This window comes from Leiobunum rupestre, chromosome 3 (genome assembly GCF_980474605.1).
Source record: "Leiobunum rupestre chromosome 3, qqLeiRupe1.1.hap1, whole genome shotgun sequence".
NCBI lineage: Eukaryota > Metazoa > Arthropoda > Arachnida > Opiliones > Sclerosomatidae > Leiobunum > Leiobunum rupestre.
In genome coordinates, this window is record NC_143386.1 from 34164425 (window position 1) to 34236513 (window position 72089).

Genomic DNA, 72089 nt, shown 5'->3' on the forward strand with positions numbered 1-72089 from the left:
CGTTAATGGCTAACGTGTTTCAGTTCATTATAATTCTGTGTATCTCTTCATTACTCGAAGAACCAAAGGTGCTGATCCCCATGCATGTGACTTTTTGCCCTTTTCACGTGGAAACACTAATTTATTTCCCAAACTGTGAACGTCAATTAGCAACTACAGTTTTTTTATAATAACTCTAATAACGATTTTAGTCATTTCAATCGCAATTTAATTATTCCAATAACGATTTTAATCATTCCAATCGCAATTTAATCATTCCAATCGCAAATTTAATCATTCCAATCGCAATTTAATCATTCCAATCGCAATTTAATCATTCCAATCGCAGTTTAATCATTCCAATCGCAATTTAATCATTCCAATCGCAATTTAATTATCGAATCGCAATTTAATTATTTCTATCGCGATGTAATCATTTATTCATTATTAAATCAGATTTAAACATTCTAATCATGATTAATTCATAAATAAATCGGATTTAAACATTCTAATCATGATTAATTCATAAATAAATCGGATTTAAACATTCTAATCATGATTAATTCATAATTAAATCAAATTTAAACATTCTAATTATGAGTAATTCATAATTTAATCAAATTTAAAAATTATAATCATGATTAATTCATAATTAAATCCAATTTAAACATTATAATCATGATTAAATCAAATTTAAACATTCTATTCAAGATAAAATCAGATTTAAACATTCTATTCAAGATAAAATCAGATTTAAACATTATAATCATGATTAAATATGAATAAATCAATATAATCGTGATTTAATATGAATAAATCAATATAATCATGATTAAATATTAATAAATCAATATAATCGTGATTAAATATGAATAAATACAATCGTGATTATATATGAATAAATATAATGGTGATTAAATATGAATAAATATAATGGTGATTAAATATGAATAAAAGTAATCGTGATTAAATATGAATAAATCAATATAATCGTGATTAAATATGAATAAATCAAATTATCATGATTATATATGAAAAAACTAATAATCATTATTAAATATGAATAAATCTATTAATCTTGATTAAATATGAACAAATCAATATATCCATGATTAAATATGAATAAATCTATTAATCTTGATTAAATATGAAAAAATCAATATAATCATGATTAAATATGAACAAATCAATATAATCATGATTGAATATGAAAAAAACAATATAATCATTATTAAATCGAATTTAATCAAAATAATAATGATTAAATTGAATTTACTCAAAATTATCATGATTAAATCAAATTTAATCAAAATAATCATGATTAAATCAAATTTAATCAAAATAATCATGATTAAATCAAATTTAATCAAAATAATCATGATTAAATCAAATTTAATCAAAATAATCATGATTAAATCAAATTTAATCAAAATAATTATGATTAAATCAAATTTAATCAAAATTATCATGATTAAATCGAATTTACTCAAAATAATCATGATTAAATCGAATTTACTCAAAATAATCATGATTAAATCGAATTTACTCAAAATAATCATGATTAAATCGAATTTAATCAAAATAATCATGATTAAACCGAATTTAATCAAAATAATAATGATTAAATCCAATTAAATCAAAATAATAATGATTAAATCAAATTAAATCAAAATAATAATGATTAAATTAAATTTAATTAAAATAATCAGGATTAAATAGTATTTAATCATTTTAGGGGTTGACTAAATATGCGATAATGGACGCTTCAATAAAAGATACTCGGTTGTTACTCCCCTCTCCAAATTCATCTGGGAAGGAACTATTTCCGGTCGGTCGGTTAAACGGTTAGAATGGCTAGCCAAAAGTCATATTTAAGCCAATTGGAGACGCGTTTTTGCCCTCATAGTAATGTTAATTTTCGATAGTATATTTTAAGGTAAAATATATAATGTTACTAAAACTAAGTATAAGAAGATAATATTATTATTATCATCCTCTTATGGTATAAATAATTAAAATTATACGGAATATTTTTATATTATCGGGCAATTTTAGTTTATTCATTTCGTATCAAATTATCTTTCGGAAAAAGATGAAAACAAATTCCTTTAGAACTAAACGTATTACCTTTGCAGTACGGTTAACCAGGTAACTTTTTTGGCATGTTAAGGATTAGCAAAAAACCGATGTTATGTTCGAGAAAAGTTTCCAGCTTTCTAATATTTCAACAAGCACTATATAAATAGTAACATATGAGTTCTGGCTGTCAGAAATATTACTTCTTGGCAATTTCTGGGAAGATGTTTTATTTAAGCGCCTATTATGCAACATTGCGATTTAAGGCAGCGTCCGTAAACTGCCAGGCAGAAATTTTTGTAATTTTAAAACAAAATCTTCTACCTAGGAATTTCTCCAATATAAATTACGAAATATTATAGGTTTATGCCTTCAAACACAGTAATTACAGTCACTGGAGGGCCTCTTCCAAGGATGGAGCAAGGTTGGCCTAGACGGAAATACGGCACTGCGCCCTGCCGCGGGCGTAGCGTAGGACAGACGAAAGTCTCCCAAGCAGTGGCGCCGATCGCTTTTTTCCCAATGGGGGCCGAAGCTCACTAATAAACTTGGAATGAGGCTGCTGGCAACACTTTCTTGCTTAAAAGTAAATGGCCTTTAACATCGGCGGTTTTACCAATGGGGGCTTCGGCCCCGCCGCCCCCATGGGATCGGCGCCACTGCTCCCAAGTAATTTCCCGTTCTATTGTCATGAATTGTCAAATTATTTTGGTGGGACTAAATATTTAACTTTCTTAAATCAATAAACTTGAGTAACGAAATTTTTTTTATTAAAGTATCAATGATAGACTTTACAAACCTATTTTACCACACGAAGCGAGGTAAGCTTCCAACGAAAAATGGCACAGTTCGGAGAAGAATGTGATAACGGAAGTCCCGAAAATAAATGTCCCAAGCATCCGTGACTCGTTCAGAAATAGCATTTGCGGAAAACCACGATTCTGTACAAAGTTCCCCTTTTACCGCGTAGCTATAAAATATTTAATTTCACTAAACGACGTCTTTTAACGAACGTAAACGTATTCAACTGGCGCCCTAGGGGATGAAATGACCCTGTAACCGCTGGTAGCAGGTGGAACAGACACAACACGGTATCCTCCTCCTACGGGAGACAATGGGATGGACTGGGGCCCGCTGACAATGACTCGTCGTGGAGCGGCTGGACGTACAATCACCGGGCGGGGTGGTGCTGCGACGACAATTGGTTGTGGTGCTGGAGCTGATGGAGCTCCTCCGGGAGTCCTGACATCAACATCAGCTGGGCTGCCCAGACTGCCGTCAACGCCTGGTTCGTTGGAGGTGACTGTGGCGCGGAATCCGGCTTCGTCAGCTACGTAGTCCACCCTTCGTTCTCTTCCGTCTACGTCGGTGAGACCGTAACTTCCGGTCACTCTTCCGGATCCATCTCCAGACGAAGAGTGGAAGCTTTCTCCGCCATCATCTCCGACATTCCTGTACTCAAACGCGTACGGCGTTGGTGGTTCCTATATGGACATAGAAGTATGTTATAATGTATTCGATACAATTTCACGCTCATAGTGTCCAAGGCTCGATTAAAAATTTTACGAAGTTGCACCAAGGAATAAAGTACTAGAGTTCACCTTAAGTTAAAAGAGCCAATCAAATAACTTCTACATTTATCCGCGTTGCCCTTTTTAAGAGTGCCTTTGTTTAACTTTGAATCAATTAATTTATATAAATTTTAGTATTCTAAAGAGTAATTCTTAACTTCGGGAACAATTTAAAACTACTAGTATATCACAAAATAGTGAGGGAAAAAGTGATTTCATTTATAATGAGCTCTTCCAAGAAGTTAATTCTTTTACAACCAAAATCTTTTACTCACATTTTGGCCATGGATCGCCACAACCAACATGGCAGTCAAAGCCAAATAGAACTGAAAAAAGTACATTTTAATTTGACTTGGTATAATAACACGCTATGTTATAAGCTTTTATAAGATTGAAAGCGGTTATAGCAGCAGAAATTAGAGCTATCTAAGAGATTTATGAAGAGATATAATTAATAAACTTAATGGTCAAAGCTTTAGCGTCGCTGGTAGGGCAATGGTATTTCTCTTGGATTTTTAGCTAGAGATATCCCCATATTTACTTTAGCTATAAAACATACCGTAAAGGCTTGAATGGATATTTAGATGGTTAATGTAGCTTAAGATTTGGAAAACTTACTTGAATCGCCATTGCTACAGGACACTTTAGTTCTCGTCTGAATTCAGTGAAAGTGAAGATGAGAATGGTAATCCTCGTTTGGGTGAGTGGCTCTTTTATAGTGAGTGCCCGTGTCAACCAACTTTCCGGTAACAGTGACAAATCTCGAACCCTGCGAGCGATTCAACCAATAAAAAACTAGTTCTTCGCGTAGTGTGTCAGAAGAAGATACGTTTTTTCTACGATTGAATGGGTCGTCGCTGATAATATCTACATAAAACCTACTTATACCGCTTCCGACAAAGTTTCAGATATCATCGTGTGATTTATGGAAGCGGTTACCAAAAACAAATTCGATTTTCTAAAATTTTCTAAACCTCAAAATTTTGAACCATATTTTAACATCAGCGATTTAGTAATTTATTGTTAATTATAAATAGAAAATTTTTGCGGTTATTTTATTTCCATATTGAATGTTGAATTAGAGCATGTGTTGCTATTTGATTTTACCGAAATACAGCGTTTATTAAAAGGCTATCGAAAACATACTCCCTAGTTACAATACTTAAAGAATGTAGAAGGAAAATATAAAAAACAATTATTTTTTATTAGGTATTAAGAATTATAAAGCATCAAGAGTTAATCATTTTATTAACTAGTATTTAGTTAATTGGCCCCAGTGAGTATCGAATAGACTGATCCTATTTTAATCGTGAAGATATGTTTCACAGCTGAAGCGATATATACTACACTTTGATCTTAGTCCTTCGATGATGAAGCCAGGGCCGTACCCAGCCGCCACAACCCGGGGCCACTAAAATTGTTTTTGGGGGGTGCCAATGCTTTGATACCAAAAATCTTCATTTTGAACTCCCTCCCATGAAATAAGGAAATATACCGAAATTTGCTTTATTTGGTTATCTTTTTTTTTAATTATGAATTTCGGGTTTCATAGAAAACCGAATATTTTATTAAAAATATTTAAATTCATTTTAAATATAAAAAAGAGGTAGCCGATTTTATATGATATCAGTTGTTATTACTGATTCAAAGATTTGGTTTTTCCCTTTCAAAAGCCAGGAAGGTTAAATTTTATTGCCTCTCAAAAGTCATGGACCTCCTTTAACTGCGATTTATTTTTGTTGAAACTAAAAAACTAGATTCACATGTATTGGTACGGTAGTTTATCAATTAATTGTTGTGATTTTATAACATTTCGTATTAAATTAATCTTGGATAAATAAAAGTAGTTTCTACCTGGATAAATCACTCTAGCGTTCCGCGTGCATTTCCTAAGTGTTTATTACGGGTTCTGCCTTGTAGAAAGCTACGTGTTACGGGAGTTTCAGAAATTCTCCGTTAACTTCGCCGAAGCGGCGCTGCTGTCGCAAAAGTCATTTGCTTGTCAGGTTTTTTCCCAAGTTAGGAACTACTATTTTTAATCCAAGAATTAATTGACGAAATTTTATTATGTTGGTTTCCATATTTCAACTTTTGGTGTAGTGGAACGCGCGAAAACCAAATTTTCAAGAACTTTAGTAAAAAAGTATGAAATATTTTCTGAAATTAAATTGTGATATAGATCAGTAGTAAACGTGATTCTCTTTTTTAATAAATATACAAATATTTTAGATCCCATCTTTCGGTAGTTGAGAAATCAATTTTATTTTGGGTTGGTTGAGTTGGGGGTGCTCAAGTTATCCCCTTGTACGGGCCTGGAAGAAGCTTATAATAAAGTTTCAAAAATAATATTATATGAAATCCTTTTATTTATTTAAGTTTCTCAAAAGGAATGATACAAAATTACACCAAAATCTATACAGTCAAGAAAGGTACATTAGTTGATGAATTTCTAAAATTTCAACCTATTGGGTGATATTTAGCGTTCATTAACGTTAAACAAACACAGAAATTAATTTCAGTCTAACAGTCTTTGATCGCTGGCTCGGGCAATAAAATACTTTTTTTTTACTTCTTTTTTCCCAGCTCTGGTTCGCAAAAATTTTGCATTTTCATTCACACACTTGTCGCGATTTCTCAATTTAACTGAGGATTGAAATTACTCTTAATTCCTTAAAAACTGACCGTAAAACGTGGTCAACCCAACAGTGGTGGCGTAAGGGGGGCGAGGGGGGCGATCCGCCCCGGGTACCAGATACCAGGGTAGCCAGATGGTGCCATCGGAGAAGCTCGAGGGGGGGGGGTGCAAATCAGAACGATTAAACTTGAAGAAGACGGACCCGTGAAAACTTCTGCACGGTTCTGGGGGTGTCACAAAACACTAAATGAAAAATGACGTAGGATTTATTGAAACTGGAAAACTGGTTCCAAGCCTTTTTGTTTCATTTTTTGGGTAAAAAAGGTTTTGCGTAATGCCTAAGTTATCAAATTGTTTAGAAAAAGCGTCTTCAATCGTTGTCGTGTTCTACACCCCTGATCGACGGCTTAAGGGTGTTGAAACATTCCCCAACGAAATTCTTATCTTGTTTAGTCACGTCATGTTCTGTGCTCTCTTCTGCTACTGAAAAAAAAAACACTAAATGCGTATGCCTCATCAACCAGTCAACCACTAGAAACCAATATCAGAGAATATAATAAACCAAAATATAACTATAAAGACTGAATAATTTCAATAATAATTTAATTAGATCTACGTAAATTTCTAGTGAGCTAATTCGCATATCTTAGCCTTGCACAGTACAGCGCAAAATATTTACCAAAATCTAAAATAAAATTTGAACATTGGTCGAGGAGGTAGTAATTACTCGCAACGTTTTGAACGGCAATAATCTGAATGTTAACCATTATTTTCACTCTTTTTATTTTCAGAATTTGAATATTAAATATAGTGACGTTTTTAAGACTGATGGTGAGATTTCGGATAGTGGCGTCATTCCTCGATGGGGATTCGCTATTCTCTCACACAGCGCTTAATCATCTTGGTTTTAGTGGTAAGTCAATAATAAACGCATTAAATAATTGTACTTTTAATATTAAAATCACGGCAGTTATGCAAAAACTTTCTTAATATTATATTTTATTAATTCCCATTAATTACCTTTTGGAATTGAAATAAATTAAAGAAAAATCACGGGACGCTAAATCTCTCAATAAAAAAATTATTTCAGTTATTAAACATTTGATTCAGATTTATACTTCCCAACTGGTACCAAAATACAATTATCTCAGCCACGTCTTCGACCTTTATACCCATGTTGATAATTTTAATTTATTTAGAGAAAGGTTATAACGGCAGTAATCACGTCAGAAAGATCCTAAGCAAATTGTAAAAGTACTTTAGTTCGCTTTTCTCAGTCGACCAATAAATTTAAGTCAACTGAACCAAAGTATGCTTAAATTATGTCAAATCTTTATTTATGTATACCGAAATTAGAATTTTCGAGTGCATATTGGAGAAAAGATTCTAAAATAAAAACCTCTAAGTGTCAACTCTTTTAATAACCTTGGGTTCGTTCTCGCACCAAATAGTTCTTCAACGCGTCCATTTAATAGGCTATCTCTAGGCTGTTCCTTTAGCAAAGATTTCAATTAGTTTTAACTAAGCTAATGACGGAGTCGATATAGCCTTAATTTAGAGGTAAGTATTAAATGTAAACCTTTGATAATTTTTTAACTGTTTATTATTTTTTAAAGAACACAGTAAAACAGAAACGCTTTCGCAAAGTTGTGCATAGCTTGAAGAATATGCATTATTAAACATTATAAAGCCACATTGATATATTCGGACGAAAAACCCATCCATTTTACAGAGTTCCCTTACGATCGCGAAGCTAAAATGATGATTCCCTAACGAAGTCTTTAACGAACGTAAACGTATTCTACTGGATCCGCCCTGGGTGCGGAAATGATCCTGTAACCGCTGGTAGCAGCTGGAACTGATACCACTCGGTATCCACCCGAATATGCGGGGGCCAGTGCGATTGGTTGAGGCCTGCTAACAATGACTCGTCGTGGTGCCGCTGGGCGTACAATCACAGGTCGTGGTGCAGCTGGACGGACAATCACCCGTCGGGGTGGGGCTGCGACAACAATTGGTTGTGGTGCTGGAGCTGATGGAGCTCCTCCGGGAGTCCTGACATCAACGTCAGCTGGGCTGCCTAGACTGCCGTCAACGCCTGGTTCGTTGGAGGTGACTGTGGCGCGGAACCCGGCTTCGTCAGCTACGTAGTCCACTCTTCGTACTCTTCCGTCTATGTCGGTGAGGCCGTAACTCCCGGTCACTCTTCCGGATCCATCTCCAGACGAAGAGTGAAAGCTTTCTCCGCCATCATCTCCGACATTCCTGTACTCAAAAGCGTACGGCGTTGGTGGTTCCTACATGCAATGGACGATATAATCAAACAAATAATTTCCATTTAAGACCGATAATTACTTACAGCCACTTGTCCATTAACCAAAACGGTCATAAGGGCTGTTACTGCCAAAAACAACTGAAACGTATGTAATAAAATTAAAATTAAAATATGTGAAGCACAGCGAGTTTTTGACCTTATTGCTATTTTACAATACACCTGGCTTAGTTTGTACCATAATAAACTACATAGAAAATACCACTTAAAGAAAAGAAACTCCAAAGAAAAGATGTAAAACTTTCTTAAACCTTACTTTCAACAGACATTTTAAATATTATACTTGATTAAATTCTTTGAATTTCTATAGAATTAAGACAGAAAACGTACCTGAATTGCCATGGTTAGAACACTGGTTTACTAGTTGATTCAACGAAAGTGGATATGAGAATGGTGCAGTTCTGTTGTTCGAACACCTCTTTTATACCATGGACCAAAGACAGGTAATCTATTTTTTTAACAGTTTTCTTCTTCCGATTCAATCCTTCACCCACATAAAAGTAAATCAATAACACCAACGCCTGCCGCTTGCTATAAGGTTTTTTCTGTACATAATAATTCTCAAAAGGGTAATCCCTCGCTCCTGGCGAATTCATCGGCATAAAAAAACCCGTTATCCAACCGGTGTCACAAGAAGCGACAACGTTTGTTATAACGACTGGGGTGAGTAGCAAAGGACGATACAGATAGTATCATCGGGAGGGCCTACGCCAATAAATTGACTCTTCTAGAATTCTTCCGACAAAGCGCGGGATATCAACGAATGAGTTATAGTAGCGGATGATAAAACTTTCGTTTTTCTCAACGAAATCCCGGAGGATACGCAACTTACAAGTGACATCGTTTTGACCTCTGCGTGACCGGGTTTTGTAAAAAGGGAAAAACTAGACTGAATGTGATACCTTGACTAAACTTTACGTAGAAAAAATGTTAAATAAAAACTGTAAAATGTCGGGCAAAACATTAGGGTACCTCTAACTAGTTTTTGTATTCAGATCATTTTTTCCCAATGGGCTGACTCAATCAAAGCGAAGATTCCTCGATATCATTTAGCCTCGAGCCCACACTTTTATAATTCCGATTATTTCAATTGGGGTAATAAATTTACAATTGAAGATTTTACTATAGATTATTTCATCTATTTCCATCTTTAAAATGCAAATAAAGCCTTTCAAATGTAATTAGAATTGCAGACGGAAGACTGTCACAAAATTCGACGAATAAATACATTTTTACTTCATTTAAAGAGCGTTGTTCTCATGGCCCAAGGTGATTAAGTTTTTGTAAAATACAATGAAATAAATCCACTCCAAATTTGAAAAATTCAAAATATTGAAAGTTAACCTTAGTCGAGAAATTGGGAAAATTAATGGACCTGTATAAAATTTCAAAATGATTTTATATTTGTTTATGAAATGATGTAGAAATCTAAAATTTGCAACGCTCATAAACCGGGTTTAAGCTCCGTTCAGTAAAACAAACTTAATTCTACTGAAATATTATCCTTCGTCTACTTAAGACGGTTTAAACCCTCGTGTGAAAAAAAGTATTTGCGGTTGGAAATTTCATTTTAATAGATATTTTATCAATTATTTTATAGTTAAGTGAATTTTAGATCCACTAGTCGCGATTTCTCAAAGCTTCTCGTTATTTCAATGTCCCTTTATTAAATTTATAATAAATTTGAGAGTGGCTTGAACTGGGAAATTGGGTGGGGTGGCGGAGTGGTTAGCGCTTTCGCCTCGCAGCAAGAGAAGCCGGGTTCGATCCAATTTGTGGCACCGGGTGAAAACTCGGAACTACTCCTTCCGCGTTGAGTTTGCAAGTTCTCTCCCCGAGTTTATCAGTTTCCCCTTCCATAGAAACTTGTACTTAACGGTAATAGTTAGTGTAGGGAGCTGTTGGCTTGCGTGGAATTTAGGGCTTGCTACCACCCTCCTACGCATTAAAGGTATTATAAGTCGCTAGATGACTTGGGCCTAAGGTGGTGCCAAGGGTATTAGCTATAGCTCATTATTATTAATATTAACACACATACGTATAAATGTATCATTTAACGTTTTTGTTTAGGTTTCTGCGATTTGAAATTCAACGGCTGTGCCCTCTCAAAGTCAAACTTTAAACGAGATAATATTAGTAGAGCAAAATAAAAAGCAATGGCCCGCGATGTCCCGACCGTGCGAACTGCCTATTTTCTGACTGTGAACGTAGGATATTTAAAACTTTTCATCGCCATGTTTAGGCAGTTTTTCTACGAAAATAGTTTGAAGTTTACTTCCGTGACATTTTTATGAATGTGTGTCCCAAGTAGCAGTGTGACACGCTCGTAGTACGAGAAACGGTTTGAATTATGCAAGGAATGATAATGGTAATGCCATTGGAATGTACCAATACATTCGAATTTGGGTAATCAATGATTGGAGCTTAAAAGGTTCCATCAGCCTCGTAAGGGGATGAAAGGGGGGTGAAATAGCACTATTTGTTTAACGAGGAAGGAGACAAAATTTTGGTAATACGAAACTTTAAGAAACAAGTAGTCATTTCGCGGAAATTCGGATTTCGATATCGGTCGCAACGGACGGAGTTTTTGTCACCTTGGCCTAGTTTGCTTGTATTGGAATTTGATTAGAATGAATATGGAAAGTTGTTCTTGTTCAACGAATTGTCTTAGTGGTTGATTTTCTTTTCGTTTATCATTTATTTTATTATTACCATTAATTTCATTGCTCGACATTGTTAAAACCGAAAATTTTAAAACAGACTGGCGAACTCGCGGAGGAATACTAAGCGGTCATCGTACATTCGTTTAACGCGACGTGCGCCCTCTAGTGGCGGTAATCGAACTCAATATCCGGACTGGCTAGGGGGGGGGCGCAAGTTTCTCCCCTTACTAGGCTGATGGAACCCAAGGTTGGTAAAATACGGCGCCCTTTAAGGAGGGGAGGGGCATACTGGCCGACAGTAAGGTGGCTTAGGAGAAACACTGAAAATCATAATAATATTTATTGAGGTTAAATAAATAAAACAAGATGTCGCGGGGATTTAGGTACACACAATCTGCCCGATGTGTTAACTATATTTTAAATATTCAATATAAGTTTGAACCAATTTCCAATCATCTTGTAAATTAACTTAATAAACCCAAGATGATTTTTTCGAGTTACCTGGTTTTGGAAATAAAGTAGCGAAACGCAAACACGTTAATTTAAATTAATATTTTAGACAAAAGGTAATTTTTAGACAAAATAAATTTTCCGAGTTATCGGGTCTTGTAAATAAAGTAGCGAAACGCGAACCAGTTTGATGGCGCCTGTATCAATTATAACTAAATTGAAATAGGACAATACTGCGTATGCGGGTTGTGGGGTCCCGCGAAGTGGCCAGAAATCTGACTTCAAATAAAAATTTATTAATGCAACCGAAAACGTAGTTCAGAAAAACTAATAATCAACAAAATTGCTCTTAATTTAAAAAGTATGTAGATTTTAAGGCGAATATCGCCAAAAACCACTGAAATGGAAAAATTATTAACTTCTTGGACTCCGATTTCCTAAATTTCTAACGGGCTACCGGGGGCCTGATATATGCTTTCGATTGCCTTCAAGGAACATTCTAGAAGAGTGATGTGGAATACGGCAGCGGCGGCATCGGCTACACTGTACGTGAGCCTTGTACACACAAATCGCTTAGGGATTTGTGTGTACAATCCAAAACCAAATAAAAAAAATAAAATTAAACTAAGAATTTTGAAGAAGCCAATTAGAAAAGAAACGAAATTGTGGAATAGGCAGGGCTGTCGGATACTTAAGGTAATATGGTCGTCTAGATTGAAAGTAGTCACAGTCTCCCCAAGTATAAACACATACATTGTCGGTAAAATCAATTCTGAATTTTAAAATACTCTTTCTTTCGAATGCGCGCTTAAATCAAGATATCTTATTAAATGAAAATTAATTTTGGAAAATTGTTCTACTAGGCATCAAATTGAGGGAGGATAAATAGTAGTTTATCCGTGATTTGGGCTTGATTTTGGTGATCTGAAGGAAAACAATTTTGGGTCAAACGTAAAATCTCGTGGTTTTGTGAGAAATTCCCACCAAAAATAATTAAACAGTATGAGCTAATACCCAAGGAACCAAACAACTAGTTACGCCAATTACCAGTGGCCGGGTTCAATTGCATAGTAAGGTGGGACCGTGGTGGAATTAGGGCAAGCCCTTCAGGCCACGCGATCGACAGCACCCTATACTTGCTGTTACTATGCTATGTAAAGCCCCCATTTGCATCCCCAAAATGTAGGCTTTGTCCCTAACAGTATTTCCCTTTACTTCTGAGAGTTATCTCGTTGTTTTGGGCCATCGCTGCTGGGGAAGGTAGGGATGACTCATCCTCGCTCGCGTCGTCCACCTTCGGAGTTCTCCGAAAGTGGCGACCTCTGACCCGAAGGGTTAAGAGCGGGGTAAAGTTACCGGTGACGCTTACTATTGCACCACAGTGAGTCCGCAGAGATTTCTTGGCGGGCTTTCTTCTGGAGACCGGTAGCGTCATCCGAGGTACGGACTCCGACCTAGCCAGAGAATTTACTTACATGTAGTAGCCATGCCTCGTAACATTTGGTAATTATATATATATTATTATTAATAAAGAGTATTTTACTATTTAACTCTCGTACATGGTTTATACATAAGCCGACAATTATCAGGCTTCACAGCTATTACCGTTAACATCAGCAAGTTTTTATGGTAAAGGGAATCAGAAGAACTCAGGGACCCCTTCCTTGAATTAATTTAATTTAATTAATCCCCCCCTAACTAGCAGGAAGAGAACTTATAAACTCACGCGGAAGGCGTGGTTCCGAGTTTTCACCCAGTGTCACAAGCTGGGATCGAATCCGGCTCCTCTTGCTGCGAGGGCTAGGCGAGAGTGCTATAATATTAAAATAATGTCCATTTTCTTGAAAACATAAACGTTGTAACGAAATGTTTATTATTTCTTTCAGTTTCTCCAAATCAGGATGGAATATAAGCCATTTTGGCGTGTATTTAGAATTTTAAATTAAAATAATTTAATAAAATTTTTTAAAACTTTCTAAAACTTTTTAATTTTTTTCGGCCAATGGGCGTTGTTCCTATTTCCCTTAAGCGGCTGTTTTCAGAAGCTTGCGTGTGGAACATGGAGAAGCAGAAGCTATTTTAACCGTGTTAACATGCATTTATTCGATCTAAATTATTTGTTTCCCATCGAAGATGTATGGCAACCCTGTTTTCCAGCAACTGATTACTATTACTTCTGATATAACTGATAAAGTTTGAATTTTATAGATCAGATCATAAATGTATTTATGTATACTTAGGGAGAATTACTATGTTCATACGATTTGTAGCGTTGTTGCCAAATATCCTCAAGCTTGAAGAGTAAGCTCTTCCACCAGAAAATATCAGATCATTGGTTCCCTAAAACCAATGTCTTCCGATGCCATCGACCATAATAGCCGTGTCATTCTCCTTAAGCAACTAATACAGAAATGGTGTACGCCCCTGAACTAAAATCCTGGCTACGCCACTGGAAATAATACATTCTTGCCTAGATTAAATAGCTCTAATGGGGCAGTGAAAACTTTCTCCGTACCGCCCAGACAAATGTGTAAACGTGTTTTCTTTATCTCCGAGGTTAGTTAAACGGGCCTCCCAAATCGACCGCTATTACATTACAGTCTACGGGAAGGGTGATGAAAAAACCTGTTTTGGGGGGATGAATTTCTGCTCGTCGGTTGCCTGTACGATAATGGCGGCGCCCAGTAAACGTTTTTAAAAAGAGTGTATAAAATCGATATTTATAAGCAACGAAAGCAATAATACAGTTCCACTTGCAAGAATGATGAAGAATGTGTTTCAATTTTGGGAGAGAAATGACGAGGCGATATTCTATAGCCGAGCGTATATATATAGCTAACAACTTTTATCTCAAATTAACAATTAATCCTAACGTCGCGGACTCGCGAATAAGACATTTTTTTTCTGACTGAGCTTTTTCAAACTGCTCTGGTTGTCTGGACCATGGCCCACTGCGCTTGCTCACTTCGCTCGCAAAATGCGACCTGCCCAAACTGTCAAAAATAGCGAAATAAGCTCTTTGCCGCTACGGAAGCACTGGCGCCACTATAAGCATTGAATCGAATGGAACGATAACGGTTTTTACACACAATCCTAAGGATTTGTGTGTATTAGTCTCACGTACAGTGTAGCCGTTGCCGCCGATGCCGCTGATGGCGCCGTGTCGCGCATACCTCTTCAACGGTTATAACTAGAAGAGTCAATGATATCTCCTTCGAATGTACATACATTGCCATTGATAGCCTTTCATAAAGTTTTCAAATCGGTGCCCAAGAAGATGGGCAATTGCCCAATTTACTATTTTCGGTGATTTCGCTTTATGTGGTAGATATTTTCATTAAAATTAAGTCTGATAACGTTAAAAAACCATTTATTGGATAGGTTAGGATTCAGCGGACCTACAACTTCGGTTATATCAGTAAATATTAAATTTAAGTATAGTTTTCAGGGTAATTTATGGGACCCCAATTTTCGTGTTTTTATATTTTCGCCTAAAAATCTACATACAAATCCTTAATTTAAGTCCGATTTTCATGAAAGCTATATTTTTGAATAGCTTTGGTTTACATATAACCTAGAATTGCAAAAACGGTCCTTAAATTTATTTCTAAGTAAGGTTTTTAGGGCAGCGTATACGGACCCCCGCAATTTGCAACATTGTAAATCCGCGTGTTTATAGAGGTCTACGCGCCCGTTTCCCTCTGGCGTTTTTCAGGGCCGTTCAGAGTGGGCCGTGCTTTCAACGTATGACCAGAAATAACAATTAAGTATGACACTGATCTACCTAGTCTTCGGCGTATGACCAGAAGTAATAAGTGTGACACTCAACGTAACAAATAAGTGTGATCAGAAGTAACAAATAAGTGTGATCAGTAGTAACAAATAAGTGTGGTCAGAAGTAACAAATAAATGTGATCAGAAGTAACAAATAAGTGTGATCAGAAGAAACAAATAAGTATGATCAGAAGTAACAAATAAGTGTGATCAGAAGTAACAAATAAGTATGATCAGAAGTAACAAATGAGTGTGATCAGAAGTAACAAATAAGTATGACACTGATCGAACTAGTCTTTGTCGTATAACCAGAAGAAATAAGTGTGACACTCAACGGCTGACTAGTAGTAACAAATAAGTGTTATCAGAAGTAAAAAATAAGAGTGACACTGATCGAAGGAATCTTCGATGCTTTCAAAGTATGACTAGAAGTAACAAATAAGTGTAAATTTGTATATATGTGTGACCGTGGATATATTTTGGTTGTGATACCGGCGTTGCAGGTTGCTGTGAATAGCTCAAACAAACTTAACACATTAGAAGGATTGTGTGTATTCTGACCGTCGTACGTCTGGTTCATTACTTTAAGGAAATTATTGAAAGCCATTCGATATATTCGTCGATGTCAGAAATAGAATAAATTTTCTAATTCGTTTTTCCCGGAGATTGACGATTTCACAAAGTGTCACCGCTGAGGCGCTAGTGAAAAGCGACATGTGGAGTTTTTCATCAAACGTTTTGGGTTGGATTTAAAACTATTTGATGGCAAGTAGATAAACTGATATTTAAAGAAATGCAACTAAAATTTTAGTGTAACTAACATAAAACACACTTTTAATATCTTTAAGAAATAAATTGTTTGAGGTAAAAGTTAATAATTGTATTGTAGTTGAAAAAATTGTAATAACGAACGAAAACATGAATGAACATTGGTAAATAAGTAAGAATACTGGTAGATATGAATGAACACTGGTAAATATGAATTCCTTTACTTAAGAGAGTTATCTCGTTGTTTTGGGCCAATAGTAAGTGTCACCGGTAACTTTATAAAGTTACCGGTGACACTTACTATTGCACCACAGTGAGTCCACAGCCAATTAGGTTGGAGACCGGTATTCTCTATTCTAGATAAAGTTTAGTTGCCATGTCTTGTAATAATTGGTATATATATATATATATATATATATATATATATATATATATATATATATATATATATATATATATATATATATATATATATATATATTTATATTATTAATAAAGAGTATTTTATAGTTTAACTCTCGTACATGGTTTAGACAATTTCCAGGCTGCACAAACGGCGCCAAACGTGGGGCCTGAGTTGTTGAATGTACGAGAGTTTAGGTTATTTAAATTTTTAAGTGTAAGTTTTGGGTATGGGTTAGTTAAAATTTTAGTGATAGTGTATTTTTTTTATTTTAGTGAATTGGGGGTACCTTTGTTTCCCAGTGGGTTTTCCGGAGGGGTTTTTGGGTTAGGCGGCTCTAGGGATTTTATAGTCGCGGTTTAAGTTTTAAACATTGAAACCAGGCCCGGAATGGTTTTGGGAAATGAAGGGGGTACTGGTGTTGGAAACCCAGCCCAGGAGGATATGGCGCAAGTCATGGCTCGTGCGCGAGGCCTTGGACGGTTATGCGACCAGCCGGGATGCGGGAGCACGCGCTGCCCAAATCCCGAGGGTTAAGTTAAATGTAGAAGTGCCGATCTACATGAGTCAGGCCGACGAGAAGTCTCCGTTGGAGTTCCTGGAGGCTATCGACCGGTATCAGGTGGTTACGGGGTACAGCGAAGGGGATATCCTCTTGCAGGTACTACCGTCGTGCATGCGGGGACCCGCTGCACTTTGGTGGTCGTTCCAAGGAGTGTTTCCCTCCTTGAACGTTTTTCGTCAGGCATTTCGCCACGAATATCTAGCCACCGATTATGCCAGGCGTATCCAAATTGAGTTGGATACCCGAACTCAAGGTGCGGATGAACCCCTGACACAATATATTCACTGTATAGCTGAATACTACCGTCGGATTGGGGGAAACGCCACCGAGGCTGATAGGGTAGCTCGAGTGTTACGGCAATGTCACCCGACATACCGTCATCACTTAAGGGGAAAGGCATTCGCCACCCTGAAAGAGTTGTCGCAGGAGGCCAATATTATTCAATCTGACCTTCTCGCGCAAGCCATTTATCGCCCCCGCCCATCGCTTTAGAATCCCTAGAGCCAACTTTACGGGGGAACTTTAGGACCGGTTGGCGAGCGCCCCCTGTTACTGGTGGCGCGGTGAGTTTAGCAGCCACCGGAGTGCTGGCTAATTCTAGCCCAGTATCTCTGGGTGCATTGGGTGCTATGGGAGTAGGCCTAGCTGCTTTGGAACCTTATTGGCATTATAGGATTCAAAGGCAGTCTGCTAATTGGTCGAGCGCGGCAGTCACCCCTCAACCAATGCAGGGAACTTTCCAGCAGAATCCTGTGGAAAACTTTAGGCCGGTGCGCCAGAATTTAGTTTGTTATGGTTGTTGGAAACCCGGACATATCAAACGCCAATGTCCCGAGCTGGGAAACTGGCGAGGGAGGCCTTCCAATTAAATGGATGTACATCCAGGAAAGGGAGTGAGCCTTGGCAAAATTCTGACGTTTGGAAAGCCGGTAACGAGGGAGAGCTTCCAAATACTCAGAATTACACTTCCTGGGTCAACCGGTGTGCTGACGGAACATTTGGCGGGAAAAATCCCCCATTGTTACGGTTCCGAGCTTTGGAACATTCGTTTCTAGGCTTGTTAGACTCTGGTTCCTCCGTCTCTCTCTTGGGTGATAATTTTATCCCCATTTTTGAGAAAAAAGGGAGGAAAATGAGCGAAAATAGCACTAGAGTTAGATTTGGCCGTGGCACGTGTCGTGTCGCGGGCAGCATCAGGCTTTCCATAAAGTGGGGTCATATAGTAAATCTGACTACTTGTATTGTACCCCACCTTATATTTTTCTTTAACGAAGCGATTTAGGAAATGGGGTTAAACATTCGTTCCATTTCTTCGTAATTAAGATTAGTACCTGGATTTTAGTCAATTTGAGAGAACCGATTCTGAATAAGAAGCTTTCCGGTTTCAAAAAAACTTCTTTATTTGACCAAATCTTATGTTTATACGGTTAATTTCATCATTTTCTTTACGCGAATTTTTATTGTAAATATGGTTAAAACAAACCAGATGTGATTAAAATTATTTACTTAAATTACAAATAAGGCTAGTTGTTGCCTTTTACAACTTCTAAACCTAAAATATCAGAATTTTTATGATTGCGATACTATCAGTATGTCATACCTTTAGGGCCAGTTCCCACTAGGGCAAAAACCGTTTTCGCCGTATAAATTGACGCACGCGAATAAAATTTAATACGTAAATGTCCTATTGGTCGCTGAAAGAAAACGTAATTCTTCGGTAAAATTCGCCAATTGGGAACTAACCTTTACACATTATATTAATTAGTTCCTAGAGTAAACGTTACACTCCGTGCATCAGATTACAAAACTAATCGAGTTTTATACGATATTGATTGGGTTATGAATTGATCTGACTACTTCAGAAGATTGTTACTTTCCTATATAATTTTTTTTAAATCTTTCTTACCAAGAGCTATTTGTAAACCAACGCATTAGGCGGAATTACCTTAACATTTAGTGGTTAATAAGCGAAGCACCAATAACAAACTATGATTTTATTACACTACTTTCTAATACTTAATAAAACAAAGGGTTTGAAAGTAACAAATTTTATTTTTCGGCTATTGTAACATGAAACAAGAAACCAGAAATACCTATCAATCCTATTATTCTTCTTCGCTACTCTCGGAGTCCCCATGTTCTCGAAGAAACTCGTCTATTTCCAATTGCGTTTCGTCTATATCACTTGGTAGGTGATCTAGAGTTGAAGGAACTTGATCCCCGTCGAACCATTGGGGTTTAAATTGGCCTTCCTCCAAGCACCATCCATGAATGAGGGGATCTTTAAGCAAACTATCTACTTCCGTAGCTTTATTCCACTGTCCACAAATGAAATTAGTGCGCGTCAGCTTATTCTTAAGAACTGCTTTGCAGGGTGGTAGAGTACTAGCGTCCGTCCCTTTGATCTTTGAGAGAGGTGCACCAGATTTGGGTTTGAATATACTTAGAATACTTGAATTAACAAGCTAACGAAGATTCCAAAGTTTTTGCTTCTCCGGAACATTTTTGCGTCTCCTGGATCGAAACGCCATCTAGTAGAGGCTACATAAGGACTACGCACGCACGCTTATTTTCAGGATTACGAAGTATTATGCGTATCGCGACACCTACGCTGCAACAACTAGCCTTATTTGTAATTTAAGTAAATAATTTTAATCACATCTGGTTTGCTTTAACCATATTTGCAATAAAAATACGCGTAAAGAAAATGATGAAATTAACCGTATAAACATAAGATTTGGTCAAATAAAGAAGTTTTTTTGAAACCGGAAAGCTTCTTATTCAGAATCGGTTCTCTCAAATTGACTAAAATCCAGGTACTAATCTTAATTACGAAGAAATGGAACGAATGTTTAACCCCATTTCCTAAATCGCTTCGTTAAAGAAAAATATAAGGTGGGGTACAATACAAGTAGTCAGATTTACTATATGACCCCACTTTGGTAGTCATAATGATATTTTTCAGAAAGTAGAAGTCGAGATCTATCGAATGAGACCTTTCCCAGCTTTGTACCTTATAATTTGCTTAATGGGCGTGTCAGACGGTGACGTAATCAGTCTGATATGACGTAGGCCCCACTTTGACCATCTGCCTTAATAGTTTCGTTAAATACACACAAATTCCTAATAAATAAGGTATTTTTCAGTTATGTACTAATAAGTTGCTAAATAGGTCCCGAAAAGTGACGTAAGATGGCCAATATCTTCCAAAAGCCCCCACTCTGGCCCGTAAGACAAACATTTATTGGTTACCCTTCGTAATGGTAATTCAAAAATATATAGACCCATCGTGTACCTTATCGGTCGCTTATTTTGTCATGGGCTCTTGGACTATATGTGAGGGGTTGCGGGGTGTACCTGAAAAGTAAGCTATCCCAGCAGTTAACCCCCGGGTTACTTTCTAGCGTCCCTAGTGAAAGGCCTTTTGAATTGGTAACCGCTGATTTAATGGGTCCCTATACTCGAAGCGCCAAGGGAAATCAGTACCTACTCGTCATAGTAGATCATTTTACAAAGTGGGCAGAACTCTACCCGCTTAGGAAAATAACTACTGAGAAAATATGGGAGAAAATGTATGAAGTTTTCGGTCGATATGGATTCCCACGACATATGTATTTGTACCCCGCTGCTCCGCTTTAAGCACTACAGCGGCCACCTTAAACAACCAGCCCTGGACAAAAGTGCGCTTTGCGAAACAACGTTCGGCCAGTGAGACAGCCATCTTGACTGCCTCCCATATCGCAAACAAACGCCCTCATCATGGCCCAACAAAAGGCGACACCATGGGCTGCCCGAGACCCACCCTCGCACAGCTGAGGACTAGAGTGGCTTCCTCTTCCACTGCAAACTACCCTCCTCAGTAGGTTACAGAATGACGAGTGTGGAACACCCATGAGGATCCAGTGACCCAGCGCCCCGATCAAATAATAATAATAATAATAATAATAACCCTAAGACGACGGCCCCTTATCACGCTCAGGAAAATCTCACTGAGCGGATGAATAAAATTATTAAGCCAATGATAATTTCTTATGTCGAACGACATAAGGATTGGGACGCCCGTCTCCCAGATTTAGGCTTTGCTTTGTGTTCAGGCGAGAGCAAAGCGACAGGGTATAGAGTTACGAAATGGCAAAAATTGCCTTATGATCAATGCTATTCCTACTGAGGTTTATTTTTAAAATTAAATTAAAGGTCTAGGATAAAAAAAATCTTTCTGCCATATGAAAGATGATGAAAACAAATAAATACAATTGGAATTGTGCTTCTAACTATAACAGCAAAAGAGATCTCTTGAAACTGACAAGTTGAGCAAGGACAAAATATAATTTATTAACAGCCAATGGCCGCTCCGCCTATGGTGCTATCCAGGGTAGTCGATTAGTTATTTTTCATGCTTTTTCAAATGGCGAAAACAATTTTTTATCCTAGACCTTTCCTTTAAAGCAATAGAAATAACATTTTCTTATTTTAAAATATGAGGACACAAATTTAGGTCAGGGTTTTTTTCGTGTGGGTTCAAATATTAGTGTGAATTTTTTTAAATATATGCAGTGAAATGGTACTAGTTTTTTCCCATGTTTGGTTTATCATTGGAGATCAAGACACATTACACTCCATTTTCATTTTTTTTTGCACATCCTACAATTAAAACAATTATTTCAGAGATGTTACGGTAGAAATTATTCATTCGAGTTACTTGTTACTGGCAAGTCGGTTTCGGAATATTGCGGTTCTAATAACGGACTTCACCAAGAAAATCATGGAATAAAAGATTTCCATAGCTTAACTAATCAAGTGGTTAATATAGATGATTCCTTGCCAGGGACTTCTTCGGTTGATAAGGACTCTTCATTTGGCCTACGTTTTGACTCGGATATCAAACAGAACACGGTTTCGGTATTAATAGTGTATATATTTATAAAAACCTACCTAGCGGGGAAAAAATATAACTTTTATTAGGTTATTGAACACAATGATGAAATGATTTTACTTACTGGTGGTATAACCTCAGATTCAAGTCTTGAAAATAGTATTTGCAATACTTCGGGTGAATAGAGGATATTTTGGTAAGATACCTCCATTCAAATTTTAAATATCGTACATAGACTTATCCTTTTCTAAGCTACAGATATAGTGATACGTGTATTTTATCATAACTATTTTAGTTGGATCATACTTACCACAATGATAATCCCGAATCATTGATCAAGTCGTTAAAAAGGAAAATCCAAGAGTTAGAAGGGAAAAAAGAGAGAATGTCAAAACAAATCCGAAGTGACACAGAAAAGATCGCTAGAAGGGAAACAAAAATTAAAATTTGCAAGACTTTCTTGATGAATTGGAAGATCAGTATTTATTGCTGAAAGATCACTTTGTAATTATTAATGACAACTTTTCCTCGACATCAAAAGCCTTATTTTTAGTGAGCTTGGCCCAAATAAGAAGTACAAGAAACCTTATTCCGATGAAATTGGGCAGTTTGCTTTGACTCTACATTTTTATTCACCAAAGGCTTACGTATTTTTGCGTAAACATTTTTGTTTACCACATGAAAATACCATAAGAGAGTGGTCAAATCAGATTGGCGCAGAACCCGGATTTACAGGCCAAAGTTTTGAATTCCTGAGACAAGAAGCTCAAAAATATGACTATCCAATATTCGCAGCAATAGACATAGATGAATACCTTTAGGCTATTTCTTCGTGCATGGTACACCAGGGTGGCTTTTGACCAACTTAGTCAAAGAATGCTTTTCTAGTATTCATGAAACTGGTGTTAGTATGCGACGGTTTGAATAGCAATCGTACAATGGCCAAATTGCTAGGTGCAAACCTAGATCCCGAAGTCCTCGATACAAGTTTTCCCAATCCAGGAAATCCATCAGATCCAGATGATATAGTTTTCCTAATCCTTGATGTATGCCACATGATTAAACTCATTCGTAACCCTTTTTCCGATTATAAAAGGATATATAATGTCTTGACAGATGAGGTAAGGGTAATTTTTATGCACTAAAGACAGGAAAATATGATTACATTTCTATTTTAAAACTATTATTATAGGAAATTGACTAGGAGTTTCTTAAATCTTTACACAATATGCAAACCAAGTAAGGTTTAACTCTCAGTAACAAACTAACCAAATTCCACATCTACCGGAAATCCCTGTTCAAGGATGAGTAATTCTGTGGTCAAATCATTAACATTTTTGGAGGAGACAGGAGAGCCAGCTTTCAAAGGTTGCCTCCCAACTGCCAAATTTATCGAATCAATTGATCGGTATTACGTTAACTAAAATTTAAGTTTCACTTCATTCTTACAAAGATTTTATTTTCCTTAGATGTTTTGACATCCTAAATTCAAGGTCTCCTTTTGCTAAAGGATATAAAGCACCAATTAGAAAGGAAACGTTTCAACTTACCTGCATGTCTTTGGAAAAAACAAAAGAATTACTTCTTAATCTATAAGATGTAGAAGGAAATCTTCTCGTCAAAGGTTAAATCAAGACAGATCCTTTGGGGTTAGCTATTTCCATCACCAGTATATTGGAGATTTCAAGGAAATTAAAAACTTCACCAAACCCAAAATTGAAGTAATTTTTTCTAGAATTGAGAGCAAAATTAATATTAACTATAGTTTAACTATTAATTTTATTCTAGTTATGTGCTTACCTACAAGTTTTCTCAAGATCATTTGGAGTTATTTTTCAATACCATTCGTGGGAAAGGAGGGTGGAGTAATAACCCTACAACAAAGCAGTTTGAACGTGCATATAAAAGATCATTAGCTACACGCCTTACCCCAACTCTGACTGGAAATGTCACACCCCTTGACGAGACAGAAATTCCCGAGGGGTAAGACACTCTGCGAACTCGGTGTACACTGCCGTACCTTTGACAGTGCTAAATGGAACTCGCAAACTCTTGAAAATATGTACCTTTAACAGTGCTAAATGCACGAACTCGGTGTACAGATTATCTGAGACTGTCTTACCCCTCGGAAATTCCAAGTATTTCCAATATTCAGTATTACGCAATTAAAGGTGACTCTGAAATACAACCAACAATGACACAAGACCTACAGGATCAAGAAGAAGAAATAAATGAATTTCACATATATTAGGAAAGTTCCAGCATTTTTAGAGAAAATGTTGTTTTCTACATTGCTAGTTTTGTTGTTTCACGTCTGAAAAATTAGCTGTGAAATTTTATTAAATGCTCTTGAAGATCAGGTAAACAAGCACAACTACGCCAACAATAGGCACTCAAGATTTACTCAAATGAAAAATAATGGCGGATTGCATAGTCCTTCAAGAAGCATATATGAAATATGCCGCTTGACCGCATCATGCATACGCCAAAATGTATCAGTATCAATGGCATGCAACAAAATATCGTTAGACATCGAACTTGTTGTTCTACCTAAAATAGTTGACATGGATATTTTTCCTGACCTCCACGAACACATGTTTGATGCTGAAGTGGGCATCGAACACCACCGCATAAGTCTGATCAAGAAAGTTATTCAATTATATACCAAGATAGCATTACACAAATTAGCGAAGGATAAAAATTTAAAACTGAAGAAGAACGCCATCAGGGACAAATTTTCAAAACTTATCCTTTTTCAAGGGCAGTTAGTAACTGTCAACAGTGTCAAGCAGTTTCCTTCAATTTTTCATAGTACTTAAAAAAATATAAGTACTTAAGCCTCGGTTTTATTTATTTACTTTACCTATTTATTTTATTAAAATATTATTTTACCTTTTATATTATTATCTTGTTCATAAATAAAGATATTTACGACTAAAAATTTAAATTTAAACTGTTTAAAGCAAAATAAAACGGCAAAAAAACTAACTCCCACTTGCGAAATTCTTGAGCGTGGTGCCATATTTCCATTTAAATACTTTCTCACCTCACCGACAGATAGCGCGTTAAAATGGCGGCCTGCAGAAAATACCGGTCTTCTGCTAGGTGTCGCCTCCGTATTCACTGCATTTGAAATACTTTATCTAGACCTTCAAATACATTTCCTATATCTATGACTTCAACCTACAAATTTATCAATATACGTTTTGAGTTTTACTTTAAAAAATGAAATTACGCTTATGAAATTGATAATTAAAAATAACGAAATTATTACCTTTAAGATTTGAATATGATTTTTATTAAATATCGAACTGGTGATCATAAACTGTGATTAATTAAATACAAATTTCAAAAATTTACCTCATAAAAATATTCGCCCTCATAAAAAGAAGATACATATGTTAGTTAAATTATGGCGCTATCTACAGCAGTTTTTCGAAGACACATACTTTCTAGGTTTTTTATAAACGGGAGAAAAAAATATAATTATATACTAAGCATTTCTCTTTTCCGATAGTAGGTGGTGCGTCACAATCTGAATGTTTTTAAAGAATACAAATGGTGTTGACACAATGCCTTAGACAATACCATACCCAGAACACAAACTAAAAGTTAAACATAAAGAATAACAACAGATTAATTTAAAAGGTAAAAGAGCCACTACAAACACTGCAGCGTGCGAAAACAGCTAGAAAAAAACCGAAGACACCCCACCGGAAGCGAAGAGAGTGCAAAGACAGAAAGCAAGTCCTCCCCAAAAGGCAGAGGCAGGCCAACATTACGGAGAGCACGCCGAAAAGAATGGCGGGAAACCAGTCCAGGGCCGTACTAAGAGGTCTCGTGACCGTTTGCTAAATGCATAGGCAAAACTGAATGTAGCCGCCCTCCGATATACATGTATACATTACTATGTTAAAATTTTAGCGGCCCAGGGCGCAGCTTGCTTCCCTATAAGCACGGCCCAGTGGCACTGGGCACTGACCCTGGACAGGACAAAAGGGAGAGGCTTTGCTATACAGCACTGCCGGAACAGAAAAGCGACCCTTTCGGGTCAACGGAAGAAGACAAATTATACTCCCAAACCGGTGAGCGAACCGGACACTGGCGGACAGGTCGACGCAGCATACCAATCCCAGTACCACAAGCGAAGCAACGCCGAGTAACAGCAGTGACGAATATACAATATATATAAGACAAACCAGCCCGAGCCTGCGCATCATCTTTCTCGTTCTGCTGAACACCAATATGAAGCGACACCGAGAAACTGGAAATCTGACCAGAGTCCCTAACGGATCCGTATAGGAACCATCAGCCAACACGGACAAGGCCGTACGAGCAGAGGAGCGCCGAAAAAATTTAATTGTCAACAAGCCTCTATAAAGCCACGCACAAGGCACACATCTCAAAGCGAGAGATAGACAAACTCTTGGGTCATCAGTAACGACGACCAATCTCCAGACTAGGTATAACAAACGCAAAGCCCCCAAAATCCGAGTACAAAATACGGAAGCCGTCCGTATAGACATGACACCACTCAAAAGAGAGGAAATCGAGATGACAATAAGAAGCTGAGGCCAAAGAGTGATCGGTGTAAGTCACCGAACATCCAAATGGGGTATCCGGAGGCCAAGAAGAAGAAATCGTCTGAAGGACGACGGTGGAAAACAAATCCGCCAAATCCCACTGCTGAGCCATCTAAGTGACGGTTCCTCGAAGTTAAATATATTGCAAAGCCTGATGCCCAAACCAGCTCTGAGCCAAATGGGAGGGCGGGACACAGAGAAAATACTGTAACAAATGAGTTCGCCGTTGTGCCAGTGACACCCAAAATTAAACGCAACGCTGCAATTTAAAAAACATTCAGGCGTCGAAGGCCAGACGGAGCCACGGTGCGATAAACAACCGCGGCATAGTCATACACACTACGAATCATAGCCGAATAAAACAGACGTATGGTGACCTGGTCCGGCCCTCAATGTGCTACCACATTGGCGCTGAGGACAATGAGACCGAAGATTATCAATATAGGGGCGCCAAGTAAGCTGCCGGTCAAATACACTGGGTCTAAATATGGCCCCTTGAGGCACACCAGGGCTGACTGTATAGTCGTCTGACAAAGCACCTGCCACCCGGAGGTGAGATAATGGACAGTCAAATAGGAAACAAAAAATCGGGGATTATGTTCAGAAATCCCCAGCATCGGAAGCAACAAGCTGAGAGTGGCGAACGGTATCGAACAGGTAAATAAAGTTATTAACCCTCGTATGAACCCCACGGCGACCACGACGAAAGCCAGACTGGGATGGATTGCGCTTATTGGTTGACTCTAACCGCCAATCCAGACAAGCCTTGATCATATACGAAGCACAGACAGAAGAGTAATAGGGCGGTACGAAGATGCCAAACCTGTATGATCAGTGGCGTTGCTAGCATAGGTGGGACCCGATGTGGATATCATGGTGTGCTACTTTCTAGTCCTGGTGCGGGTCGCCCCCTAGCTACGCCACTGTTAGTGCCGTAACTAGGCAGGTGCGGCCGCACAGGGCCCAAAGCCAAAGGAGGCCCATAAACGAGGTTAAAAACAATATGTTAAATTATTTTTTCAAAGCTGTGGTGGCGGCGAGATTAATTTGAAATAAGTAGGCCCCCTCATTTTTATTATTCATAAAGCTTAATATGGCGAGTCACCGTCTACATTTCAATTTCTTTGTCCATTAGGAAAATGTCAATTATTTTAGGGGAATTTAAAAGTTTTAAAATGCTAGTTTAATTTTTTTGGCCGCCTTATAAATTACAAGTTAAGAGGTCACTGAAAATCAAATGGACCACTTAAGGTTCTATAGTAGCAGGAAATGTTTTAAGACAAAATTGAAAATTCAAACACAAGGGAATATAACCCTAAGGCGTTATTTGTGGAAGACCGCGTCACAATTTGAGCAAGAATTCACGAAGTAGTGCCGAAATATCTAAACTCATACGAGGAAGCGGGCAATGTTGGAAATGTTGGTGTCCCACCCCAAATACCTGAGGTTCTCTCCCCTTTAAAGCGATCTATTACATATCATGTAATTTCCGACTCACAATGTTCAGGTAACGCAGCAAATTCAGCTCTGGATTAGATATAACTAAGCCCTTGAATATTTCCTTCGATTCAATTACACTTCTCTTGATCGTCGTATTTTTTATTGTTTTGTTAAGTACCTTTGCCCGGGTATCCAATTGATTTATTAGGACAGGGCCTAGGCAGTGGTGTAGCGATGGTACAGCAGGCCCTTGAAGTTAGGGGGCCCTTATCATTTCAGGTGTATTAAGAGTGAGGAGAAAGTGATAGAGAGTGCCCAAAATCTGTAGGTACTCTATTATGCCTAGGGCCTGATTTCCTAGAATAAAATTATCTTTGATTAAGTGAAAAAATATAAGATTCGCCTAGAACTCTCACCACATTCACAAATAAATCTGTGAAATTCAATTTCTACGCGGCTGATGGTCATCTTAGTTTTTTCCTATGCTTAAAATTTTAATGAATTTTAAGCAAACTTAATTAACGGAACTGACAGCGGCTATTAAAGTGGAACGCTGTCGTTTGAATTTTAGAGGTTTCCCGAGATGCAAGTCACTCTGTTGCATGGTTGGTTTCCTAATAATCATGATTTAAAATTTAATAATGTATTAATCATTTTTATTTTCTGTACAGCCAAAGCTAAAGATTTTATTTTCACTATATTTAATCATTTATTCATGTGAGGGCGTCCTAAGAATCAAGGAATTGATCTCCTCCCCGAGTTTCCCTTTGGAAATAGTTCTGAAAAAGTGCGAAAATACTCTAGAAGAATTACTGGATTTTTTACCCAGATTTTTGTAAACGTCGGTGTGGCCCTTGAAAATCAATTATGGATATTAATTAAGCCTAAAACCTCGCTCCCTCGGCTACTTAACTTCAAATATTTACTAAATTCAGTAAATATCCAAAAATAGCAATGAAATGAAATTAGTAAATGGAAATATTACCCTCTATAATTTGAATTTATAGATGCCAAATGACCTGGAGTTCGGTTAAAAATTACATTACAATTTAAAATGTGTTCGCATAGAACCACCAATATTCTCACAAACTTGTACCATAAAATTTCAGATCTTAATTATTTTCCCTGCACAATTCGTTCTGTGTTTGTCTTAGTAATTTACCCAAAAAATAAGGGGCCCAAAAATGTAACTTTGCATAGGGCCCAAGAAAAGCCTAACCCGGGGCCGTATTTCATAACCATCCGAGGGCAGCCACGAGCTCCGAAGATGTTAAAGGAGGCTCTAAGCCATCTGCATCCGTCAGCAAACGCCGTTTGAGTTTAGCAAGCAGAGAAAACCGAAGCAGTCGACGCCGCAGAAACAATCCGAACGCCGTTCTGGAGCAAAGGGGGAACAGAGGGGAAGGGGTAGAGGGCCCCCTAAACCAACGAACACGGAAGAGGATAACTGCCGGACATCGCGGAGCATAAAGTACGCCAAGAACAGCGCCGAGCATCCCGAATCAAACATTTTTCGCAAGCCGTCAAACGGTGAGCCAGAAAAAGGTCGTCATGAGAGAGGATGGAAATTATGGAGAGGTAATTATGGGGTAGACTGGGTAGGTAGGCTTGGCCATGTTAAACCATTGAACTTAATACAATATAGACATCTAGCGGAAATAGTTTGAACTTAAGAAAATATTTTCGTCTGCTAGCTGTTGGCACATCACGTGTTCTTATAGTTTTTGTAATGAAACAATTAAAAGCGTTCAATTTAATTTTTAAAGAACACAAATAGATACTGTTTTTTCCAAAAGCAAAAAGATACAAATAATGGTAAATATATATTGTTTAATTAGCTATTACAATATTTTGCTACTAAAACCAAACATTCAGCGTCGTCCACTAATTAAAATCGGTTTCCATTACTAAACCCAAGAAAAACCCGTTACAACTTCTTATTTTGAACGTCTAGCAGACGAAATTATGTGTACACGTATATTTGTTAATCTAGTAATACAGTCTGACTTAAGATGGCGCTACATTCTAAGGTTAAAGTTTTAGCTCGAGCTACGTTACCGTCGGTGTGGTGGGACGCCCGTATTGGCGGAATACAGTTTTCCATTCCAGGATACGAAGCATTCGTATTCCTAGGTGAGAGTGCATGGTGGCGAGCCACATCAGCCAACAGCAAAGAGTTCTCACACAACGCTGACCACTAGGGAGTAGGCCGCGACACCCATAACGATGTAAGTAAACAGCATGCTCAGGGTCTAAATGTGACCTATTAACCACTTGGACTAGAGACCGATAATGCAACTAATCGGCACCCGAAAAATTCCAACGTAACGGCGTGGAAACCACCGGACAGGAGGCCTGACCCAAACCCACAGAAATGGGAAGATGGTCACTACCCGAAGCAGGAAAAAGCGCCCAAGAAGCGAGAGAGGCAAAATCACTACTGACGAACGTAATATCAATTGCTGAGTACCTCATCAATTAAAAGAACCATGGTATCATGACCCAGATACCAGACAGGCTGTCAAAATGACACCAGCTGAATCCTCCTGCGAATCTCCCCAAAAAGAAGGGTGAGTGTTGAAGTCCCGAACAACCCAAAAAGTATCAGACAAAGAAAGGTCCCAAAGCCTCGTAATCGCATCTGGGGCCGAGCCTTGCGGATTGTACAAAGGTACACCAACTTGAAGACAAATGGACCCGAATGTCCACTCCTTCCAGAGCCCGGAAAGTAGGACAAGCTAAGCAGTATTGGGGGAGATATCTAATAACAAGAAGGGCTACGCCCCTATGAGCACGAGCTGGGCGATCCGGACGATAAACTTGAAAAACACCAAAGCTTAAATTAGACCAAGAGGCACAATGAAGAAGTCTCTCGAAGATTCCTCTAAGACCAGATAAGCCAAAGCGCCAAAATATCAGCAACCGACTCACTATGCTCAGAGTCAACTGGATGAAGCAAATTAAGAAGCTGGTTCCCAAAACGCTTACCCCACGGGGAGGGTAGGAAATCCTGGTCCGCAAAAGAGGAAATATGAGAAATCCTCTGGTAGTTATTGTCTAAAAAAAACACATTCGAGACAGCGCTGAGGAAAGAAAGAAAGGATGACGGAAAAACCGGATGTTTAGAAGCAACTGCCGGCGGCGGGGCAGGATGAACCGGTGAAGGAGTGGAAGACGCAGAAGGACCCGGATGAGTCGCCGAGGTAAACGGAAGAACAGGAAAAGTCGTCGGTGTGACTCAAGGAGCGGGTGGGTGGGACGATGCTGTCGAAGCATAGGAGGCAAGAACCAGGGCCTCAGACTGAATACGCTTGACATTAATTTCCTTCCGATATACCGGTCAATCCTGAGAAGAAGCAGGATGACCACCACCACAAGAGACACAGTGCACTAGAGACGTACAACCGGAAGGCTCATGAGGGCCACCACAACGAACAAAATGGCAAGAAAAATGAGAGTTCTTCCAAAGGCTGATAATAAATGAAGAGATAATCGGGAATATCCAATTCCCAGGTAAAACCAAGTAGAACAAGCTTATAGTTTGCACCAAGACGGTGGATCTCCTTGGTCGACTTATTCACATCGGTACCAGGCTCAGTTCCTCGATGGAGTAAAAAACTGGAACATTAAGAATTTTAAGAGGACAATAGACAAGTCGCCAATCTGTGATGGAAGCTGAAGAAGAAGCTATGGCTATTCCACAGAACAGGGCAGGACTATGACATAGCCACCAGGAAACAAACGAATATCAGTAACCTTACCGACTTTAGCCGTAGCAAACGCAGCACAAACATTTTGTATAATAGTTGGAAGAATATTTCGATGATTACTATGAAACTCTCGATTTTAGGGTAACACATAACGCTGATTTCGAAAACATGCTAAATCTTACCGTTTTTGTTTAGTAAAGTTAGAAATTCGTGATTTGTATTCAACGGGGGTTCATTTTGGACGGCCAATTTCGCTGTGAGGGCAAACTTAAATTTTCATTTTTCGACATTCATAAAAATGCGCTTAAAATAAACTTCAATTTGATGTATAATACCTTATGTCTAAACGTTTTCTAATAGGCGAAATATTAGATCAAACGTTAGTGATAATTATTCGAAATTTTCAAAAAGATTTTTTCGTTCGTTTCTTTAGTAGGCTCCGGCATAATACACAAAATATTGTCTAAGGGAACGAAGCACTTGTCTTCTTTCAACATTCGGATTTCATAAATCGAAGCACAAAGTCATTTTCTTCCTCAACCTAGCCTCAACTGCTTCGCAAACGTGAGCCACATACCATTCTTTGTCGTAAGTCGCTGCTACATTGGCTAATCCCCCACATACTTAACGTCATCAAATTGTAGCGATATGGCACGCCAAATCGAAAAAAAAACCCTAATTAAATCACTAAATTAGAGTAGAGAGCACTATAATATAGTACAAACGTCAGCTATAAAATAATAGGGAGCACAGTATGTCGTAGGGAGCTCTATAATGAAGTAGGGGCACTATAAATATAGTAGAAAATTTATTTATAATATTGTAGAAAAGTTCTACTATATTATAGTGATTTTTTCTACTTTATTATAGAAGAATGTTTTAATACGTTAGAGATACGTTTTCTACTATATATATATATATATATATATATATATAGTGCTCCCTACTATATTTTATTACTCCTTACTACATTGAAGTGCTCCCTACTATTTCATAGCTGACGCTTGTACTATATTATAGTGCTCTCTACTCTAATTTTGTGTTTTAATTAGGTTTTTTCCGGTTTGGCGTGCATTATCGATACAATTTGATGACGTTAAGTATATGGGCGATTAGCAAAAGTCAATATGACTTCATACAAAAAGGCTTGCTCTCGCTCGATTTCGTAGCTTTGGCCATGCTTGTCATGATATTTCTTGAGCATTAATAGTAGTAGACGACGCTTGTTTTTTTTTCTATCCAATAAGAAAACGAATGCTAATTTTCGCGAAACCACGTGATTTTTAAAAGAAAAGTAGTACGGTTGCAACGGGGTCTCCATCGAGAAACGGTTTGAAAGAATTTTTGGATTGCCTCCAAAATTCGTCTGTTGCTGACGTCACTAAGATGAGATCCCATTGATTTTCAATAGGATCTCATCTCAGTGACATCACGATGTTCGTTAGCAACGAAGTTACCAACCTTAACCCTTAGCAACCACAGCGTATCGAGGAAACCTTTTATGGCCTAAAATTTACTAACCTTGAATCAGGCTGACGGAAGTCGCTCAAGGTCATTAACTAAAGCGCTCGTCTTTCGGTCGGCCAGATATAACATGCGTGGGGGGGGGGGGGGGGGGGGGACTAGCTCTATGCCTGGTACAAATGACCTTGACGGACTCTCTCTCTCTATTTCGAAGTGATTGATGCACGGGGAAACCAGAATTCTACAGGGGAAGGCAACGCTTTACTCGTCCTCTAAAATTTACAGTCCGTGGTGAATCAGTCTTGGAAATAAGAATTTTTTTTCAAATTAGTCCTTAGGATTAGTGACCCCTATTGTCTACAAAAATAAACTAGTCCTTAGGACCAGTGACCCTTACCTTCATTTTTTTCTACTGGTCCCATTGAAGAATTATTTTTTATTTAATTCGAGAAAGCTCGAATCGTGAATCGCGCCGCGTGTTGTTTTATGTCATTATTCATTGTAACTTAATACCACGACTAAAGGCTGCTGGTAACTTCGTAAGCCCTTCATCTTAGTCTAGACTCTCTAGAGTGACGTTTATTGTGTTAGAAAGAAAAATGTTGGAGTAGAAATTGGACGAAAGCTTGAATTTTTTATTTGGTCCCGCCTCAATTCCCATAAAAAAGTGAATTATTAAACTAGTCGCTACGGACCAGTGAACCCCAGTTTTTTAATTGAAAAACTAGTCCAAGCAATTAATAAACTAGTTTTGGACCAGTGGAAGGTTCGTGGAAATTTTTCTCTATAATGTATAGAACCAACGTCAATTTGCCACAATGAATCACTCGGAAAAATACATGTTGAGGTAAGGTAGGGAACGCGAAAACGAAAATAAATTTAGTCGAAACTAAAGGTAAACTATATAGAAGCTCTTTCACTTTTTCATATTTAGCCGAAATTGTGCCAGTTAATTCGAGTTATGTTATCAAGAAAGGCGGGATCAATTTCGGACAGACTTTCTGCTATTAGTTTTAGATGATCTGAACAAGAGCAATAAAATACTGGACACAGCTCAAGCTCTGGCTAAAGATATGTTATTGAATACTCATTGAGAACTGTAAATGTATGTATATGCGCATTGTACGAAGGTAACCATATGTTACATAATTACTCATAAGTATGCCTCTTTATAACATTTCTATAGAAAAAATTTCCATGTTTCACAAGGAACATACAATAAGGGAACCCCAAAATGGCAAATTCTTATAACCTTGCATTTTGGAAAGGTAACCATGGAAATTAAATCTCGTGATGGTGAGTCACGAGCTAAGCTCCAGATTGTCAAAGCCAGAAACGTGCGGTTAATGAACTAACTTCTGTTATGTTGTTGGTGAATTTTTCATCACAGAGTGGGAAGTGATGTAATTTACATTATATCCTGTGAACAAGGTTTCAGTAAAGAAAATGCTTTTGATTGCCTAAGGTTTCAGTAAAGAAAATGCTTTTGATTGCCTGAGGTTTCAGAAGGTCTCGTATCGCATCTGTATAGTCAGCCACTACGTTTGATGAGCTGACTGATGAAGAGAGAGTTCCTTTTTTGTGTATGTTTTCGAAGGCAAAAACAACTGCTCTGGAATCGAGCTTGCCAATTCCTCCAGACATTGGTCAAAGAATACCAAAAATATTTCTACAGTATCACTCTAACTTTCTTTCTTATCCATGTCCTAATAAGAACTTAATACACAATGCAGTTAATTCAGTTGTTAAATTGATTGCTTGGTAAGTCTCATTGGTCAAAATTAATTGCTATTAAACTTTTATTATCCGATCCAGATATTCTTGGAAAGTAGTTTCCAGCCAAAGAAGCCTTTCATTATAAATAGGTAAACAATGTCCCTAGTTTGGGATTCTAGATTCGTTAGAAAAATGCCTATTACGAGAATTGTGTATATCGAACAATTTTTGAAGATCTCCATGTATTTTATCGTTGGTCCTGCAGTCTTAAATTTGGTAGCCTTGACCTGACTGAAGCTGAAAATACAATAATCGCCCCGGTTTACTTTCTACTTTTCCAAATTGTTAGGGTAAACACATGCACTTGTCAAATTTTTAACTGCCTTAACTGGCTCATCTTTTTGAAGTTCATATAGCTCAGTAACATACTTCCCAGAAATCTCTGTAGATCCTTCTTCCATTTCAATATCGAGCAATTTGTTTCTGACATTTTTTATGTGGAATTTTTGTACTAAAAACTCCTGCAAGTTTCCCCATCATTGCAAAATTGGTCTTATGATAGTCTGTGAACAGTCGTATAATCAAAAACCCACAATCTTCAATTTGACAAACAAGCATAAAAGTTAATAAATAGAGATCACCTTCCGTGAGTTGTTTTGAAACGAAAAGGCTCCTGGTTTGTTGTCCCTTACGAAAAAAAAAAACATTGGAAACCAATCAAATTCAAATTGGGACTGTATTTGCACCAATTCGGATATGTTAGAGGCCAATTAGGGAACACTTGGAGATTAAATTTACAATTGGTACCAATCTGACCTTAACTGAAACCAACTTGTTATAATGAAAATTCCAATTGGAGTATGCGCAACACAATTGGAACTAATTAGATATGAAAAGGTCCCCAATTGGAGTGATAATGACCACTAGACTCATTTAAACCATTTCATACTTTTGCCTCAAATATTATCCCAATTGAGACCAACAACCTGGAGGTTGGATCCAATCCCTTAAGAAAAAATTAAGTGGTACCATTACATTACCTAGTGGTTCCATTTGGTTTCCTGGTGGTATCTAATGGGTTCCATATGGGACAACTGTTAATTCAATGGGGTCTATGGTGTTCTAATGGGCACCGTTGGTACCATTTGGAAATCAAATGAACTCCAATGGTACTTGATGGAAGTCACCAAGCTCAGAATGGTTCCTGATGGAAGTTTCCAGACTGCGAATGGTATCAGTTAAAGTTTGTTTGTAAACCAAATGGGTTCTAATGGTTTCGATTGGAACTCAATGGGCTCTGACTGCAACTGGGTTTTCTTTAGGGTTCCATTTGGAAACCTAATGGGCTCTAATTATTGATTTAAATCACCTATTATATTTCAATGTAATTTTAAATGTCAATTTAGTGAAAATGCTAGCTACAGCCCTGGGTTAGTGATAGCCCACTGCCATACTTTTTCAGACATAATTGCTGCAAGTAAAATTAATTTATCCAACAAATACCAAACTTTTTTTTCTTTTATTGTCTCCTCAGAATTGCTTTATCATCCAACTAAACTGACTGTAATAAAATTTCTCTTTAATATTTCCATGCAAATGCATCCGTCTTAAAGGTAAATGTAAACAGTAACCAATCGAATTGTCTCCCTAATTACATTTCTTGAATTGTAACAGTCATATTCATTACTGTAAACTGTAAAAATATAATGTTATCGGCAAAGTGTGACTCAGTTCAATAACTATTTAACTATGATGTTATCATTATAGTTGTGGATCATTTATTACACTATGTAATGTTTAATTCCAGTGTGAGTACCAAAACCACGTAACATGAAACTGGGGTGTCACGACACGTGTACAATTCGCGTAACTGTGTTAACAAACTGGTTTTTTGATATAACACCAATTTGAACTGTAAAAATGCAATTGGAACCACTATAAACCTCCAATTGGAACCACTATAAACCTCCAATTGGAACCACTATAAACCTCCAATTGGAACCACTATAAACCTCCAATTGGAACCACTATAAACCTTCAATTGGAACCACTATAAACCTTCAATTGGAACCACTATAAACCTCCAATTGGAACCACTATAAACCTCCAATTGGAACCACTATAAACCTCCAATTGGACCACTATAAACCCCTACACTACAATTGGAAAATCTAAATATCCCATTTAAAAAAAAACACAATTGGAAAAAAAATTCTACAATTGGAATAATGAAATATCCCATTTAGAACCAATAAGGAAAACAATAAACTCTACAATTGGAAAATCCAAATATCCCATTTAAATACAATAAACAAAACCAATTGGAAAAATAAATTCTACAATTGGGAAAACAAAATATCCCATTTAGAACCCATAACAAACCAATTTAATCCATCAACAATACCAATGTGGAAACAAATGGGAATGGTCCAAAAATACAAGTGGAACCAACTAATTGTTACCAATGTGTAAAAAACAAATGGTTTCTATTGATTTTTTTGTAAGGGGCAAGACAACGAAAGCCCATGAATCAAAAAGCACAACAGTTGATTTGCTACAAAAGTTTGCTTTGGAAGCTCAATTTCATCAGCAGAAGGATCTATATTATATCTGCTATGTGTTTTGTAGTATCTTTTAATCAAAAAATTTGGTCCAGCTTCTCATCGTATATTAACACTGGTTTAATGGACATCTCATCGATTATTAAAGATAGAAAGGTTTCATGTGGATCCAATTTATTTGCTTCAAACACAACTCTTTCTTTGATGGCTTTTGTTACTACTCTTTCACCATCAATTTTTACAACATATTTTTTCAGAGTCATCTTAGACATGCAGAAGCTTGAGCAAACCATTTTAGGTGAGTCAAAGTTCCATATGGCACATAGTCGTACAGTGTTTGTTGAGCATTTACTCTTATAATTCTTAACTAAATCTAACAGGAATAACGCCGCTTGTTTTTCTGCCTCACTAGTTTCAGGTAAGGCTTTTGTAGAAATTTCAATGAGGATTGTCTTAGTGAGTCTACTTGTTGCTGTGAGTTTTTGTTTGGCGGCAAATTGTTTATGGTAACCTTGAGTTTTTGTATTTGGACTATTTCATTTTGAATTTCACCTTTAGCTGCTTGAGGAATGTATTCTGAAGAACTCTTAAGTAACATTTTAAGCATGTTTAATAGTATCAAATGTTGGTTGACATGTATGTTTATTTGTAGATTCGCATGTAATTTTGCTTGAAAGTTCTTGTACTAAAATTATCCGAAGATGTGGTATTTGTGTTTGATTAATGTAGCGGAGCCTAAATCATATTAAAGGATGTTATCCCCTGGAACTTACATGGTTTCATCTTAATTCTTTTTGTCCCCCCAACACATCCCTTTTACCCCCTCAACCATGCATGTGTATAATATAACAACACTCTTTCCTCTTTTTTTTATACACAGGTAGGTAATTTAAATGCATTAATGTCTTTAAGGTGATGGTTTCTTTTATCTCGGGCCGGTTGAGAAGTGGTTAAGGGAGATGCGGCATATATGTCTGGCTCTGTTTGGGCCTTGTCGTTAGCTTGAGAGGCTGTTGATGATATGAATTTAAGACGAGACTGGATTGTGCCCTGCCGTATTGATGTTTGTGGAACTACGGGAAATTTTATTTGGCTTTGTGAAGGGTTTATGTGGACTTGAGAAACGTTTAATTGAACTTGTGGAGTGTTCAATTGGGCTCGTATCATAGGTGTAGAAGTATCCTCAATAAACTGCAGGATGTGTCCTTGTTGTGGTTTAACACAGACTTGTTTGTGACTAGCCTCCATCGTGCCTCTTCTGATTTGGTTAAAATGACGTTGGATATTTGTTTATTATGAAGCCTTCATACTATTTTTTTTTAATTTTCCAAATTTTTTGGCATATATTGGGTCAGATATTTGATATTTCAGTTTGAAGTTGGATTGATTATTCTTATTGGGAGAATTCAGGATCACTGTTGGGTTATCCGAATGTGATGGTTTTGTATTATCCTGTTACCTTTTTGGAAAACATAAATCAAGTCAAGTCTTACCCACTGGCGATTTCCCTGTATGGTTGGGTGTTTGGTGAATATTTAGTAAAACTCGTGTTTAGTGATGTAAGTCGGGTAAATACCCAGTGGGTAGGGTATTTTTAAATAGGTATTTACCCGGGTATTTACCCCATTCACGGGTAAATACCCAAAACTAGGGTTTTTATGATTAGGGCGTTAGTTAGTATCGGGTCGAGTGGAGCTATCTGTTATCCTCCTTGTCTACATCTTTTGCTTGGTTTGGGCTTATTAGGTAGGGCAATTTGGGCAAACTACATTTTTAAAAGCAGTTTTATATTAGTCAATTTTATTTCTAGCCTGGGAGTTATTCAAAGATAAAAATAAAGGTGTTGCTTTCATATATATTGCTGTAAGGAATACAAACATTCTAATGTCAACAAAATGACAAAGTATATCAGGAAATGTTTTAATGGCCCACATGAAATGAATAAAATCTTTAATTGCTCATGTTACTGTTAGTGTTAAGCCGGGTAATAAAATAGTCATGATGAGGAGTCTGAGGAGAGCCAGGGGCAGCAGAGACTTAACTTTCAAGTGATCATCCAGATAATGAATAAATAATATTTAATCTCATATGTAATATTACTATGTAAAATTTGCAAAAAAAGTAAAAAAACAATAATTAATATTTAATATGAGAATAACTTGATGTGTTTGTGGGTTTTTCAATTACCGTATTCTTAATTGAATAAATTAAAAAATATTTAACAAAGAAATTAAAGGTGTTTATAAACACCTGGGTATTTACCCGGGTAAGTACCTAAGGTATTTACCCTGCGTTATAAATACCCGGGTATTTTACATCACTACTCGTGTTAGTCATGTGTCGTGATCTCCGGTTTTGAAAATATTTAACCTATGATTTAAACAATCGATGCTTTCAATGGTTCCACCACCAATTTTCTTGAGGGTGGTTTTGACAGTACGGACAGTTCTTTCCGCTTGACCGTTGCTAGCTGGGTGATAGGGTGCTGTCCGGAGATGTATAATTCCAATTTTGGATGTAAAATCTGGGAATGATTTACTTGAAAAACCAAGTTCAGTTTTTGGTAACCAGCATTGTCATTATACCAAAACGTGCTATATATTGGTGTAGTAAGCGAATCACAGCTTCTGTGAATGTAGTTTGTTTTACCCCTAATACGATCCATTTTGTAGGTGCATCCACAATTATTGTATGTATTATTATTTATGTATTTGTTTTCAACCAGGCCTGCAAAATCAGCATGGACTCTCTTTCCTGGTAATTTAGGTGTAGGCCATGGACAAATCATCACTTCACTTCATTCTCAATATCCAAATTTATGTTTGGTCTGGCTACTGCTTTCATCGCTACTGTTCCATGATGAGAGCTACATTCTCTTAGAAAAGTGTATTTGCAAGCTTGTGAAACAATGACTGTTGCCACCTAGGTTGCCATGTAGAAGGATATTATATATGTTTGATAGTTCATTTAGAACAAATACTTGAAAGATGTCACTTTTTTTTTTTCAATATTGGACTGGCCGAATGGGGCATAGGAGTAATTGCCCTATATGAGCCCTAGTTCTAATAAGAATTATTTTGCCGTCCCAAATTACTAATTTATTAATCTATACAGTCAAGAGCTAGCATCTTCCTACTAATACTTTTTTTTTCTCTAGAGTTTGGGAAGGGCTAGGGCGAAAAGCCATACAGCCCATGGGGACCATTCGGTTAACATTTAGCTTGACTGTGCATTTAAATTAGATAATGAGGAACAGTCCTGAGATACACAGGTACCAGTAGTAGTCAGCCGATTATCACAGTTCAGAGTTAATGAATTAAATTCTATATCACAGTTAATTGACGGTGAAATGAGTTGAGTATCACAGTTAGGCATGCTTTGATGAAACTTGAGACTCTTCAGTCAAGTTTGGTATGGTATTATAAGTAATAGATCACAAGTAGTAATTGATATAAATACAAGTTTTCCAAAACTGAATTTAGAAAGTAGAAAAAGGGAAAAAACAACGCCTTAATTATAGGACTTCACTTACATGATTTTAATAATCTTGGAATTTTGGGCCATTGACTGTAATTTTACACAAAGATTGAGATTGTGTTTATTACTCCTAGATACAACGCAGCATTACAATAAAACAGGTGATAAATAATTTTGTTTTTAACAATTGCTACAAATAAAATAAGACATGCATGGAATACATTACAGTTGGGTTTACGGAGTCTTTCCTCCAATACAATAAAATCCGTTTATAGAGATAATTTTCCTTTCATCAATTAGCGACCAAAAACTATCGCTACGCCCCCTTTGGTTCACCTTTGAAACCTAGATAAGTAGCGGCTAAAGCAGACTCTATTAGTTTTTCCTCATCGTTATTCGTAAATTTGACTTTATAAATAATGATACTCGCATTTTAATATAATTTTGGCATCGTTGGATTATATTTTTCTAAGAAAAAACGCTGTTATGACTTTTTAATTTGTCTGTAGCAGACGCTAGATCTTAGGAGCAACCTCGGGGAAACTCATAATAGTTCCCTTTTTTACGAACCTTGGCAGAAAATAGCGTCGTTACTCCACCTAGACTCACATTGGGCCTATATTTTGTAATTTCAATTTTGAATCGTTCGGCATCAGTTAAATTGAACTCCGTTTAAATAGCCCGCTGCATTGATAACCCACGAAAAGAAATTGTAAACAAACATTTCAAATCACCCGCCGTTTCCAGCCCCAGACTTCTCCTCCGAGCAACTACAATGGCTGCGTTCAGTAAAAAACGCTCTAGTGACTATTTATTTGACGCTAGAATAGAATCTATGATTAAATCTGGGGATGGCATGATAGCGACAGCTAGCAGACAACCGCTATTTACTAGGGAAGATCGTATCACGCCATCTGTTGGAGAGCAAAAAAATTATGAAAACTGATTCTTTAACGTCGGCTTGGCGGTCAAGAAGGACCAAGATAGAAAAATTATATTTTGCAAAAAAATGTAAAAAAGTCTATTTACTCAATGGAAACCAATAATGAAACGTGGTAATTATTATTATGAACATAAATATTGATGGCATATACATTTATATAAATTATACATATTTATTTTCTTGTAATAAGTGCGTTGAGCAAGAACAACGGGCTAGCTGTAGATGAGTATGGAATATATCATTAAAGGCAAGGTGATAAATTATTCTCCTTGAAACAGAATTGATTTTGAGAGCTTCTGCCTGATATGGCTTGGACTTTCAATTGCAGATTTTTACATTTTGCAAATTTGTGGAGTCTTGACTTTGCAGTTCGAATGTTCGATGCCCACTTCGCCATCAAACATATGTTTATATAAAGATCTGATAAAATTTCGATATAATTCGCAGAACTGCAAGCTCAATGGCCAAAGAGATCTTATTACATTGCACGAGGGGCTGATCACTCCGCGTAATCGGTGTACAGAGCCGTACGTTTGACTGTACTAATGGGATTACGCGTAATCTTTGAAGTCCAAGCCACGTGTTTAAAAGGCGCTCTTTAAAAGGGAACACTTGTTGCATACCGTACATGTGATAAGTTTCCATTATTTTAAAGATTTTGAAGATGTTTTATTGAAGGGTCTATTCTTCGAAATTTAACATGCCCTAGGCTCCCATTATGAATCACTCGATGAAAAAGTAGAATTCTGAATTTCTGATCCAAGTTGGCCGTGCCTTGAAGATGCAACTTCCATTTTCTATCAACAGTAACGGATTTCGACTGACAGGAAAACTGTCGAGAAATTAGTTGCAAAGCTATGTCGTTTTGTGAGTTGACGTAGTTTCTTAACTCTAATCTTTAAATCGCTATGAAGAAACGTATCAATAAGCTTAATAGCTTTTGATAAAATTAGGTGAAATTATAAGTGAACCTCACACTAGTCAGTATTAATCAATTGAAAAAAATTATGAACTTTGTTCAGTATTCCTACAGATAAATTACAATAATAATTTCCTTATACTGCCCTTGGTTGCAAAAGTATTGGGTGTTTGTGAAGCTGGACTCACGACTATTTATCTAGGAGCCGCTGTAATCAAGCTATCATTTTTCATTGGTACTATGATACATTTTTCTGAATATTACTGTAAGCTATAGTTTTTTCCCCTTTACTGACTGGTTTGGCAAATTTAAAAATTTTCTGCGTCTTAGACAACTTATGACAAAAAAGCCAAGGTGTGCAAAATTTAAATTAAAGATTTATCCTCTAACAAAACTATGTAATTAACCCTAGGTAGAGCATTTTCAGAGTGTGATTGTTTAATTTAACATTTTCAGAAAGATTGGAGTTCAAAATAAAGCTTGATAATGAACAGCCACGATTCCAGTCACCAGATGGAAATTGCATCAGCTTCCAACCACACTACTCTTGAAATACCTCGAATAACATTTGATTTAACATTCCCAAACCAAGAAGGAACTTTCAATCGCACTCTACGTGTTCCTGTTGGAAATGGAGAAACCCGACAATGGCTTGTCTCAATGACCAGATCAACTGTCAAGCCTTTCAAGCATTTCTCTTTTTATGTCATTGCTAGTAGAACTGTCAACGAACGACAAACTGGCCAAAAAGAATTTTATCTGGGACTCCAGTGCTGTGTACAAATTCTGAACCTTGAACAGAAATTGTTAAAGAAACTAGAATCAACTCGCGGTGTGTATGGTAAAAATGGATATCAGGTCTGTTGCACTATGTTACCCAAAGAACTACCTATGACAGAAAACATTCTCATATCGCTCACGTTCAATGATGAAGTAGAATCAGATGGACAAATGAAAAAAATGTTGGACGATGAGATTCTGTGCGACGCAGTGATAAAAACTAAGGAGAAGGAGCTTAAGTGTCATAAGTTTATGTTAGCGGCAAAATCTGACTATTTTCGTGCCATGTTCACGAATGAAATGGTGGAGAGCAAAGCAAACTGTGTTAATTGGGTGGACGTTTTTGATGCTGACACAGTCTCTGATTTATTGCACTATATCTACACTGATAAAGTTCCACCTAAAATAAGCAAGACTGTTGTCGCCTTGGCAGAAGCGGCTGCTGTTTGTTTGCTAGATGGTCTTCAAGATATTTGTGAACGAAAGATGCTCAGAGAAATAAAATTTGATAATATCGTGCAAATGATTCAGTTGGCTGAGAAGTTTAACATGAATTCTTTGAAGGAGGCTACTATAAAGTTTGTTCTCGACAACTATCGTGAAGTCACAGAGTCGCAATCTTTCAAGGATATCAGCCCTGAAATGAATGCCAGATTGTTGTCAATGTTCATTACAGTGGTTGGTGAGAAGAAGTTGGCCAAAAAGCCTCGAATTGAATGAAACATGTTTGGTTTTTAAAATTTAAAATACTACCCGTTTGATAGTGATTTAATTCTGCTGTAATGTTTTTTTTGTGACTAGTTTCTATAAATTTATTATATTGCCTGTATGTATTTTTCCAAACTGTCCTATTTCTTGTATACCATTGGTAACCCTGTTGAGAGTTTGGTAGCAGTTATAAATTTACAGTAACCCACAAAGCCTGTGTTTACTGGGATGGAACCCTTCTACCAAGGTTATCTTCTTGAATAATGTATCTCTTGGGGCCTGGAATTATGGTTTCACGGAGCCCGCTTTGGACTGCCCTGGTATTCAAATCTGATTTGTTTTTTAACTTAAATTGTCTACGTGATTGTATATCTAAAGCCTTTTAAGAATATGTAATTTTTTGTACCACTATCAAATCGTTGCGTATAAAATAAAACCATTAGGGGGAAACTGTGAAAATGGCGATTTGTGTTAATTTTCATGTTCTATAAGTTTTTACTATGGTAGGACACACTTTTTTTTTATCAAAACTTTGATAGGTTTTCTTAAAATCGTTCATAGCCATATTTTAATTAACCATTTAGTTATTTAAAACAAAACTTGAGCCTGGCAAAAGAAAATTAGGAGCATTGATTTCGCAAACTCGTCTTAATTTTGCCCAATATATACTGGTCGAAATGTTTCTTGGCTTGTTTCAGAAAAAAAAGGTCAAATACCTGGAACCAGGAATCCGTAACGCTACTTGGAATGAGTATCTCCCCATATCCCCTGTGGTATTTTGTGGCGGAACATTGTGGGAGGGGCTAGAACGCTTATACCGCCTTAAATGACGTCAAATTCAGTGACAAACAAAGGCTTATAAGCTCCGTCTACTATGTTCCGCGAACTTCCGCCACAACAGCGGGGAATCGAAGCCGTTGTTCATTCCAAGTAGCGTTATGGATTCCTGCTGGAACCTATATACTAATATATGATGTTTGCCTGCAACGGCGAGTCGAGGCGAAGACGTTCGCGCTTATGTCATTTCCGTGAGCTATTTTATTTATTTATAATTGTCTATTTTCGTTAACGCTTGACTAGCTGCGTACGAGGTTGATGGAGGGGGGATTTGGTAATTTCAAGATGATTAAAATTAACTTATTTTGGTCACACTAAGCGATTACGGGTTAGTGAGATAATTATGTTCAAGGGGAGGGTGATTGAGATTTTGTTTTTAATATAATAAAGATAAAGTGGGCATCATCGACAAAATTCTTCATAGATTGTTATAATGCACAAGGTGATAAAAATTTATTCAAATTTAACTGTAATATGTAAGATATAATGAATACATCAGGGAAGTGACCACTGCATTGTGTTGTTTCCTTGATTTTTGGAACAAGTTTTCGGATTTGTCTAGTTACAGGGGCTAACCACTGTCAGATGGCCCATTCACCGATTACGCGTACTCTACACTGATAAAGATTACGCATCATCTCATTAGTACAGTCAAAGGTACGGGCTTGTACACCGATTACACGGAATGACTAGCAACTCGGGCTAGATAATATTCTAATTTGACTTCTGTATTTTATTACTGGAATTCGATTTATTTAACCAGCTTTACATTTCCTTGTTCAGTAGTTTTGTAATTTCTGTTGTTATACATATCTTTCTCTTCTGTACATTAATTTCTACTGTTTCTTCATGAAATATTATTAGATTGATAAGTTATGGATAAAAAAGAGTACCGTATAAAAAGAAGAAATAGAGAGCTAGTAATTTAACCAAGAATAAGCTAAGTAATGGGAAAGTTTCAGATGTGGCCAATTCAAATTAGACATCAAATAAAGAAGACGTTGCTAATCGGGTTCCAGCTGAATTCCCTGATGTTAACGAAACTAATTGTTACAGATCTGATGTCAGCTTCTCATCCTCTGTGAGAATGATTGCAGATCCCATACGTTCTCGTATTAAACGTTAACGCAAAGCACTTGTCCAATTTGAAAGGGGTGAAAAAGAAAGTATTCAACGAACCTAATTAATAGAAAGTTAGCTAAAGGAACATCGCCCACCGGCCTCGACTGATAGGTCAGTTCCAGCTTTATAGAAGGCTATCCTAAATGTACAACGTCATATGTCATTGAGAATCATGAAGGTTATTTTTTGCTCTAACCATGGAGAGATTTTGCACACCTTACCAGCAAGGCGAGTTGTAGCTCTCGAACACCCCTTCAATTCCACCATTTAAAAACAACGAGGTGTCAGCTATCACATAACTTATAAAAAAAATTCTCTAAAAACTTGAACTTGCAAAGAAAGGCTTTAAAACGTCAAAGAATTCTTGGAACTGCCGGAGTGAAAGAGATAAAGCGGAGACGCACTATGGTGAAAACGCATGAAACCCCTAAATGTCGCAACAGGTCGTGAAATATATGTATTTTCTCAGAGTGATAAAAAATCGAGCTATCGGACATTCCCATTTTTTTGTGTAAGGAATTTTAGATTTTAAAAAATCCTTTATTTTCTTTTAATGTTTTTCATATGAAGTTTATGGCAGCCGGGAGTAGTGGCTCACTCCTGTAATCCCAGGCGTCCGGGAGGCAGAGTTTGTGGATGGTAAAAAAAAAGTATGGCAGGAAATTTGTTTGTACTTGATTTTCAAGTACCGACCAAAACGGTACCATTTTAAACCGTTAACAATTAAAAAATATAAATATTAATAAAAAGTTTTTTTTGGGCTGAAAACCAATTAATTGAAATCGGCTTTCTTTTACAGGATCAGTAAATTATGTAAGCCATTTAAAGTTTTTCGTGGCAAAATTCAAGTATTTACAAGCTATATAATCACAACAATATTGATGTTTACTTATTTATTGGGTACAACGGTGTGTACTATATTCGTACCGTATATGTACATGAGTAAATTTTGTGTACCAGCTTATGGAAGTACTTTTTTACTTCCTTCAACGATTTAAGTTCTCTGTCATGTATATTTCGCGTAGAAATAAATTAAATTTTCGAAGTTTGCGTCAACTGACTAATATTGGTCTGTGTTCGTCTCTCCACGTCATCCGAAGACTGACGTTTTCGTCGAAATGCCTGACCAACAGACGAGACTGAATTTGGACGTATCCTTTTCGGAACTCCCTGATGAATGAATAAAAGAAAAATATGAACGAAACGGCGAGACACCATTCAGCGACTGAAGCAATCAGCAGCTCCTGAAATCCCTGCAAAAAAAGCAGGCACATTTTAAACAGGTAAGGTAGTAAGAAGATAGCAGGACAGTATCGTAACTTAGAACGTTGAAGCCCATCGACGAAACGCGTTTTGAGGCCCTTACTGATCACGAAGGATAATATTTCAGAATCTTTCGGCAGTGGCGGCTCCAGGTTTTTTGGGTCTGGTAGGCCAAGTAAGTGAGGCCTCTACGTTTATTTTTAGGACGCTGTTAGAAGCATTTAGGGCCCATTTTGTATTTCCTAAAAGCTAGCTTAATATGGCGATTAATCCTCAAAAGTTCACTGTAATAAGTTTTAATATAATTTCAAAGAATTTAAAATTTATCACCCAAAGGTTTTCGTTAATTTAAACTTTTTTGGGCCCCGTTGATAAGATTTGAGGGCCCCTTCAAAATTTCAAGGTAGTTAGGCTATGGCTAACTTTGCTTACCCACTGTCAAGGACCCTACAGGTTCACCAGTGGCGTAGCCAGGATTTTGTTTCGGGTAGGACGGGGGGCACACCATTGAAAAAAAAGTAAAAAAATAAAAGTATTAGTACGTACGACCATACGTTTCGGGGGGGCATGTGCCCCCTGTTACCCCTCCCGGCTACGCCACGGGGCTCACTATCTAGGTTCTTTGGTGAAGCTTAATTTAAGTTAATGAAGGTAACCCTTATAGTCCAAGAGCCCATGACAAAATAAGCATGTGATAAGGTACACGATGTGATAAGGTGCATGATGGGTCAAGGTATTTTTTAATTAGGTTAGTGATTTGTAACAAAGAACTGTTTATCTTACGGGTCAAAGTGGGGGCATTCCGGAAATACGAACCACGTGGAGTTACTTCCGGTGACCTTGAAAATTGATATGACCTGATATTGGTATCATTCGATTGGTCTCAAAGTTCTCTTACCAAATATCGCTAATTTAACGATCAAGTAAAAACCAAGAGGCGTATAAGATTAAAAAAACTTATTTCAAGCCCCTCCCAAATTTACATGTATAAGACAAAATTCCTTTTTTAGTCGTATTCGCCGTTTGTTTCAGATTTGAAGGTTAAATTAGCGATATTTGGTAAGAGCACGTTGAGACCAATCGAATGACACCAATATCAGGTCATATCCATTTTCAAGGTCACCGGAAGTGACGTCACGTGGTTCGTATTTCCGGAAAGCCCCCACTTTGACCCGTAAGATAAACACTTCTTACAATAATCTTGAAATCTTAGTTATTATTTGATGCTTTAAAAACGTGTCGTGCGTGCAGTCTTTCGGTAAAATAATTATCCCCCAGCGTCCAGCTCGAACGTACCCCCGAGTGCGGGGCCGGGACAACTGTGAATTATATTCTTTTGAGGCTCTAGGCGCAATTTTGTTCTAAATCCCTCTATGTAAACGCTAAAAAGGATCTTATTTTTTCCTATGAGTCAAGGTAAAATAATGAAGAACATGGTTATTGCTGGAGATACACTTGGGAGAAGGGTTGAAACATGGTGCTCCTCATGTTGTACTGGCCCTGGCCTCTCTCGTCAGTACAGAGTAGCGATGATTTTAAGATAAACGTTTTTATCTGTGACTTTAGCACAATAGAAAATAAAGCGATAATTTATCTCATTTTCTTGGAAGGATTTTTCATCTTTTTTTTTCAAACCTTTTTGAGTTAGAGATATGGGCTTATTTGTTATCGAAACGTAGTCTGTCTAATTTTGTAAATCTAATTTAGTACTGCTCGAAGACAGGAACGTCCTCCCAAATACCATAGCTTCTTGCTTTCGTGTATTTACCTTATCTCCTGGCATTCTCTTGTCCTTTTTGTAATCGTGACCTGCAGAATTCCACTGCCCAAGACCCATTACATAGAAAACAATCACTTTATTTCTATTAAGGAAAACGACCATAACGTTTAAATCAAAAAGGCTTTGAGTGACATTTCGAAGAAAAATGAAATGCAATTGCGATATGAGGCATAAGAGAGGGTAGTCAGGTGTACCAATAGTAGGTTTAATCACGATAATTAACTTATGGAGATCAATCAAAATCACCAAGAAATATTGTTAAAACAATGAAATTGAAGGAAAAAATTGTGGGAAATTCGGGGTATTCTACAAAATGTTTACGAGTGCCTACCCTCTCAGATTCGTGAGCAAAACATGAAGTTTGATTTCAATTGTACTGTTTTATCTAGAAGGCAAAGGATACTGACAACGACGGAGAAAAAACTGAAAATACTGATGGCAAGCCTCGTTCGGCATATAAATATTCCATTGAATTCCGGATAAAGCTGATACGTGAGGTACGTTTGAATAGCGGAGTAGACTACACCGCATATGAATGTCGTATACGCCCCAACGTCATGAGCGGCTTCAATAGCCGTCATCTTTAAGTAGTCACCAAAAAAAAGTAATTAAAGATAATGTAATTATTGTATGTATTTCTATTTAGGAGAATGACTATGTTGAGACGTCTTTAAGCGTTGCTCCCAATCTCCCTCATGCTCGAACAGTAAGCACCTTACTCCCAATCCACCTCATGCTCAAACAGTAAGCACCTTACTCCAAATCCACCTCATGCTCGAACAGTAAGCTCTTTACTCCCAATCCACCTCAAGCTCGAACAGTAAGCTCCTTACTCCCAATCCACCTCATGCTCGAACAGTAAGCTAAGTGTTTGTTACCGGTTCTGCCTTGTAGAAGGCTATGTGTTACGGGAGTTTCGGAAATTCTCCGCTAACTCCGCCGAAGCGACACTGCCGTCGCAAAAGCCATTTGCTGGTCAGGTTTTTTTCAAGTGATATATCCAGGTAGGAATTACTATTATTAATCCAAGGTCTGAGCATAGTCAATATCTCCAAGTACAAATAAATATATTCTTGATACTACCCTTGGGTAAAATGCTAAAAAAGTGAGTCCTTACCGGATATGACGCGATTATTATGAGACCCAGAGACGACAAATACCCGACGACCGACGACAGTGTGTTCAAATACTGAACTTTTTTTGAGTGCTCGGAAGCCAATTCTTTGACCAGCATATATCGAACGTATATTGTCATGGAAGCTGCATAAATGAAATAATTGAGAAAATGAAAAGCATGTATAGGCCTATATGAAAATATAGGACACTACACCACTTCAGTAATACGGTCCCTGCAAGCGCAGTGACTAACGCGTCATCTATACTATCATAGAATATAAATATATTTAGAATGTAATATACTTTTCTCCCGTTTCTACAAAAGGTTAATAGTATCTGCTTTCGAAAAACTGGCGTAGATGGCACCGCAATAAATAATGAAGTGTTGTCTTATAGGTATTAAACATAGGTATATAATATTAATATTAGATACAAGTGGATCATCTCCCTATTTTGCTTATGTAGCTTTCGACGTTTCGCGTTCGTTTAAAAATATATGTACCTTTCGGAAATAAATACCTCATACAGTGACTGTCTAAATCTTTATAAATGTATTCCGTGCAGAATAATTTTTACATTTTAAATCGTTAGATGGAGTAGGATACGCTGTATACTTTAAGCCGTGATGTGGTTAGTGAAGAGGGATATTTTTAATTTTTATGATCTAGATGGAGATATTGTATTACTTTTATGGAGTAACACTTAAAGAAAACTTGGCTATATTTAGGTTATTCCAAACAAAACTCACACGCTCCGAAAGACACTGTTAGAAAGATTGCGAATATGCCACTTTGAGGCATGTACCCAGCTGCCTCGCTACAAATGAAAATATAAATAAAAAATTAGTGTTCATATATCGAGCAGTTCAACTAATTTTACACAAATATTAATATTATATTTCGTACATATTATTATCCACCACTCTCCGCCATTCCGTTGCTACGCAACGCGTTTTGAAATTTTTAATGTATAGGCTTAGTCTATCTTTTCTGTTTTATAGTTGCAAGCCAGATTTCCCGTGCGGTAATGATGTGTACCAAAAAGGACGAAACCGGTCTACTGTTGGAAATTCTGGCTATTTCATTTTATTTAATTAAGTTTGTCACTCGATGATCTATTTGGTACGAGCTATTGGCAAGTTTCGAAATATCTTCAAAATTGTTAAGGGTTTAGCTTTTTATCTTTTTCATTATGGACTATTTTACTTATTCGCGTTTTTTGTCACTCTTTGCAATGAAGTCCATAGCCGTGGTTCCTCTTAACTTAATATATTTCCAGAACCAAATATCTCTAGCCTCTAGGCAATCCTGAAAGTAGGATAACAGCGCCTGGTTTATTTACTAAAATAGCTTGATGTGGCTAGTGCCATTCTCTGTAGATGGAATGAAATTTTGCCTAAGGACCGGCATTCTAACGAGGAGACTTAGCCCGAGGTGATAATCACCGATTTTGTTGAAACTAAGTGGGTATGTAGACCTTATGGTAACATGAAATTTCACCAAGGTTAAAGTTGCAATGGGCATTAGTTTTGCCATGGCAACCGAAAATGTTGTTGACAACACAGTACGTATATTTTCCCATTGAAAATAGCATGGGAATCTGAGCGCTTCTAAGGGTCCCCCCCCCTGTGAAAATTTTCAAAACCAAAAAAATAGATCAAAATTGACAAATGAAACTAATTTGATGATATTTTGATGAATTTTGGTCAGAATCAGTAAAAATAGAGAAAAGTGAAATATAAAAATAAAAAGTTGTATTTACCAACTAATCGCCAAATCGACGGTAATAAATGAATTTTATCAAAATTAATAAAATAGAATTTAGTTGTTTGAATTTGATTAAAATTAATAATTTTAATTAGAATTATTATTATTCTTTTTTAGAAGTGCTCAGATTCCCATGTCATTTTCAATGGGAAAATATACATACTGTGTTGTCAAAAACATTTTCGGTTGTCATGGCAAAACTAATGCCCATTGCAACTTTTCCCTTTTTGAAATTTCTTGTTACCATAAGGTCTACGTACCCACCTATAGTTTCAACAAAATCGGTGATTATCACCTCGGGTAGTCTCCTCGTAAGTCACACATAATGGTGAAGCAAAGCTCTTTATTTAAAGGGCCTTTTCAGTGTGCATAGAGTCACGTAAAGCGAAAAGCTCGTAAACGGCTGGATAACAGGAAATTTTGTGTATTATAATCGAAAATCGTGCGCTTAGCAAACCAAAATTGAGCAGTTTGTGAACGTGACTTTATTTAAACTGAAAAGGCTAATTAAACCTCGATTAAGTTAGGAATAGCAAATATATAATTATGTAACTCTAGCGAGAGTATTTTCATTGGAAATTTATTACGAATACAGTTTTCATACCTAATTAGAGGCACATACGGGGTGACATGACCTTGAATGACCCCGATGATGTAAGATACTATGGCTCCGGTGAAAAGGGAGATACCTGCTAATGCCGGTAGCCATCCCGGCTGCAAGCACAACATTTTAAAAACCTCCCTCCGATTCTGCGATGTCAACAATATCCCTTTTGGCAAGCTGAATTTACGACTCTTCTAAATCAGATAGTTTTTTCTACCGGTACTTGGGAGTTATAATACAAGTACACGCGAAATTATCTAATCTACATGTGGCACCGATTGCTTCTAGAGAAACTGTAAGAGTACCTCGTTTAGTCTATTATGGACAATCAAGTTACATAAATGGATGCGTGTGATTTAAAAAATTAAATTAGGATGGTTTCTTTGCAAATGTTGACTTTGTTTTATCAGTTCAAACTATACTTTCTAAACGTTAAAATTAACGTCTCGGTATAATATCGTCTTCGAATTTTTTTGAAGTAGGTCGTCACTTATCGTTAAAAAGCAATAAGAGTTTCTGGTTTAATCATTTATTGATAACGTATCAAATGTATAACGTATTGGAATTGGCGATAAAGTGGGGTGTATCGCTTATTCAACAATGACTATTTTCATTGTTTTATTACAAGGATTCCAGTCTAGTACAATGCAAACCTTTTTCGCTAATTTTAACTTTTACAAGGTCAATGGCATCTCAAAACGCCCTTGATACGATCTCGATTCGGATACACCATGAAGAAATGTGGTAACGGTACCATCCAAATTCCCCTTCCCTGGGAAGAAGGGACGGAAAGGGGAAGGAAATCAAGGGGCGGGATCTAAGGATAGCAGAAGAGTGTAGGTGTTTAAGTAGAGTAAATACATCGCGAGTAAGCAAGACAAGAGACGGATAGCCAACTAGCCTTTTCAGTTTACGTAAAGCCACGTAGTGGCCAACGCGGGAAGTTCATAAACTGCTGGTTTTCCGTCTGCTAAGCACACTATTGGTTATTATAAAAGCCAAATCGTCTACCTAGTCGAGGAAAATTCGTGGCTCTATGTACACTCAAAGATCTAATTCTATTCTATACGAAAGTGGAACAATTAAAATTGAACCAAGAAGAAAATTTAAAATTGATTATTGTAAAGTAAATAAAATTTAATTTTACTGAAATTAACTTAATTATACGATGTTTAAATGCCAGTATAATCAGGATACTCGCTATACAAGGGTGTTTCAAAAGGTTTATGCAAAAATTTTAAGGAGTTGTAGGGGGGTGAGTTGAAACTCTTGAGAAGTATGCCTGTTTTTTCCCCATTTTTCTACAATGAGTTAAAAGAGCGCCAGAGAGCTTGAAAGTGTGGCCTACTAGCCCCTGGAAGTAGGCTGCAACAAGCGCACAACAAAGCAGCAGGGAAACGCGAACATTAAGGTTTGGGTTCGTGTGATAGGAAAAAAGGACTTTGTAAACAAATCGAGGTAGCCACCGTAAAAAGGTAACTTAAACAGTATTTAAAGTCCCTGCTGCTTGGGTTTGCGCTTTTTGCAGCCTACATCCAGGGGCTAGTAGGCCACACTTTGAAGCTCTCTGGCGCTCTTTTAAATCATCGTAGGAAAATGGAAAAACAAACAGGCATACTTCTCAACTCACCCTCTACAACTCCTTAAATTTATTGTATAACCTTTTGAAACACTCTGTATATTTACTATGATAAAACCTGTACACTGTTCTGCTAACTGTCATCTGACTCATCCCATTGGACTCGACGCCCTGAATGCTCTCCCCGTTTTCACCCCTTTTGAAGTGATGGATGAGCTTGGGAAAAGGGAAGTGTGATTAGTCAGCGATACCGCGTTTTCCCCTCGCGGACTTTCCCTATTCCCCTGTAGTTTCCTCAGTGTCTGCCCGGTGGTTGGAGCCCCACCCTTAAACAGTAGTTTTAACACTCTTTGCACATTCACTATTTGGTGGATACAAATAAGGACAAATAAATGCAGTTGCCTCCTTTACAGAGAGAGATGCCGATAAAGGTGATTGAACCGCTCTTTTTAGGGAACGGAGAGCCACTGATGAAACCAGACTCACCGTAGGCTTTCTTCAGTAGCGGCACTTGGATTCTTTTAAAGGAAGGCAAAAACATTTATGGCCCCTCAAGTCTTATTATTTTTATTTATGTTAAGACTAATTTTTGACCTAAAATGTACAAATTAATCCTATAAGGCTGATTTTCTTCCGGCATCTTTTTTCGAATATTGGCTTTTTCTTAAATTTGTTTTCCCCTATTATTCCAAGTTAGTTATTCCTAAGGAATTATTTTAAGTTTTACTATTTACGTACGTAACACTTGATAACATTATGACGATGTTTATAGAGGTTTGATATTTTCTTTTTTTTTGTATGTAAAGTGGTTGGAATAACAATATTATTATAATTTCTGTTTAATTGTAATGTTGTATCCATGGACTGAGTTAGAATCTTGAAGAATCGATTGGGTTATTGGTATTCAAATGGTGGTGAATGATATGGAAGGTAATTCTAACAATATATGGAGAATCAATTTTGACGAGAGTGGAAATTGAAATAGAGTACATGACCAGATTCCTTTAGTGAGACAATATTACGTTCCGCGATTTTCAGTATAAATGCAATGTCTGGATTAAAACACGAATAAAGGTTTCAAACTGATTAAATGGAGCTTTAACTTAATTAATTTTTGTAGAAGAAGGGCTAAATGCTCTAGAGATAATTAATTTTTAGTTGAATGATCTTTGGATAAATAATTTTCAGTGAAATGGTCTTTAAATAAATACTTTTGGGTGAAATGGTCTATGGATAAATAATTTCGATGGAATGATCTTTGGATATATACGTTTGGGTGAAATGGTGTTTGGATCAATACTTTTGGGTGAAATGGTCTTGCGATAAATAATTTCGATGGAAAGGTGTTTGGATCAATACTTTTGGGTGAAATGGTCTATGGATAAATAATTTCGATGGAATGATGTTTGGATAAATACGTTTGGGTGAAATGGTGTTTGGATCAATACTTTTGGGTGAAATGGTCTTGCAATAAATAATTTCGATGGAAAGGTGTTTGGATCAATACTTTTGAGTGAAATGGTCTATGGATAAATAATTTTGAGTGAAATGGTCTTTAGATGAAATGGTCTATGGATAAATAATTTGAGAGAAATGGTCTTTTTGGATAAATAATTTTGGTTGGAATGGTGTTTGTATAAATACTTTCGGATGAAATGGTCTTTAGATAAATAATTTTAGGTAAAATGGTCTTTATATAAATAATTTTGGTTGGAATGGTCTTTAGATAAATAATTTTCGGTAAAGGGTCTTTGGATAAATAGTTTAGGGTGAGGTGGAATTTTAATAAATCGGATTTGAGAGAAATGGGAGCTACCTTTTTTACATTTTTATTTGATTAATATACTAATTGTATGTTTTGGGGTACTGGTAGGCGTGCTAAAACAGATACGTAACCTTTTTCCAGATAACGTTATCTCCATTTCGCCTCGGAAAGCGGAGTTGATTCAGAATCTGCTTTTTCCCCTATTCACCCATCCTCGAGAAACGCGAACTGGACACGGAGAAACTCTTCCCAAGAAATGGAAAGGTTTAAATGGTCAAGTTCTGGATGGATAGCGATTCTACTGGCCTTCCTATTATTCACTGGGGTCATCGTCGCCTACGTATGGGCGGTTGTTCGTAAAGATGTCCAAGCATTTATTCCTTTCATCAGGTAAGTCCATAAATCTTAAAAAAAAACACCGATTACAGAGTCGTCTGCTAGCGGTTGCTACGCGTGTGATACATATCTATAGCCTATTTTTACTCATACCACCCGCGAATTGCCAAATTTATAATAAATGGTTACGTTCCACTCTGTGTAATTACATATCTGTGCCAGTAAAACTAGAACTATGTTGAAATTTAATATCAATCGAGAGTAATCCGTACTTGCCCATTCGCTACAAAACTACAAAACTACAAAAACTAAAAAACTTTGTCTAGTAAGGGTCGTACCTATTCCACTAGCTTGAGGTCAAAAACCATTAGAACATTTTAAAAAATATAAAATATCTAAAAAACCATTAGAACATTTTAAAAAATATAAAATAACTAAAAAACCAATAGAACATTTTAAAAAATATAAAATATCTAAAAAACCAATAGAACATTTAAAAAAATTTAAAATATCTAAAAAAACAATAGAACATTTAAAAATATATTAAATATAAAAAAACAAAATATCTAAAAAAACAATAGATTAATAAAAAATAAAATATGTAAAAAACCAATAGAATATTGATAAAAATAATATGTAAAAAACCAATAGAATATTGATAAAAATAAAATATGTAAAAAACCAATAGAATATTGATAAAAAATAAAATATCTAAAAAACCAATTAAATATTTATAAAAATATAAAATATAAAAAACCAATAGAATATTGATTAAAAATAAAATATCTAAAAGCCAATAGAAATATAGAATATTTATAAAAAGTAAAATATCTAAAAAGCCAATAGAAATATAGAATATTTATAAAAAAAAGTAAAATATCTAAAAAGCCAATAGAAATAAAGATTTTTTTTTAAATTTTAAATATCTAAGAAGCCAATAGAAATATAGAATTTTATAAAAAGTAAAATATCTAAAAAGCCAATAGAAAAATAGAATATTTTTAAAAATGAAAAATATCTAAAAAGCCAATAGAATATTTATAAAAATATAAAATACCTATAAAGCCAATAGAATATTTATAAAAATATAAAATACCTATAAAGCCAATAGAATATTTATAAAAAATATAAAATATCTAAGAAACCAATATACAGGGTGTTTTTTTTTTGCTCGAAAAAGTGATTTGTTTTTCAAAAACCATGTTTTCTAGAAAGTTGAAATTTGTACTGTACATTATACGTGCCGGGGGACACTTTCTACCAAAATTGCATCTAAATTGAAAAATATTTTCACGTTTTTTGAAAATTTAAATTTTAACCGCTAGGTGCTATAAGAAAATTGTCAATGAGAAAACTGTAGAGCGTCACCGAAAACGTACAAATAGCGTTGGCGCGAAAAAAATAGACGTCTTTTTCCCTGACAAAATATGACTTGAAAAAGTGACAAGTTGGGCAAGCTAAAATAATTTTTTTTGAATTCCATTGGGAGAGTAGTGTATCTTTATGAAAGTCACCTTTTCAAGTCGTATTTTGTCAGTGAAAAAGACGTCTATTTTTTTCGCGCCAACGCTATTTGTACGTCTTCGGTGACGATCTACAATTTTCTCATTGATAATTTTCTTATAGCACCTAGCGGTTAAAATTTAAATTTTCTAAAAACGTGAAAATATTTTTCAATTTAGATGCAATTTTGGTAGAAAGTGTCCCCGGGCACGTATAATATACAGTACAAATTTCAACTTTCTAGAAAACGTATAGTTTTTGAAAAAAATCACTTTTTCGAGCAAAAAAACACCCTGTAATATTTATCGAGATATAAAATATCTAAAAAGCCGCCAATAGAACATTGATAAAAATATCAGAATTTATGTGTATTTCAATTTTAAATTAAACAAAATATTAGACCATTAGCCCAGCCATTTTACTACATATATTTCTGTTTGTCCTCTTTGATTGTTTCCAAATATTAATGATTCCACTTGTTTCATTTTATGAAGCGATGCGGGTGGTTACCCTCCTCAGAGTGGTGTCTTTGCCATTTTTCTCTTTCTATCCGCGATGATAGGTAAGCTACAACCACCAGGTTGTTCAATACATTTTATTCACAAACAATGGTCCAGGACACGAAAATTATGTCTTATAATAAAGATTACCTTCACCCGAAAATATACAAGGACCCGACAGTTTTTACGATTATCTCTACCTGAAGTCCATAAAGTTGCTATACGAAAATATATTCTTACGCTAAATCAAGAATGAATTTATTTATACTTAGAATGACTATGTTGAATATTGAAAATGTATTCGGCCCTTATTTGAATTGAAGATAAACGTTCTCTTTAACATTGTTGAATAAAAATCGGAAATTTTGCTCTTAAGGAACTTTTGAATATATTAACATTAATTATCTTATTTTTCCAACCAAGGGTTAAAAAAAATTCGTTATCAAAGCTACACGAAAAAAATATTCAAACATTTTTAACCAACTTGTTGGTGGGCAATTTTCAACTCAAGCTTGTAAAACACGTTGCATTTCCGTTCACTCACTGCACGAAAGGTTGCTGATAATTCAATAATAGTGGTGGGGAAAATTAAATTGTTTTTTATTTGGTTCAATCGAAAGGATGGTATGAAAATTATTAGATTTAAAGTATTTGGAGCTTAGCCTTGGTGTTGTGTGCTCAACATTCATCCGGAGAAACTCGGTTTGCGACTCCTATTGACCAAAACTTTTTTGCATAAATGTTAACCCGTAAGAATAGTCTATCATTCATACTTTCTACAATTAAATTTATTCATTGATCTTTGTAAACCAAATTATGTAGACAAAGCGTAAAATATTTCTCTCACCGACGTGTAAATGGAAGAATTTATGTAACACTTAATAATATTTAACTACAGGGCTACTGGGCATGGTGATTCGATATTACAGTTTACAAACACTCGCCGAAGGAATGCCATGGACTAAAAGATTGAATAAATTGTCGCTTATTCTGGGGATAGTTACACTTAGCGGAATGGTCGTCGTGGCGTCCTACCCCGTCAACACCAAACCCAAAGATACCGAAGAATGCGTAAGTAAATTAAGACAAAAAACGGACCAGTAGTCCAAACTTGGGAAAAATTGTAACCGGCGAATTTTTACATGATCTTTTATTTAGTTTAATATATAATATAAAAGAAACGCCGATTTGTCAACGAAGGTGTAAAATTAGGTCATGTTTCAGATATTATATACTTTCAAACAGAGATTGTGTAAGAACGATTGCTCGGACGATAACCTGGAATATGCCCTTTTTGTAGGAATTCGCCCGGCCTTTAAATTAGATGTTATATCTCTAAATTAAATACTAAAGTAAATATTAGAAAAAATAAATTTTTGGCGACCCTTTTGCTTCGGTAATACATTGTGCGTCCAACCAAATGATGAAGACTTTTTACGCATTCTGCATTAAAGCAAGTGTCGGCTCGACGTGTACTAGCTCTTTTTTAAACAGATGTCGCTAGCATCGAAATCAAAACAAGATACTTAAGCTACATTTTGACCGAAAAGGTGAGTCATAAAAGTTTCCCTCGCGTTGATTGGCTAGTTTTTAAATTTGACAATAACTTAAATTATAGTCATTTTGAACAATATATTTTATATGGGATATAAAATTTAGGTCAAAGTCCACTAAGTAGAGTATAAGTGGTCTAATTTTAATGGTCTACAATGGTTCTCGGACGACATTATCGTTTAGCCATTTTGAATTTTAGCTTCCTGTGCCATTAATAGATGGCACTACGCTCTCCAGTAAAGTCGTTTTTTCGAAGAATCGGATAGATTCATTGCCATTTTTAATAACAATGGCCTTATCATAATAGAGATGATAGAGCCGACAGTGGCTTAAAAAAAATAAGGGTGCGGGCAAAATTCAGTCAACTGGCAATTTTCCCGAAGTGAATCCCTAAATTTACTGAACTAAAAATAAAAACAGGTATGACTTTAAAATGTACGGAATATTACTTTGTTGCATTTAGGTTCCGTTGGTGGTGTTTCCTCACACATTAGGAGCTTTCATGGCTTTCTGCGTCGGCCTTTTGTATGCGTTCTCTCAAACTGCCATTTCTTTCTTTGTGAGAACTTCCAAAAGATACAACTCGACACCGATGATCATATTCTACGTTCGATGCGTCCTCTGTACTTTCGCGTTCATTGCTCTTGTAGTCAGTATCCTTTGTATGTAACGAACCCGGGATTTTTAACCAAACAGGCTTGGAACTAAATAAATAAATAATTAGCTAAGCTAATACCGAATGAACCACAGAGGCCTAAGTCAACTAGTGACGTCAATTACCGGTGGCCGGGTTCAATTGCCTAGGAGGGTGGTCGCAAGCCCTTCAAACCACGCGAGCCAACAGTTCCCTATTCTGATTATTACCGTTAACTTAAGCACGTTTAAGCAAGAAAACCCTTCTAACCATCAGGGAGAGAACTTACAAACTCAACGCGGAAGAAGTGGTTCCGAGTTTTCACCCACTGTCACAAACTGGGATCGAACCCGGCTCCTCTCGCTGCGAGGCTAGAGTGGTAACCGCTTCACTGGTCCAAAAGCCTTGGTCCAGTTTATTCAAAAACTGGGGGCCATTGTTCTTAGGAGTTCCGTAGGTTAAAGATAACAGTTAAAGAAAAACAACATTTCCTAGCCTGTAACGAACCTTCAGTGACGGCTTCAGAATTAGTAATAGTTAGTGTAGGTAACTGTTGGCTCGCGTGGCATGCAGGGCTTGCCACCACCCTCCTTTGCATTGTAACCCGGCCACCTGAATAGATGGCTTCAAAAGTCGCTTGATGACTTAGGCCTAAGGTGGTGCCTAGGGTATTAGCCTAGCTGATTATTATTATTATTATTATTATTCTGAGTATAAGATACTCAGAATCATTTCAAATTCTGGATACTAGGGCGGGAAATTACTGAAATTCCAACGATACCGTGTCCCTTTCATTCCCCTTCCTGCAGCGCCATCATGGAAAGTTCTCTAGAACTTTAATTTGTGGTATTTTAAATTTAGATTTTTTTAAATGTTTAAAACTGCTTCGCTATTCATTTGCTAAACCATTACATTTTGATCGACTTTTACCTAATTTAAGTGAAATATGAATTTCAACTTATTTTGCAAAAACAATTACTTATTTAGTGATATTCTAACAAGAATAATAATTTAATTTACCTTCCAACATTAAAGGGGCTTCGACTCTATAGCCGAAAATTATATTTAGCTATTGCTTTATCTCTTTTTGCTGGTAGAATGTTTACCATTGTTACTTTGATGGCGAGTCATATCAGAAATTTTAAAATAAATATACCTCAGAATTATAACGGGTGGGCCGCCATACTTTTGCCACGGACAGTTCACTCATTGTGGTGGATGGATGAAATGGGGGGCTACTAATTCCTTGAAAGCGTTTTCATTTTCAATAGGTCTTGGCATATAAGTTCTTTCACGCCGTATGTGGGAACTTTAAAAAGTGGTCGATAATTGTATTTGTTTCATTTGTGAAGAAAAGTAATTAAAATAGCCGCCACCAGAACAGTATATAAATTTTTCTCTTAATACTAATCTTTAGTGTTAACCGCACCTACACAAAAGACTATCCCTAGTGAGGGAACAACCTTGCCAGATCTCACGACAGCTCCTCCAGCAAGCACAACTGTTGGACCGAAACGGTGCGACAATAATAGTTGGGCAGTAAGTTCTATTTTTTGTAATGGTAGACTCTAAGAAAGTAACGATTTCTGTCAGTCCTTCGTATATTTTGAATCGTCTAAACACAGTTCTTTCTAGGTATAAAAAATACATTATCGATTTAGTTTGTCATAAATAGTCAACACAACGAGATTCTTAGGTATATTTTTACCCCATCTAGTGGCAGAAATCGTTACTAAACATTCATAATAAACGTGTATAATATGTTTGATTAGTGTATGACTTATACTGAGTTACTGACAAAGAACCTAACTGAGTGAGCTTATTTTCTTTTCTTTTTGTAGGGGGAAGGAAAGGCAGTCAACATACTGGCCGAGTGGGTTTTGGCTTTTTGCCTTTTCGGTTCCTTCCTTTCGCTCTATCCGGAAATGAAGCATTTCGGAGTGGAAGTCACAATCGGAAGGAGGACAGAGTTCTCGAGATTAACGGAACCCTCCAGTCAGAGTAACAGTCAGTCGTCGGTCGGAACGTAACCATTTCTGATCATAGGCGTTTGTATCAATTCTTTCCCATGATTTTGTCTCCCTGTACGCGGAAGAAATTATTCCGCGTAAGTTTCTGATAATGTGTGATTTCCTTTACATTTGATGTACTGTTCACTTACGCTCGTGAGCAAAAATCACCGTTTTAATTTACATAGCAATATTACAAGTTTTAAATTGATTTTAGAGTCGTTGCTCTTTAAAACAGGATTGTTAATTTTACGTTCAGTATTCGCGACCGAAACGAGTCTAGGTGGCGTAACGGCGCTAGGTTCTAATTAAGAAGTCATAAGAACATTTTTGTTTTTTAATAAACTTATCAAAATATAAGCAACAATGTAAAAATTATATTAAAATGCCAGTATCATTATTTATTAAGTTAAATTTACGAATAACGATGAGGAAAAACTAAAAGTGTCTGCTTTAGCTACCTATCTAGGTTTCAATGGTGAACCAAAGCGGGCGTAGCGATAGTTTTTGGTCGCGAATAGTAAAAGATAATATCTACTTTGTAATTAGGACCGAAAACGCTTGATTTTTCTAAGTAAATTAACATAAAGAAGTTTGCTCACGAGCTTGAGTGAGATATATGTAAATTGTGAGGTCGTTTTTAATTAAACATTAAATGGACTGCTTAAACTTTACTCAATTTGTCAGTGAGATAGATAAATGCGAGCTAGCCTCGCAAAACGGATAAAACTCCTCATTAGGTTTTTCACCGTACGCAAAAGGGAAATCAATGATAGCTATTTAAGTATTACCATAAGTTACATAAAATAATTGGCATGACACAAAAAATGGTATGGTTCCTCGCAGAAAGGGAACTCGTTATTTTCTAATTATCTTTTTGTTGAAATATTTACTTTTACGTTTGATTAATATCATCATGGGTGCATATATAAACCCCACCTACTGACATTGTATCTAGTATTAATGTCCGAAAAATAATTTTAACAGCAATAGTGTAAGGTGGAACTAAAAAGTGGTGAAAATGTGGCGCGCCTATTGTTCAAAATAGCCATCAGTTTCGAAACTATTCCTATTCGAGTGAAATCAGTTTCGAAACTATTCCGATTCGAGTGAAATCAGTTTCGAAACTATTCCGATTCGAATGAAATCATTTTCGAAACTATTCCGATTCGAGTCTATTCCAGTACCGCACATTGAGGTTTCGACGCTAATCAGTTTCATGGTTATTCAGATTCGAGACTTATCATTTTCGAGACTACACAGCGGCCCCTTCTTGACGTCACTATCTATATTTGGGAAAAGGCTGATTGATACGTTTTTATCTCTGCGTCCGTCTTTCATAAACAGCTGCCCGTTTAAAACCGGCCATTTTCTCGCCGTGTTTACCTTTAGAGAAAAGCGCGCTGATAATTCGGTGATTCTACCACGATGTATTTTAATCAACTAAAAGAAATGTAATGTATCTATTCTACGAGTAAATCTACATTTTTAAGGGGTTGATCTCTAAAAAGTAATTTAAATATAAAGTTTGAAGAAATTTTCGAAATAGGAAACATTTGATTTTATTCCAATGAACAATTAAAATAGTATAGCTAATTTTAATCGATTTTTAAATCTAGGTTTCAAATGTTAATTTAAGTTCTGTTTGCTATTGATATACTTGGTAATATTTAAGCTTGCCAACTGTTTTGGGTGTCAGAAATAAATCTGGCATTCAAATAGTTAATTCTTGTGATATTTCACATTTTACCATAATAATAATAATCAGCTAGGCCAATACCCAAGGCACCACCTTAAGCCTAGGTCATCAAGCGACTTTTAAAGCCATTAATTTAGGTGGCCTGGTTACAATACGTAGGAGGGTGGTGGAAAACCCTTCATGCCACGGAGCCAATAGCTCCCTGCACTAACTATTCGATTATGTATTTAGTATTTTTTTCGGAAATTGAGTTTGTTAAATTTTTACAAATATCCCTTTCTTTGCTTAAAGAAATGTCTTTTGAAGTTTTAATTTGATGGAATTTTTTGAATTCTAAGTCCATTAATTTTGTGTCCTTTCAGAAGGAATTGGACGGAACTACGATACCATACATGTAGCTTAGGTGTTCTACCCATGATGGTACCGTATAATTATGGTCGTTAGTTTGATTGGATTTTAAAATCAATTTAGGGAACTTTTCATCAAACCTTTTCGCTACCCATACTGTGAGGTACTCCATTCCACCCTCTTCATAACTCGTTAAATATTGCTCATTTTCTTTATCAAGCATAGAGCTTGTAGACGGCAAAATAAAGGTAATTTATTTGAATTGAGAGGTTGAGGAACTGTTTTTTTTTTAATTATTAGGCGTCCTACGTATTTATTTTCGGGCTCTTTAACCCTGTACCTATTTCATCAATATCAACGGAAATGTCAGCTTGCCTTAAAACATTTGTTATGAAGTATCATCCCATTGAAATACTGTATTTGTGTTGAACTTTACAACCCCAGGGTTTTCTCCAAGTACTATCATCCGTATTCTGTAAATCGCGTTGAGGGAGTTCTTAACTGAGAGAAGAAATTTTCTAAACAATCTTGATTTAGTATATATTTTATGTCGAAGTGATCCTTATTATAAAAATAGAGAACTAACATTGACTTCGAAACTATGACACCTTTTTGGAATTGTTGAATACTTTTTTTGCCAATTATAGTCGGGGACTTCATGAAACCAATAATGTCCTAAAAACTTCTAACTTGTTCTTTCTTTAGAACCCCAAACCCACACTTGGAGCTGTAATGTCAAAACGAACGTAACTGTTCATGACATCAAACCATTGGTTAACTAAATCTATTAAGTCGGTTTTACTGGCATTGGTCGAGTTAGTTTTGTAGTGTCTTTAACTAAGCCCAATCTTTATTCAAAACTTCAACAACCGGTTTCTTATCTATTAGTTTTAAAAGATGAGGGGAGTCGGCAAAGAAAAATATTTTAATTTCAGGGTTTGATGAATTTTATATGAAATTCCTAACGATCTCCACAAACCCTGATTGCTATCGTCCATGTCACTAACACAAGCTACGACCGTAAAACCAGCCTGCTGTAATTCATTCAGAGAAGAGTATTTCCTTCGACATACTTTTATCGAAGCCTAAATAAATTGGCGGTTTCCACGTGGAAAATAACGCTCTTGCCATAATTACTTTATGCTATCCTATTATTTGATCGCTTTTTGTATCATATTCGAGTAATGGTTTGACCTTTACCTCATCAAAGGTTATTGAAACTATTTTTCCTAGATTCGACATATTTTGTGCGTTTGCATTCATAATTTTTATTACGTCGTTTAAAAGTCCCTGACTGAAGTCCAATTTTCCAGCAAGACCTTTAAAGCCAGATATGTGGGGCAACGGATAATGTCGTTAATTGCGCCCTCAGATAGGCATTCGCTTTCTTACTTAGGTATCGTAATGCAAATGCATTAGCCAGGTCCTCATCCTCCCATTCCAACTTCTTATAACCTTTTAATTTGTACGGGTGTGAAACCTTTAAAATTTCATATTATCGATTAAGATTTTAGATTTTGGTGTTATCTTTTTCCAGACGTTTTTGTTAAGAATATCTGAGGCTGCTAATTTATATACCATACTCTTAATTTTCTTACTTTTATTTTATCAATTTCAAGCAAATATTGTTGATCCTTCGACTACTCTTTTAAGTTTGCCTTCTAATTTAATGTTTTCTAATGCCTCTTCCATATTGCATTTGCAAGAATCTAGTCTAGAACTTTTTAGTTTACTACCCTCAGATAGGGCCGCGGCCCTCGAACAGCACATAACGAGCCTTTCACAGATTTCGGAGTATTTTCGAAATTTAACGATATTTACCCGAGCTCACCACAGCGTTGGGGTTTCGGCAAAGCTTATCTCAGCTTCGGGAGTGGTATTGGGAAGTTTATCGAACCATCGGGAGTTGTATTAGGGACGTTTATCGAAACTTCGGGGGTAGTAGGTTAGCTTATCACCGCCTGGGAAGTGTTATGTAAGCTTATCACAGATACGGTTGTCTTTGGCAGGTTCATCACAAATACGGATGTTTTGGGCACAACTAATTGACGGCGCCCCCCTCCCCAGCCCCGCTCTTTATAATCATCACGGGTGCATATATAAACACCACCTACTGACATCGGATCTAGTGAAATCGTATCTACTGAAAATAAATAGTACTTTGCAAATTGACCGGCGCTGGGTCGACGGGCCCCTGCGCACGCAACCAATTATATATATTTTTAAATTAACTATATCTCCTTAAGTATTAATTTCCGAAAAACAATTTTAACGGCAATAGATTCCTTGCAAAAAATTCTTTAATATTAAATAAAAAATGAACCAGGGCGAATATCTTAAATCTTTTTTAGGTACGAATTTGAAATTTCCAGGTCGCATAGAATGTGCCTTCAAGGTCATCCAAAAATTAGCGCGAGAACCGTAAGTGTTAGAAAGTTGGTTCCAATTAGAAAAGTATTCCCTGTCACGTTTTAGGTCTAAATAGCTTGAACCCGATAGGATTTGACCAATATAGGTAATGGAGAAAATCTTTACTAAAATCACAAAGGTCGTAAAAGGGAAAATTGCAAGAAAGCGCTAATAACTCGAAAACAAGTCGTGTTACATTATCGAAATTTGCTAGACAAACTCCCCATGGTGGGATTCTTTAAAGTTTGTAAAATTGTATGACCTTTATTTTTAATATTAGGTTCAGTTAGTACATCAATAGTTGTTCGGCTTTAGCCGCCCACACGTCAATTGTTCCACCATTCTATAGAACAGGTAATTATGTTTAATTAAGGGTTTTACAATCACTTGTACCGTGTCAAATTTGAGTAAAATTTACTTAAATAAGGCATGCGCGGTCTGGTTATAACGGCACGATATCGAGAGCGGGATAAGATCGTTATTTTCTTTGTTTTGCTATAAATACCGTTCTATTAGGGTTAGTGTAGATCATCAAAAATTATTATGCTATAACCGCCACTATTTAAATTACTTCACGTATAACAATAGTATAATTAAGGTTAATTTACAATTACTTTGGACGTGTTAAATTTGAGTAAATTGAACATAACTTTGGCAATGACCGCTTGATTATAACGCTAATAATAATAATAATAATAATCAGCTAGGCTAATACCCAAGGCACCACCTTAGGCCTAAGTCATCATGCGACTTTTGAAGCCCTTAATTCAGGTGGCCGGGTTACAATGCGTAGGAGGGTGGTGGCAAGCCCTGCATGCCACGAGATCGAGCCAACAGCTCCCTACACTAACTATTACCGTTAACCTACACAAGTTTTTATGGAAGGGGAAACCGAATAACTCGGGGGAAAACCCCTTAAACCAGTGGGGAGAGAACTTGCAAACTCAACGCAGAAGGAGTTGTTCCGAGTTTTCACCCAGTGCCACAAGCTGGATGTTGTGTGTTTTAATAATGTATATTTGTTTCTGCTATTGCCACCACTCATATCTGATAAAATTAATTAAATTGAAATTAAAGTTTGGATTGTTATCTTTTTTATTCCGTTTTCGAGGGAAAAATTCAAAATTTGCGCTTTTTTTAACTCTATTTCATAGATAACGCCATCTGCTCTAGACTTAAATAAATTTCATTGTATTTGTACATTTTGTTTGTTATAATAAATAGTTAACATAATATTTAGCCTATTAGAAAATTGTTATTATTATTTTATTTCTATAGAAGGCCAATTTAAAATGTTTGGTTGTTTACATACGTCCATATTGTAGTTGGTTTTTTCGCGTACCCTACTTTATCTTACAATTTATCTTTTCACCTTTTGGAATTCTAAGAGATTAACACAGGAGTGACAGGACAGCTTTCTAGGTGCGTATTTATTTCCTGACTAGACAGAGAGCCATGTTCTCAAAGCAAGAGAGGGACTTCCTATAATTTACAACGATTCAAATGACCTAAAGAAATACTTTAATATTTTAAATCAGTCTTTCAACACTAAAGTTAAAATCGTATTATAATTGTTAGTTACGACGACGCTGGTTACGCCACGTTTTAGGATTAGGGTACGGCACAGTATTTTAAAATAATCTTCACTTTGAATTAAACCGTACTCGCGATAAAGAGAAACATGTTTAGACTAAATGAAACTACAGCGAATACCCATTGCATATTTAAATACTACAAAAATAAATTAGAAAAATGTACCTTTTAATACCGTTGTGAAAATTATATATGTGGCGTGTTTTAAAAAAATAATCATAAAGCTTTATTATAAATTTTTACATCATCTGATAGGTCTATGCTTTCATTTAATTGATTTCCGTTTAGCATTGCTAATAACTTTTTGTTGTATATGTTATTATTATTTAATCAACTTATACAATGTAACTACATTCAAAATACATTGAAATCGGTTCGTTCTTAGTCGACTGTCGCAATCGATTCTTTAAACGGACACTGATTCGTTTAAATTTAGAGAACCTGAATGGTCATAAAATGTTCAAAACCTCATTAATTTATATTTTTTATCATTATATATGTATAGGTATACTGCTTACCCGGTCACCTGGTTGTAAATATGCTATGTTTCTGTTAGAATCAGATGCGGTTCAGTGTTAAGTGAAGCTATCCAATAATAAGTGAAAATAAGAAAGTTGCATTTCGTTATTCAAATAAAAAAAAAGTACAAAATGGACAATTACCTGGACAAATCTTGTTTGAAATGCTCAAAATGTGATTACCAAACAGGAAGCAAGTACTGTTTGTTAATTCACGAAAAGCGACACAAGGTAGAAAAACATTTTAAATGTGAGGATTGTGATTTCGTCACGATAGAGAAATTTTTGTTTATATACCATGTAAGGAGCCATGATATCATTCCCTTAACCACTACAGAGAAACCTAAACTTAAGACACAGGAGAAGACTCATTCTGTTGGAGAACCACTGGAATGCACTATTTGTGATTTCGCCGTTGTGAACAAATTTGATTTACTTCAACATGCGAATACGCATTTTGTTGAAGAATTTGAACCATCTGCTTCTCGTACATCTTATGGATCAATTGAGAAATGCGCTGATAATGTCCAAGAAGATCAAAGCCAAACAGTTACTGCTGAAACTCAGGATTTTAATGGAGAACCGAAGGTGACCTCTGGTGAAACATTGAAAGGGAAATATTTTGGGAGTAAAAAACAGAAGCCCAAAAAACCAAAGCCCAAAAAACCAAAACCCAAAAAAACAAATCCCAAAAAACCAAAACGATTGAACCGACAGGGACGGTTGATGCAAGATCGTGACAAATTCGCTTTAATACTGGCTTCTAATTTTCAAAATATTAAGAGAGTGCAATCTGTTAAAAACCCACCAAAGGTTTTGAACACTCTAATGTCGAACCTCGACCCTACAACAAACTGAGCGAACATACGTTTTATCGTTAAAGTAAATGTTGTAAATATTAAATTGATATGTTTTTTAGAATTAAAAATAATTTTTTTTAATATGGACACGTTTTTTGATTATTCATTCTGAAAATATATCACAACGGCTTTTATTGCTTCGCCAAGTAATTTTTTAAGTGCTCATAAATGTTTTATATATACAGATGGCAGTAAAGTATTATGTGCCTAGTCATATAAAACAAGAATACATTTGATAATATATATAATCTGTATTTTAATTTAATATATATATAATATCTGTATTTTAATTTAATATATATATTATATCTGTATTTTAATTTAATATATATATATTATATCTGTATTTTCATTTAATATATATATAATATCTGTATTTTAATTTAATATATATATTATATCTGTATTTTAATTTAATATATATATATTATATCTGTATTTTAATCTAATATATATATAATATCTGTATTTTAATTTAATAAATATATAATATCTGTATTTTAATTTAATATATATATATCTGTATTTTAGTTTAATATATATATATAATATCTGTATTTTAATTTAATATATATATATATATATATATCTGTATTTTAATTTAATATAAATATATAATATCTGTATTTTAATTTAATATATATATAATATCTCTTATTTTAATTTAATGTATATATAATATGTATTTTAATTTAATATATATATAATATCTGTGTTTTAATTTAATATATGTAATATCTGTATATTGATTTAATAATACATATAATATATGTATATTAATTTAATAATACATATAATATATGTATATTAATTTAATAATACATAATATGTATATTCATTTAATATGTATGTATTTTAATTTAATATATATATAATATCTGTGTTTTAATTTAATATATGTAATATCTGTATATTGATTTAATAATACATATAATATATGTATATTAATTTAATAATACATATAATATATGTATATTAATTTAATAATACATAATATGTATATTCATTTAATATGTATGTATTTTAATTTAATATATATATAATATCTGTGTTTTAATTTAATATATGTAATATCTGTATATTGATTTAATAATAAATATAATATATGTATATTAATTTAATAATACATATAATATATGTATATTAATTTAATAATACATAATATGTATATTCATTTAATATGTATAATATCTGTATATTAATTCAATATGTATAATATCTGTATATTAATTTAATATGTATAATATCTGTATATTAATTTAATATATAATATCTGTATATTAATTTAATAATATAAAAAATATCTGTAAATTAATTTAATAATATAAAAAATATCTGTATATTAATTTAATAATATATATAATATTTGTATAGTAATTAAATAATATAATTAATATCTATATTAATATAATAATATGTATATATTATCTATAATAATTTAATAATATAATATCTGTATATTAATTTAATAATATATATAATATCTGTATAATAATTTATTAATATATATAATACTGTATATTGATTTAATAATATAATATCTGTATATTAATTTAATAATATATATAATATCTGTATATTAATTTGAAATGAAATGAAAAAGTGGTTTAATGTGCATTAAAACAATACAGGGTTGTATCAGCAAGTTAACACACAGTTTATACTAAATTTACAAAATTATTGCACGACGGATACTTCATGGTTCAATATTTTATTAAAAATAAAGGTTTACGCTAGCTTTCGGGTCGAAACCCCTCTTCAGGCGTTCTGTTTACAATGATTCCAAAATCTAAATTCCAAATTTAGATTTTGGAATCATTGTAAACAGAACGCCTGAAGAGGGGTTTCGACCCGAAAGCTAGCGTAAACCTTTATTTTTAATAAAATATTGAACCATGAAGTAT

At 35.8% G+C, this 72089-nt stretch overlaps 4 protein-coding genes and 1 long non-coding RNA gene across 8 annotated transcripts; 3 read left to right on the plus strand and 2 right to left on the minus strand.

Moving 5' to 3' along the window:
• Positions 1-2830: 2830 nt before the first annotated feature.
• On the minus strand, positions 2831-4296 carry LOC149951562 (uncharacterized). Its single transcript, XM_090170069.1, has 3 exons — positions 4245-4296; positions 3902-3952; positions 2831-3539 (listed from the first exon to the last, which is right to left on the minus strand). The coding sequence occupies exons 1-3, from the start codon at positions 4254-4256 to the stop codon at positions 3060-3062; spliced, it is 543 nt and encodes a 180-aa protein (XP_090026195.1). The 5' UTR covers positions 4257-4296; the 3' UTR covers positions 2831-3059.
• Positions 4297-34210: 29914 nt separating this feature from the next.
• On the plus strand, positions 34211-34977 carry LOC149951563 (uncharacterized). The gene is made up of 3 exons (XR_016480025.1): positions 34211-34391; positions 34473-34717; positions 34752-34977. It is a non-coding gene; the product is annotated as an uncharacterized LOC149951563 (long non-coding RNA).
• Positions 34978-42690: 7713 nt separating this feature from the next.
• Positions 42691-44831, plus strand: LOC149951564 (kelch-like protein 8). Of its 4 annotated transcripts, none has more exons than XM_090170070.1 (2): positions 42691-42850; positions 43359-44831. In XM_090170070.1, the coding sequence occupies exon 2, from the start codon at positions 43389-43391 to the stop codon at positions 44400-44402; it is 1014 nt and encodes a 337-aa protein (XP_090026196.1). In that variant the 5' UTR covers positions 42691-42850; positions 43359-43388; the 3' UTR covers positions 44403-44831. The 4 variants fall into 4 exon arrangements, with proteins under 4 accessions (XP_090026196.1, XP_090026198.1, XP_090026199.1 ...); XM_090170072.1 differs by lacking the exon at positions 42691-42850 and adding an exon at positions 42992-43137; XM_090170073.1 differs by lacking the exon at positions 42691-42850 and adding an exon at positions 43154-43256 and having other exon boundaries at positions 43330-44831.
• Positions 44832-47227: 2396 nt separating this feature from the next.
• LOC149951565 (DNA damage-regulated autophagy modulator protein 1-like) lies at positions 47228-53186 on the minus strand. The gene is made up of 6 exons (XM_090170074.1): positions 52879-53186; positions 51257-51324; positions 50510-50652; positions 49796-49973; positions 49381-49466; positions 47228-47602 (listed from the first exon to the last, which is right to left on the minus strand). The coding sequence occupies exons 1-6, from the start codon at positions 53001-53003 to the stop codon at positions 47402-47404; spliced, it is 801 nt and encodes a 266-aa protein (XP_090026200.1). The 5' UTR covers positions 53004-53186; the 3' UTR covers positions 47228-47401.
• A 3214-nt stretch (positions 53187-56400) lies between these two features.
• Positions 56401-63427, plus strand: LOC149951566 (DNA damage-regulated autophagy modulator protein 1-like). The gene is made up of 6 exons (XM_090170075.1): positions 56401-56612; positions 58556-58623; positions 59460-59632; positions 60579-60768; positions 62167-62288; positions 62591-63427. Exons 1-6 carry the CDS (start codon positions 56479-56481, stop codon positions 62777-62779), a joined length of 876 nt encoding a protein of 291 aa, XP_090026201.1. The 5' UTR covers positions 56401-56478; the 3' UTR covers positions 62780-63427.
• Positions 63428-72089: the final 8662 nt, after the last annotated feature.

Bases quoted from the DNA above. Each gene is read 5' to 3' on its own strand.
- LOC149951562 (XM_090170069.1), bottom strand. The intron at 3,540-3,901 runs GTGAGTAAAAGA...ATGTCCATATAG, and splicing joins TGGCGATCCATGGCCAAAAT to GAACCACCAACGCCGTACGC.
- LOC149951564 (XM_090170070.1), top strand. From the start codon at position 43,389: ATGAACAGCCACGATTCCAGTCACCAGATGGAAATTGCATCAGCTTCC.
- LOC149951565 (XM_090170074.1), bottom strand. From the start codon at position 53,003: ATGTTGTGCTTGCAGCCGGGATGGCTACCGGCATTAGCAGGTATCTCC. The intron at 51,325-52,878 runs GTATGAAAACTG...TTTCATTTGTAG, and splicing joins CCGTATGTGCCTCTAATTAG to CGAGGCAGCTGGGTACATGC. The intron at 49,974-50,509 runs GTAAGGACTCAC...GACTACTTAAAG, and splicing joins TAATAATCGCGTCATATCCG to ATGACGGCTATTGAAGCCGC.
- LOC149951566 (XM_090170075.1), top strand. From the start codon at position 56,479: ATGGAAAGGTTTAAATGGTCAAGTTCTGGATGGATAGCGATTCTACTG. The intron at 56,613-58,555 runs GTAAGTCCATAA...CATTTTATGAAG, and splicing joins GCATTTATTCCTTTCATCAG to CGATGCGGGTGGTTACCCTC. The intron at 60,769-62,166 runs GTATCCTTTGTA...ACTAATCTTTAG, and splicing joins GTTCATTGCTCTTGTAGTCA to TGTTAACCGCACCTACACAA.